We start from the raw sequence: 72,089 nt of genomic DNA, 5'->3' as shown, positions 1-72,089 counted from the left end.
TCTAATTAGATCCTATCACATTTATTTGTGACATTCAAAATCAACTTCCTTAATTAAGCCTTTTAGGGAATGGGGTTTGTTCACGAAATTTACAGCACTGATACGAAAATAGAGCAAGTTGTCCTTTTGTTAAACAAGTTTCTTAACTTATCTTCAAGTTAATCTTTGTCTCCTGTCCATATAGGAGAATTTATATATCCCTTCTGCCCTGCAGAAGTACCTAGTTCAAATCACATGGCACCATAATTTCCATCCATTATCTAGAATAGGATCTTCCAATGCCACAGACGTTGCAGTCTTCAACTCTGTTCTGGACAAGCAAGGGGTGTCTAGAGCTCCACATGACCCTAAGCGACGTAGGAGTGAAACACAATTTTCATGGTTGGCCTTTTCACCACTCGACCTTTGGCCCATGAATTGAGAAGCGCCCTTTTCGGGTTAATTCGCAGTGTGACCTTAAAGATGATCCACCCGTGCAAAATATTCTTTCCTTAATTAATCCAATTAACAATCAAGCACAATCAATGCAATCAGCCCTAATATCATTTTCCAAGAAAAAATTCCTTTATCCCCATGGCAACTTGTCATCACAGACCCCGGTCATGAATTTAGCATCAACCACAGACACTTGGAATAATCATCCAACCACAATGCAACAAACAATTAAATGTAAAAACATTTAGGGTGTTACTTGATCAACCAACAAAAACAATGGTATTCTTTTCCAAACATTGCAAGAATAGTCGTGATAACCTTTCCATCGCATATTTGCTCTCCCCCTTGGGATCAGGAACGGTTCTATGTAAAATTTCTTAACACTCTCTTCCTTTGACTAGGGCATATACTAAGGTTTTAAATGAGAAAACATGTGAATTCAATAGCATCTACATCACGAACTTAGTTTCCCATGAAATTCGTCATGATTCTCCATTGCTATATTAGTGTAAACTCTGTTTTGATGCAGTAATGAAATGACTACAATAGTGAAATTCTTGTAGTTGTTGAATTGGCATGAAAATTTGCTGTATAAAGCTTTGGTTACCTATATAGTTGGATTGTATTTATGTGTGCTCTGAGAAAAGAAGAACAGAAAGGATCTACAATTGGTTTTGCACTAATTGAGGCAACCATGCTTTGTGGGGAGTTTGATGCATGGGGTTGTCATCCCTAAAAATAGGAGTTGTGTGAATTTGAAAGCTCATGTTGTCATAGTCTTAGCCATGGTTGTTTGAGCATCAGATTCTCTCTAAAAATAGTAAAATCTGAGCTTGAAGGTTTAAGATGCTTAAGTGTTGAGTTGAAGTCTCAGTGAGGAGTGAGTGATCAAAAATATTTGATCATGTGTTTAGTGGTGCCGTTTCGTGGGATCCTGTGGTGTTGTCTTGGGGGTTGTTAAAGGCCAACTATCCAATTCACCTATCAACATTACAACAACTGATGATCAGGTACATTTCTATTTCCCTCTTCATACATAGGGCAGGCATCTACTACCACAATGAGATATGTCACTCTGTTCTATGCACTGCACTACAAGGCTCCCTGACCTTTCTTCTTGCACCTATATCAAATAGGGTGGGCGTAGTGATGTACCATCAATTGTGCATACTGGCATACTCTCTTTGTGTCATCCCTTTTGTCAATTTCTAAACCAAGTATGAGAGATGAGTTCCCTCCATTTCTCGTCGAGTAATGTGAGCTATGGGGTGTGAGACTACTCTATCATTCTAACATAAGTGGTTATTGAGTTGAGTATTGTATTCCTCATCCTCGATAACTTAACGGGTCTTCATCAACAATGCTACCTACCTGGGTGCTACTACATGGCCCTTGCTATGATTGGAGCTTGTTCTGGAGAGGCATGGTACCTCTTGCAATCGACTTCGCACATCAACAATTATTGGTATCAACCATATGCTTAATGGGCCAAGTACTTTTAACCCTATCTCTTGTGTTTATATGTGTATGTCTTGTCTTAAGTGTGAGGATATAAGGTTTCCATCAAGTGTAAACTCTTAGGTCCTTATTGATTCACAACACCAATCCGTTAAGTTTTTAAGTGTAGGGATGCATTCTTATACATGTATTCTATATACAGTTATAAAAACATTGCTATCCAATCTTCAAATGATGCAATGTCTTTTCTCTGTCCTGCTAGGATGCCTTTCCCATCCCACCTGTCCTGTTCTACCCCATCCCTAACTAGAGTCTTTCCTTCACCATTTAACCATTTTACTTGTGTTACCATGTGAACGCATCTTTGCTTCATCAAAACTACCCTTTCATGTCACCATCTTATTTGTCATCTTGAACTAAATATTTTTCCTTTTTACAGTCCCTTGTTTCGACTTATGATTCCTTCATTATTCATTTTTTATTACTTTTACGCTCTCTTTAGGCATCTTTTCATGGGCACACCTTCATTAGAACTGAAATATAACCTTGCAACCCTATTTTTCCCTTTCAAGTAGAAAATTTTCCCTTTTATCACAATCCGTTTTGAGCCATGTCTCATAAGTTATTAATTTTTTATGGATTTATGCGAATCGGATGTATTTTTATATGAACGTGCCATTTTCACTCCAAAATTCCAATTTGACCTTCTAGTCCCAATTCCCCCCTTCCCTTAGATATTTTTTCTTTTCAAAGTCTATCATTCTGATGCATGGATTGGCTTTTATTACTTTTGAAGTGTTTGCGTGTCTCTTTCTGTGGTATTTTTGACCTTTTTCCATATGAACACCCCTGTTTCTCATCAGAAATGTGTTCCCACTTGATAGGCATTTCTGTTGCTTCCAATTAGACATTTTTCCTTCTTATTACCTTCTATTTTGATACATGAATTTTTCATTGTTAATTTTTTACTATGTTTTTGTGTGATTTTTTTAATCTTTTTCCATGCAAATGCCTCTTTTTGCCACCAAAAGAGCATCGATTGAGTTGTTCATTCCGCTCTTTCAATTATCTTGCCTAATTTTCCCTTTTTTTAAATTCTTCATCCAATGTTCAACTCGTCCCCCATTAATTTTTTCGTGTTACACCTATCAGATTCGTTGCATGCCATGTGAATGCCCAATTTTCATCTTGTGAATGCATGCCAGTGGGTCCGATGTGTCGTGTCTAGCCTGTCCATGCTCTTCCTCCTCCTGTTTGATCCCAATATTCCTAATTTTTTAAACATGGCCCATGCTCATGCATAGGATGAGGAGGCACCCGCAGTTCATAATCTAAAACACAAAAAACAAGAAAAAAAAGAAAAAAAGAAAAATAAAAAGACCCCCTCCCCTCTGTGATGGTTCTCCTCTTCTCCATCCTTCTTCTCCTTCCTCTTCCTTCTTCTCCTTTTCTTCCTCCTCCTCTTTCTCCTTCTTCCTCCTTTTCCTCCTCTCCTTCGTCCTTCCCCCTTCCCTTCTTCCTCCTTTTCCTCCTCCTCTTCTGCCTCCCTTTCCTTAGCCACTCTTGGCGCTTCCTATGCCATTCGCATTGGTTGTCCTCATTGTCACCGTCTTTGCAGCCTCCGCCCACTCTGCTGGTCATCATGGTTGCTACCCACTCCATGCTCTCCTCCTTCCCCTTCTTCTCCTCCACCTCTTCCTTTTTCCTCCCCCTCTACCTTCTTCTCCTCCTTCTTCTCCTTCTCCTCCACCTTTTTCTTCTCCTTTCTTTTCTTTCTCCTCAAACTCCTCCTTCTTTCTCTCCTCCTCCTCCTCCTTCTTTCTCCTCCACCTCCTCCTATTCTTCTCCTCCCTTTTATTCCTCTCCTTTCCCCCTTCTGCTCCTGACATCCACCCTCTATCCCTCTCACCTCCATAACCCCCCCATTAGCCCCCCTTTTCCACCTTTCTTCCCTAGAATCCATGTAGGCCCCTATTCCTCTGTGCCCCTCTTATCAACCCATCCCCATGCATGTTCAACACCCTGTTGCTAACACCCATTTACGCTTCGTGTTAGTTTGTGTCTGTGTATTTGCGATGGTTCTTGTGGATTATTTCTTGTGTATTCTTGGCTCGTGGTGGTTTGCATGTCACGTTTACATGCATGTGCGTGGATTTTTGTGATTGTCATTCACACTCGAGGATGTGCATCTCATTTTGTCTATGATGTGGAGCTCGAAGCTATTGTTCACATACAATAGTTTGGGTACCCACCTTTTTTTTGCTAATAACTAATTTTAAAGACATGCCTTTTTAAAACTTTCAAATAAAAACTTGAAAACACATAAAAACCTTTGAAATTCCAAAAACATCAAATTCCCACAAAAAAAATGAAAAAAAATCAAAACTATCCCAATATAACTAACCAAAAATCAAACCTATAATTTTTACCTACACAAATTCATACATGTGTGTCTATATCATCTTAAATTTGTTTTAGTCATTGTGATTAGACAATGTTTTTTCAATTTATTCTTATAGGATGTTGACTAGCTTCTAGCCACCTATTTGTTTATTTTTTTCATGCATTTCTAGCCATTGTGGGAGTTAAGGGAGTAGTGTTCTTATCATTGTTTTCTTGTCAAACCTTACAAGTGTCCCACATACTACTAGTTTCTTTTCTTTTTCCCTTCTCCACATGCACCCTCAAACATAATTAACTTGTAATTAAAATCACCTCAATATTGCACCACAAAATGAATTGGACTACATCCCCTATAATATAAATAAAATCAAATCAATTATTAATTATAAAATAATTCATTATCATTGTATGAACACATTGCACTCTAATACCACTTAATTTTCAAAATTAAAATAAACTCTCATAGTCACATATGCACATATGCACATACACACATGTTAGAGACACATTAACTTGTAATTTTAAACCCCCGCCACCACACATGCATGTGCTTTGTGCCAAAATTTATCTAATGGTAAAAAGGAGTTGCATTTGTAAATACCTCTATTGAGTCAAAGTCAAAGTGGATTTGGGTTGTGAAACTGAATTCACCTTGCATTAATAGGCTTTATAAAAATTACCTACTACATAAATTTGTAACTCATAAGAAGAATACGAATAGCAATCACCCACTCCCCTCACTATACCATAGGTTGGAAAAATGCATTTATGGGGATGGGGTTATTGGTCCAGGTTGGGTCTTGTTAGTCCCTATCTTTTCTGTTTGTCAATCAATGGTTCTCTTATGAGTTTGTTATCCTTTGTATTTGGTCTTTGGTCAATATTAGGATTCATAGTATGCCAGATTTTTCCATGTGAATACACTCTTTCTCATGGGAATTGGATAGCCTCGAGCTGCTAGTCCCCTTGGACATTTTTTCTTTAGCCTCCCCCTCATTTCGACCTCTTGACTTATTATTATTAATTTTTAATTGTGTTTTCCTATGCATTTTTGCACCTTTTTCCAGGTGAACACATCCTTCTTCCACTAGAAGCATGTTTGGCCTTGACAATGCTATCAAACACTTTTACTTTGATATTTTTTCTTTTTATTACCTTTTGTTCTTATGCATGAATTGTCCTTAAATAATTTGACCCCGTTTGTGTGTGCCTTTTTATTATTATTTCCATGTGAACACGTCCCATTGTTCCCAAAACTGTGTTTTCACTTACCCATCCTATCTTATGCTTTAGTGCAGACATTTTTTGTTTTTGCTCCTCTTGGTTTCACCCATTAGATTTTTCAGAATTATTTTCTATTTTCGTTTTTGGTTACGTTTTTTGTATTTTTCCATGCAAACAAGTCCTCTTCTCATTGAAACTGCATTGTGGCATGAGAGACTTGTCTGACACCTCATCCCAGACATTTTTCCTTCTTTCCACACATTGTTTCAATTGATAGGTTTTCTTGAATTAATTTTTGGGTGTCTTCTCATGCTGATTTTGGACATTTTTCTATGTGAACACATGTTTGTCACCGGATGTGTTGACATTGTGTTCAAGTTCCTTCCCCCTATTATCCTACCGAGTTTTTCTTTTTATGGCATGTTCATTTGATGTTTAGATCGTCCAGAATTAATTTCTTTATAAATTTTGTCTTTTCGTCGCCCCTTGCTACGTATTGTGTGAATGGCCAGCTTTCGTCTTGGGATGTGTGTCGGTACATCCATTGCATCACATTTGACACGGCCACATGCTTTTTCCACTTTCGCTCGATCTCGCCATGGCAATCTTTTTTACCATTGCCTTGCATATGCGCATGGGACGAGGGGGGCTTAGCCATTCCCTTGAATTTAAATTTTCAACTTTAAAAAAACCAACAACAAACAAAGAAGAAGACAAAAACCAAGCAAAAAATAAAAAAGAAAAAAAAAACTTCCCTCCCCAACCGTCCCTCCAACCTCCTCTCTCCTTCTCTCTGTTCCCTCCCTCTTTCTCTCTCCCGGACCCTCATCCTCTCCTCTCCCTCTTTCTCTCTCCTACCCTCCCCCCTCCATGCAACTTTCTTTCTCGTCCCCCTCTCCCACCATCTTCCTCTCCTCATGGTCCCTCCTCCCTATCTCTCTCCTCCCTCCTCTCTCTCCCTTTCCTCCCTTTCCTTCTCCTCCCTCCTCCCTTTCCTCCTCTCCTACCTCCTTCTCCTCCCTCTCTTCTTTCTATCCCTCCTCCTCCTCGGCTTCCCATCCCTCCCCTCCCACTTGCCTATCCTCACCGTCCCCACCTAATCCACCCCTTCGTGTCTTCCTCCATTGCCAATTCCCGCCCTCGCCATCACCCCGCCCCTTCACCCAACTACCCCGCCCTCGCCATCACCCCTCCCCACCCTTCCCTACCCCCTTGCCTAGTCCTATTGTGCCACCAACCCCCCTACGGCTACCCCTGATCCCATCCTTCCCCACCTCCACCCACACCGCCTTGCCCTACCCACCAACCCTCCCGCTTTCCTTGCCCACCCACCAAACTACCCTACCCCCCCCCCCAAAAAAACCCTTTTTACCTCCCCCCACACACTTCCCCTACATGCCCCGAGTCAAGCACCGAAGCGCGTGCATGCGTTTGTCATTTTTTGCCTTCGAAGTTGCTGTTCATGCGGGTATGCACCGACTTTCCTACGTGTTTCACATTCCATGGTCGTTTGCGTGCAAATCTTTTTGGTACGCGTGTGTGCCATTTAAGCAATCGTTCATGCATGAGGATGTGTGTATGGTCTTGTCCGTGCAATGGGATTGTTGCCGTTCACATGCAGTCAACACGCCAGGTATACACATTCTCCTAATTTTAAATTGCGAAAAACACTAAAAACATTTTTTTAAAAAATCATATAAATTCAAATTAAATTATAAAAATTACCAAAAAAAATTGTGATCATGCATGTCAACTGAAAACTACAAATCAAAAAATAGAGGAAAAACTAAAAATCTGACAAAAATCTAAAATTTTCATTAAAAATTCAAAAAATTAGCTACAAATTTGCCTTAAATTTTTAAAATATCTAGCAAATTTAGATGACCAATTTTCAACCTTTTTCTTATTGATTGAAATACATATATATTTAAAAAACTCAATCTAATACATTCAAATAAATTTTGAAATTTAAAAAAACCAAAATAAATTAAACAAATGGTGTTGTGGTATTTTCCCTTACGCTGTAAAATTTTTAGCTAGCTAGAGTGTATTTTGGATTATATCATGGTCGTTATACTTTTTTAGCTCATCGGTTGATTTTTTTATGTGTGTATTTAGACACACTTGTATTCACACCCCCTCCAAGTACTCCATTTTTTTTTCTTATTTTATTTTTTACTGCACCAAACATCACAACTAATTGCTAAAAGGAACGAGTTGACCACATTTTTCACGCACATTTGCACTACACACACATATAATTTAATTAAAAGTAACTAGTTATTCATGTAGCATGCACTTATATGCTAATCACACATTTTTAATTTGTAATAAAATGAACCCACTGTCACAAATGCACGTGCTAAAAGAAAGTACTCCATACACATTAAATTTCTAAAAATGAACCTACATTTAGAGACCTTGAGTTGAGAAAGATGCTTGAAAAATGTTAAAGCCCCATGAAACTTAATAATTTTTAATTAATGGATAAAACGAACCATCGTTTTCTTGCTAAGCTTTATCACTTAATAAAACTCACCCATTTTTAATTGATTATTAAATTTTATACTCAATTAAATTTTATCTTTCCATCACATTACACATTTCCCCTTCTAAATGAAGTGCTACATGGGGTGGATGACGTGGTTGTTAGTCTTAGCTTTTATTGATCGTCTTAGTTAGGTGTGGTCTGGGTATCTGTGTATTGTGGTTTGGTTTAGTCTAGTTTTCTTTGATCATGTTAATTCAAGTCAGGGAGACGTTGTGACTTGATTATATTTTATTTGGATTGTCTGATTACGGGGGATTTGGGTGGCTGTATGTCTCCACTTCATAAAGCTTTCGGTTGCATAAGTGGAGAGGCCATACTAAAATTTTTCAGGATGTGGATTGCCTGGGGTGGTCAGACGGTCATGTCCATGTGAGCCATTTCTTTTGTGGATATCTTATCCATTGCTATTATGTTGGTTTGTAGGCATTCCTTATGATTGTCTATGTGTGTGTGGTGTGTGTGATCCATTTGAATGTTGCCTCGTACTCCTCCCCTGATCTAGTATGTTCCATTGGTTTCTCATGATTATTTGTAGTTGCTAAAACTGATAATTATTTCAAAGGCCGAGTTATCCAAATTTGTGGCTCTTCCACTGCCGCTTGTCCCTGATGATCCTAACATGTGTGATTAGTTCTTAACTTCTTACAACATGAGGTTTGGCTTTGTTCATGGCACAGTTATCCTCATGATGTCTAAGAGCCTGGGCAAAGCTCTTTCTTTACCCTATCATGGGGAACCTTTTCCTGCTGCCCATCAACTTTTCTCAAATGAGGACATTTTGAAGCTTTTGCAAAAGCAGACCATGGATGTCTTGGATCCTAAGTGGATCATTAATGCTTGGAGAGTTAGTGTGTCCAAGATTTCTAACCCTTTTTGGAAACAATTGTGCTAGTTCATTCAGGGCAAGTTCATGCCAAAACCCCTTCTACTTATCTTTCGAAGGAATTATTTATAGTTTCCTACATGGTGCTGAAGGGTATCAGTATTGATTGGAGTTCATATCTCCTAGCTAAAATGGATCACCATTTTATTCGAGTCATGAGGGGTAATGTGACTAATTTCACATTTGGCTCCTATCTTTATATTTTCTTGATATATGCTGCCCCTGCGAAGGAAATTCCCCCACTATCAGTCAATCCTCCAATGGTTCCTCCTCCTCTTACTGAAGATCCTGATGTAATCATTGAGGATATTGATTCTCCTCCTCCTTCGGTCATTAAGAGGAAACATCTTTCAGTACCAGTTTCCACTCCTTCAGTTCTAGTTCCTATCCAATCTTGCAATATGTTGCATGTTTTTCTTACAATGTCCAATATTTTTAGAGCACATAGAGATGATACTCTACATATTTCAATTCCTTTTGTGCAACACCTGGTGATAGGAGATGCAATTCCATTTCTGTGCAAAGACATTCAAAGCTTTATTGAACTCTCAATTACCACTTATATTTAGCAACTATATTCTTCTTTTTATGAGGAGGTAGAGTAATCTAAGGAGGAGTTGAACAAGGCTAATACTAAGCTAGCCTCCGCCAAAGAAAATTTTTCTAATCTCTATACGTAGATGGAGCAACACACAAAGGTCATTGATGCCCAGAAAGAAGAGATGTCTACTTTTCAAGCTCAATTGGTAGATACCACATCTAAAGTCATTACTGTGATTGAGGAGAGAGATAGGTTGTTAAAGGAAGCCTAAGAGCTGAAAGCTTTGATAGCTGTCCAAATGGAAAATCTCAAAAAATCAACCAACCCTATCATAGACCAGAATAATACTCAAATTCAACAACCTAAGGAACAATTGGCTTAGTCCCATTCTACTTCATAGAGTCATTTTGTGTAGTCAGTTCCTTCCTTATCCCCTGCAAATTTAGTTGTTCTTCAAAGAAATGCAATATTATGTCCTTTATTATTCTAAGCCAAGGTGAAAAGGCTTTAGTCAAGAATGGACTTATTTTGAGCAGTTCCAAGAATTTATTCCTCTTGATCGCTCCTTTGTGCACTATTAGTAACATAAGTTAACATTTTATATTAAGCTTTCACGATAGATTTATCTCCTCTAGAGGATAGCTGGAGTGGAGCTTGGTCTTCTGATTTATTGACCGAGGTAGTAAGAGTGGTTTTTGAAGATTCCATGACTCCAAATACCATGCTTATGTCTTACATATACTAGCGAGGTGATTTTTTTATCCCAAATGATGAAGATTTGTCTTGGTATGTCGTTGATGTGGTATTGCAAACTGTTTTATATGTTAGACATTTGGAGTTGCGGATAGATAAGATATTCCAAACATATTCCTCCAAAGTGGTTGATTGTCCTAAAACTTCTTGGCATACAATGCTTGATTTTGTGATTTTGAATCAACGTCAAACCAAAGCCTTTGCTCATGTGCAAAACACTAACCAACTGAGGGTAGATCTTTTAGCTCACCTTTCCAAACAACCTCCATTTGATTCCTCTTTCTTTGAGCCTATCATTCATGTAGATCTGTGGTACTTCCATCAGCATCTTATTTATTGTGTTGCTTGCAATTTTTCCAAAATCCTCCCAAGACTTTTGTAGATGAATCTCTGTCCATAGATCATTCCCGAAACCACCAAGATTTTAAGAGGGATCACCTTCATTGATATCCTTGGATGTATTTTGATGATTTACAATGTTATATCTCTCTTTTGGATGTGCCATTTAGATTGTTGTTTTATATTCAGTGTCTATATTGTGTGTATTATTTGTATGATGGGGTCGTGATTGGATATTATTCAAACTATTATAGAAGATACATTTTTTTGGAGATTCATGATGATGATAGATGGATGGATGCATATAAAGAAACTCTCATGTCATTTAAGAGTTTGTTTAAATTTGGTTGGTTTGATTAAGTATTGTTCATGATATCTTGTTTTGGGATTTTTCCTTGAATAATGGATTAGAGACCAGTTTTCTTTTTTGAAGATGAAGTAAGAGCCCTTCTTGGTTGTCTACTGATTGGATATTTGAAGATAAAGTGATGAGCTATTATTTTAAGCTTCTATTTTCTTTTTCTAAGGTCGCAAGGATGCTCCCTAATTAAGTGTGGGGGTATGTTAAGGGTTGATATGACTGTGATTTTGGATTTTTTTGTTGGATTTTTGGGTGATTTTGGTTGAGATATGCAAGCTTAGTCTACCTACTACCTAGCAACTCTATCCAGTAGTAGATTAGTTGGATGACATGTGTGTGTAATAAAGTTGGTCAAACTTAGCTGGTACAGTTAGACTAAGTCTCTTTACACTACTTGACTTAGGTTGTATTATATTGTACTTTGTGTTACTCAATTAGAGTAAGTGTGATGAATAATAAAGAAGAAGAACATTGAGAGTTGTTTGCTCTCTATTGTCCTTATTTCTCTCTCATCTTTCTTCTAACATGGTCTCATAGCCATGAACCCTGATGACTCCATGAAGCCTAAGAAGCCTAGGAGCTCAGCATTAGCATTGTGGGAGCTGGAATTTGAAGTCAGGAGCTAGAATGAAGAGGTCTAAAGTGGTATACAAGAGAAAAGAGAGCTGTCATGAAATATCATGCAGCAATGGCAGCCATAGCTTTGTTCATTGGTATGTATCTTATACCTGAGGTGCCTATATTTGTTGAGGCTTTTCAAAAGGTTTCTTTGTCACTTGAATGAGCTATGTTGCATGATCATTCAGTGGAAGAACAACAACAAAACCAAAAACATGGGCAAATCTGTGCCTCCTCTAGAATGGGTAAATGGATAGCTTGAAGGGTTGATATGGTGAAGGTTATGTAGCTTAGTAAAGGAACTAATCAAAGCAAGCATTATTGGTAGCACTAATAATAGTAGGAGAAACCCCCATTTGAACTTGGAAACCATTGTAAACAGGCTAAAACTGTGCATGTGCCTACTTGGAATTGTGGGAAGCATTCAACCCTAAAATGCTTGTATTGGGCACATACAAGTACATGATGCGTTTGGCAATGTATATGCCTTGGACTTTGTGCATTTGATGTAAAATATTACATGGTTGGTTCTTCATCCTGCTCTCCCATATGCCATAGAATCCTAACCATACTGCTTCACATGCACCAAAACAAGCTGCCTTGTACTCTGCTTCGGTAGAAGAAAATGCCACTGTTGGCTGCTTCTTACTAATCCAAGAGAAAATTCCTGAACCCAAAGAAAAACAATACTCAGAAACTGACTTCCTGGAATCACTATCTCCTGCCCAATCTGAGTCACAGTTCCCCACAAGAGAAGTTCCGAAACTGTATGTGATACCATAGTCAAGAGTTTTCTTCAAGTATCTGAGCACCCACATCCCAGCCTTCCAATGCATCTCATGAGGTTTGTTTGAGAACCTGCTTAAAACACCAACAGTAAAACTGATATTTGGTCTAGTGTTACACAAGTAGATCAGACTACCTACCAACCTCCTATACCTCCCAATGTCTGCTAGTGATGATGTATCCTCGACGGATAACTTTGCATTCACCTCCATAGGTGTAGCTATCTCCTTGCACTCGGTCATGCCAAATGCCTTCAAGATCTCCCATGCATACTTCTTCTGAGAGATGAAGATCTTTCCTGGCTCTTGCCAGACTTCAATCCCCAAACAATAGTGTAGCAAGCCCAAGTCTGTCATTTCAAACTCAGAACTCAAAGCCTTTCGAGTTTGGTTGATCATATCTTCATAGTCACCTGTAATAAGAAGGTCGTCCACATATAGGACAATCACTACAGACTTTTTATCATCCCTGTAAACATACAAGTTAGCATCTGAGGCACATCTTTTGAAGTTTAGGTTTAAAAAGAACTTATCTATCCGCTAGTACCATGCTTTGGGGGCTTGTTTCAACCCATACAATGCCTTCTTTAGCTTACACACTTTGTTCTCAGAATGGGGGGCCTCAAACCTTGGTGGCTGAGCCACGTACACCTCCTCCTTGAGGTCACCATTTAAGAACGTTGACTTAACATCCATTTGGTACACTGGCCACTTCTTGTGGGCAACCACTACAAGTACCGTGCGAATAGTGGTCATTCTGGCAGTTGGGGCAAATGACTCTTGAAAATCAAACCCTTCAACTTGTGAAAATCCTTGGGCAACCAGTCTAGCTTTGTACTTTTCTAAGGTACCATCAGCCTTGTACTTTATCTTCCAGATCCACTTGGTTCCAATAACCTTCCGCTTTGCTGGTCGATCCACTAGCTCCCAAGTGTCATTCTTCATTATGCTATCATACTCCGCTTGCATAGCAGCCTTCCATGATGGATCTGCAAGTGCTTCTTCTAAGTCAGTTGGCTCCTTTACTTCTCTCATAATCTCAACTATCAAGGCCATATTGACTATGTGAGCAGAAGCCCTCCTGTGCTCCTCTATTCTCTGAGTCCTCCTTGGTCCATCTACCTTCTCCTCAACAGATGCAGGCATAGGATTATTGTGGTCATAGAGCTGCTTCACCCAGCATGGCAATGGCTTTTTCGGTGGGGTGATGTCAGGCTGGTGAACTTTTTCCTCATCATCTGAAGATGATGCTTCCTCCTCCTTAAGGATAGGGACAGCTCTCGGGACAGGTTCATAGTGGACTACTTCTTCGCTTGATGATAAAGTGGAAGAACTTGCCTTCTCCTCCTCCACTGTATGTGGCTCCTCCTTGAACACCACATCACGGCTCGCGATGATCTTCTTTGCCTCTTGGTCATATAATTTGTAAGCCTTCTGCTCATCACTATAACCCAAGAAGATACATTTTCTGCTTTTTGGTTTTAACTTGTTTCTCTTCTCATCTAGAACATGTGCATAACATTCACATCCAAAAATTCTAAAATGTGAGACAGATGGTTTCTTACCAGTGTAAGCCTCATGAGGTGTTTTTCCCTTGAGAGCCTTTGTGTAGCTCCGATTTAGAATGTAGACTGTAGTATTAACAGCTTCAGCCCAAAAATGGTTAGGCAATCCCTTGCCCTTTAGCATGCATCTTGCCATCTCCACAATGGTGCAATTCCTTCATTCCACAACACCATTCTACTGAGGTGTATGAGGCGTCGTCAATTGACGCTTGATCCCTTTGCTCTTGCAAAAGTCTTCAAACTCCTTTTAGTTGAACTCACCACCACCATCTGTTCTAAATTTCTTTACAGTTTTCCTTATTTCATTCTCAACAAGTTTTAGCCATTCTTTAAACTTACCAAAAGCTTGAGCCTTATCACAAAGGAAGTACACCCACATCTTCCTACTGTAGTTGTCGACAATCAACATAAAATAAGAAGATCCCCCCAAGGCCTGTGTAGGCATCTTACCACACAAGTCATCATGCACCAACTCTAGAGGAGCCTGTGCTCTATTCTTGCTTTCTTGTGGAAATGCCTTTCTCTATTGCTTGCCCATCATACAAGCTTCACATGGTTCCTTCAATTCAGTTATTGTAGGTAGGTGAGCAACCATACCTTGCTTTTGCATCTCCTTCAACACTGCAAATCCGATGTGTCCAAACCTTTCATGCCAAAGCTTACTTGTGCCCACTCCAGCAGTGGCTGTAAGAGCACCTAGCTCATACAGGTTGTTCCTTCTTTCTCCTTTGCTAACAATTGTGCCAGCACTATCAAGAATTTCTACACCTGTCTTCTTGAACCTCACTTTATAACCAAGATCAGTTATGATAGCAACTGATAACAGATTTCTCCTGATTTCGGGAACATACAACACATTTGAAAGCTTTTTGACTTCACCATTTGTAGCAACAAAAGAAATAGTACATGTGCCCGCAACAGGGCATTTAGCATCATTTCCAAACATCACAGTGATGGATTCTTGTAGAGGCTGCATTGAACTGTATAGACCTTTCTTGTTGGTCATGTAACAGGAGGCCCCACTATCCAACACCCATGAGTCAGTGGTAGATTCTTCTTGTGCCAAGGAGCACACTTCCTCAATGGTCGCCATGAATAATTCCAGCTCTGCTTCAGCCGTATTGGCTATCTCTTTCCCTTTACTTTTAAGGGTATCATTCTTTTCATCTGCCTTCTTGACACGACAATTGGCAATTGCATGTCCTTTCTTCTTGTAGTAGAAGCACTCTCCTTGAAACTTCTTCTTGCCGCCCTTCTTCTTTTTGTCACCATCATTTTTGGTGGAGGAACCACCTTTGCCTTTTGCATTGGCAGAGAATGCAGCATCTCCATTGTTGCTTCCTTCTCGGGCTTTCAGCCTCAACTCCTCCTCCATCAATAATGCACAAAACTCCTCAAAAGTCAAAGCTTGAGGTCTCACCTAAGTATTAAGGGCAATCACTAGTCCATCAAACTTTTGTGGACAAATCCGAAGACACCTCCGAGCTAGCTCTTCGCTAGTCTTTTGTATCCCAGCGCCAGCCATCTGGTCGCGTAAATTCTTAATCTGTGTGATGAATGCTTCAACCGTCTCTCCTTCAGCAAACTTCTCCGCTGCTAGTTGATTCTCCAAGTTTTGAATCCTTTTTTGGTTTCGTGTTTCATACTGACTCCTTAGTACATTCCAAGCCTCTGACGCTTTGGTTGTATGTTGAATCAAAGTCAGAACACTGTCAAAACAGCTTGTAACTAAGGCACACAATGCATCTGCATTCCTTCGTTTCCAAGCTCGTAGAAGATCTGCATTCAGAGGAATCATCACACTAGAATTTGATGGGTCGGGGGTAGGCTGTGGTTCTGCGTCAGTCCCCAGCACAGTCTCCAGAAGCTCATAAGAATCAAGGATAGTTGTAATTTTAAACTTCCACAAGGTGTAGTTTGTACCATCTAACTTCCCTTCGCTGAAGGTGGGTGGACGAATCCTCAGTGTTTGAATAGCTAGTACAGCAGCACCACTTCCTGATGTGTCAGAACCGCTTCTGAAAGTCGACATAGTTTCTCTTTGCTGTTGAAGCCTTTGCCTCTTGCACACTCTCCAATCTCTAGAGCCCCTTAGGCTTTGATACCATGTAAAATATTACACGGCGCAGCGAACAGAATCTGAGAAAGAGATAGAGAGTATACAATAGATAAGAGGAGAATCAATAAATTCTTTAGCTCCAAACAGCTGATACAAAGATGGCTCTGTCCACCCATGCGCTTCCACTGTGTGAAGCTTAGATGGTGATCTAGACAGAAGATAGCTAAAGAGCTTAAGGCTAGCTGGAACAACAACTCTGACTGGGTGAAAGATGAATGATAGATGGTTGCAAAGGGGTTTAGCTTTTATAGCCTGCAAAGGCCGTTAGGTCGGCCTAACCGACCTACCATATAAGCCTCCACTAGTCGGCCAAGGAATATTCCCTTTACCATCGGGCTAGGGGCAGCACCAAGGGGGCTGCTGGCCCCCCTGGGACCCCCCAACCAAGGGCCGCTTCTGCGGCCCTCAGACCCCAAAATAGGGGCCCCTTTTAACTCCCTTACCCCGCAACTCGATGTAATGCGCTTCAAGTTGCTACCAGCTTAACCACTCTGTCTAACCCAAAGATTAGACCCACAATAGTCACCTTTTTGCCATCCGGTCACATAGACCTCATCTGATATACAAGTCAGGACTCAACCAATGTCTGGGCTCACATTTGGCTTCTCCTCATAATGGGGGCCTTAACTTTGAGCACCATGGATCATTGGTGGCACCTAATGAGGGTGGGGCATTGATCATATCTAACATTTGGCATTATTAAAAGGGGCTGAGAATTCAATTTTGGAATGATTTATAGATCTAAAATTGCAAGCTAAAATCCATAATTGAATATATGAGAGCTTACACTTGAAGTTTTGGAGCATCCTAACACCTATTTGGTATCCACAAATTCTTGGATGTTAGTCCATGAATGTAAGATGTTTTGTGGATATAAATGAGCATTAAATGCTCTGATCTAGACTAAAATATTATTGGTTATGTAGTGGACTAGTTGTTTATACCCCCTCCCCTAGATGACTGCCAGTCCCATGGCACTCACCATCATAGGTAGTAGGCATTGGCATGCACAAAAGATGTGGGTGGAAAGGATTGCTGTGGTTTGTTGCCTTGCAGGAGTTTTGGTGGTGGTGTGGATGAAGGTCATTGGTGGCATGTTGTTGGCCTAATTGGATAGTGATATAGTTGTTGTAGTTGGTGATAGGGCTACTCTTGGTTGGGACTAGCAGATGTGTTGGTGTTGTGGGAATTCTGTGCGCATGAAAATTCTTTAGTGGACTTGCATGATGATAAAGGATAAAAATTCAAAGTTAAGTGTCGATGAAGAGTTGACAATACTTTTGTTGGAGCCTTCAATACCTGCAATTGAAAAACCTCTCATATGTGGTCTCTCCCTGAGGGTAGTGCTAGTCTTCATATCATGCACAAGATGTAGTTTGATTAGTTTGGGAGAAAAATCCACGAACTCTAGGCAAGCCGAGAGTAATGTCCTACACTTGAGGACCCAAACTGTGTATATATTGTGGTGCAGATATTATGTGAGTGCACGTGCATACTTAGATATTACGTAGCTAGAAGACTCTTGGTTTGGTTCCTCATAGCAATGTGTGGATGAAACAAGGGTTTAGTGGGGGTGGAAAAATTTATCGATGTTGAGAAGAAGTACACTTGAAGGCTTCTTGAGACATCATTTGTAATTTTGACAACACGATATAGTATAATTGATCTCATTGATGCCTTAGCTTTGGTAGTAGCTAGTGGCTACTTGTAGTGGTTGAAGAGTATTGTGTACTTTCCATGGTCTTCCATGGCTTGCTTACCACTGTTAATTGCAATGGCACTGAAATGGAGTGTAAAAAAGAATTTTGTAAATGGTTCAGGGTGACAGATCTAATTATAGGCGAGACAAGCTCCCTAGGTATGTCCTGCCCTTGATGTGCCTCCTGAAAATTTGTGGGGGATGTGTAAAGGGCTAGGGGACTAGGGATGGAGCCAGCCCACCAAGGCCACTGGACGTACCTAATTTGAGGACCCCTAGGTGTTGTGCTATGATTGTGGGGGCCTTTTGTTTTTTGTTTTTTTTTGGTTTTTTTTTTCCTTTTCCTTTCCTTTTCTTTTCTTTGTCTTCCCCCCCCCCCCCCCCATTTTTTTTTGGATAATCAATGCAATACATTGAGACTATCAACCTTTCATTTGGATTGAGAAATGTCGAGATCCAAAGGCTGTGAAAAATTAATATTACAAAGATGATTGTGTTACTAGCCTCGATGCTAGAGGAATAGTTGTTGAGATGAAGAGATACACTTGAGATTTTTTAAACCTCTTTGTAACATACGAGACATCGGTACAATTGAGGTAGCAACAGCAGTGAGCTATGCATCGACAAGGGATAGAGCATCCGGCGAATTGCATCCTGGTAGACAAAGAAACGTTTGTCATTGTTGAGAGGGTGGCTTCTACCCGGATGTTGAGTTTGGCCAAGAAAGAAAGAGTAGCTAATGACTATGCTTTGGGCCATGCTCAAATGCACTGTGTACTTTTGTGCAAGATTGATTTTCTCTTCCAGCAGAGTTTCCATCATGGCTCTTTGCTCTTGGTATTTCTGTTGCTTTCTCCATAATGGTTCTTTATGGGGTTGGTGGTCTTGCGATGACTTGGGCATTGAACACTTTCGTACCGAGACCTGTGTCATCCTACATTCACTTGGCAACTCATGAGAGTACATGCAAGTCATAAGATTCAATCATAATGAATAGGTGTATCTCAAAAATACATCACTTATCTGAATCCCATAGCATTGACTCCAATGCATGTCACCTACACTTGATTATCATTGCTTGTGTGTGTGATGGCTTTGCTTTTTTGGTATTATCTATACACAATCATAAAACTCATTGTTTATTTATGTACATGTTTATGAATCCATGTCACTTTGTGAGGATAAAAACCAATTGTAGGACTTAGGATTGTACTGGAGTGTGGCACACACATCTAGTACTCATGGCAACCTACTCAATAACAACAGATTATTTGCAACATCAAGTAGCACGGTACTTTGTTCGAGTCTACTGGCAACATGTAGCTCCTCCTCAGTGAGAATTTTATCAATCATTAGAGAGTTCTCTTGGCTAGTTCTGACTAATTCCATACCTCGAATGGTAGTCAATAATTGAAGGAGAGTTGGCACCACATAGGTCGGGTCTCTTTGAAATCGCCATTTGGCCAATTGCTCCTGTGTTGTCATAATTTGGGCTCCAAGTTTGATCATTGTAGCACGGCTTTCAAACCAACATTTTTCAAATTGACTTCAACCCTCTGATTATCACTTTAGTTTCTCTATCTCTAAGAGTTTTGGTTGGCAAAGCACTTCATTGAATGTCACATTTAAGCATAGTTTGTTGGCTTCCTCATCAGAGATGAGTTTCATGCGTTCATGTAGGAGTTTGTCATAGTGCTCATTAAGATGTTCTTGCTCTTCCCAGGATAGCGGATATGCCAAATATTCCTCAAGCTTCTCCCTAGGGAATGTGCCCATGTCCGCAAGGATGTAGGCACATGCGAATAATTTGAGTTTAGCATCCAACTCAGTCAAGCACTCTTAACACCTCTATATTCGATGAGGGCTTTCTCGGTTGCTATCTCGTGCAAGGTTCTAGGAGTTTCCCTAGGATTTAGCATAGCTGGGGGCTCAAGCCTAGATGAGCAAGATTGGTCAATGCTAGGATTGTTCATGTCCTTCGGGTTTTCATGTTTCTCTTGGGACTTTGCTGATATTGTGTCATGGTTCTCCTTGGATGTGACTGCTTTAGTTTTGTCAACGTGTTGTGACAATGTTGTATCCACCCTTGATTGGTCAATGTAAGTTCTGCTATATTGGTGGATTCAGTGTTGCAAGAAACCATTAATGGTAATGGTTGCTTTGATTTATCATAATACACGGATGTGTCTGAGGTTTCACCGTTGTTAGGAGAGATGGAAATGGATTCATTCGTGGGCGGACTCAATGCTTTATTTCTAAACTCTTTAGCACTCTTGGTCTCAATCTTCTTGATGTCTACAACCACTTGCAACTCCCATTTTTTTCTCCTCTTTTTCTTAGGCAATTGAGGCGTGTCCCTTAACTAGGTTAGCCATTGATGTGCTTGGTTGGGCCTCAGCATTCTCTTTCTCTACTGTGTCCTCATGGGACATAGCTATGGCTTGCTAAACAACCTCGCGAGGTCGTGAGGGTACAACTACCACTCTTCTTGGAGAGTCTAGCTCTTCAACTAATTCCCCTCCATTTAGCCCCTCATCCGATTGTGTTGGTAGTTGCTCCTGGTCATACGTTTGCTCTAGACTCTTGTCCTTACCCATTGGAACATGCCTCCATTGCTTCTTATTAGAGTGGCTATTGTGTTTAGAGCTGTTTTTCTCTTGCTCTGGAGGGTCGGGTGACTCTAGTGTAGAACCAAGAGACGATTTAGGGTGCATGTCATGTAGGCTTGGATAAAAATAGTTGAAGAAACAAGGGTTATATTGATGAGAAGCATAGAGATCTAGAATTGTAGGGTCTTGAGTGAGGCAGATGACATATGCTAACATCAAGTACCATGCTCCCTACTCCAGCCCTGCTAGCCACATGTAGATCTTCTTCTAGAAGTAGTTTATCATACAAGTCTTAATGAGATCAGGACAATGTACGTGGGATCATGTATTGATGTCCAAAGGGCTTTCCTTTGCTTAGCGAGTGTCATTAGTCAGTGGCCAATTTTGGTTGCCAAACTTTGGTTGAAGCACCATTTCTGCACAAAGTTACCTTATCCTTTCCCTTTTCATTTGATTTCTTTGAGCTTTTCCTTGTTTGTCTTACATTGAGTAGTATAGAATGAGGGTATCAAGTGCAATTCCCTAGATGTGGCTTTTGGGATATGCTTTATGACTTCTTCAGTGACAGCTACATAGCGGGAGCAAACATGTTGTTGCCCATCATCCCAAGACAGGGGTTTGGCTATGATCTTTGTGTGCTCTGATATTGGCCTTCTAATGTCCACATGGACATATGCACGTGTGATGGCTGTCAGCTAGTGATCAAGCTTCATTAGACACTTCATCTCTAGTTCATTGGTCAAATGCGCCATCTCCTTGGCCAAATCTTTGAGAGATTTCTCCTCAAGCCTAGGCTTTAGATTCTTCAGAAGTGTTGGAGGTGTCAAGGATGTTGGTTTCAACACCTCTTCACGACATGTTCCTCAAGGGGCGTCATCATCACAGCCAAAGGCTGTGACTATTGTGATTCCTAATTGGAAGTAGTAGCAGCTAGTTCAGTGGATTGGCTACTATTGGTAGATTGCAATATCAAGTCTTTAGGTGTATCAGAAGCGGTTGTATCTTTTTTTTCCCTTTGCACACTCACTTGTGTAGATGGAGCATCAGTTGAGCTAGTCACGCTAGATTGCACAGGCATATCCTAAGGCTGAGAATTAGGGGTGGTGCCATGTCCCGCACCTTGGACATTTGGAAACTCAGATGGAGATTGAGATAGGGATTGAGCAACTACACTTGACAATTTTTGTTGTGCCTCCTGTGTCCATTTAGGAAAAGAGGGCGCAGGAGATTTGGGACTCCTAGGTGGACTTCGCACTGGCTAGAAGATTTACTCGTGGCTTTTAGACAATTCCGCTATTTTCTTTGTTGAGCAATCAACCTTACCATGACCATCGTTGTGCATGTGGTGCTCGTCATCCTCTTGGGAAGTCAAAGACTCCTTGGGTACTAGTGGTCTTTGTGCATGCTCGATGGCTACATATGGTATCCACTTGTTAAGAATGCTAGGCTAAGAATCTACCTTTTGAACAGTCATATTTGGTCTCTTGATTTCAATCATGAGGGGCTCAGTCACTCCAACGTTGTTGACCTGAAGCTTGGATTTTTGTTTACATTTCCTCATGCACTGATTTGCTTCTGATACGGTCTCTGGCCTTCAGTTGTTGCTGACAGAGGTGGTTTAGCAAGGGGTTTTGGTACCCAAAACCATCAGTTACCTGCGTAATACCCTTGAGCTTGTAGCAACACTTTGGATATCCATCACAACGTTGTGCTTGCTCTCCATCAATACCTTCATCTATAAGGCTTGGTCTTCTTTTGTGTTCTTCTACGATATTTGTAAGTCCAAATCCTATCATTGGCATTGTCTCCTAATCTTCTTGTTTCAAGCATGGCCTCACTCACTGGTTCTCTCTGTTCAACATGCATTTGTATCAACTCTCCCAACAAGTCCTTGCTCTCTTTAGTAGGCTTTCCTGGTATGTCATCATATCCCTTGTCTTTCCCTCGAGGTTCAATGAGGTCACCCTTGCCAAAGGTTGTGATTATCCTCACACCCGGTAGTGTCAAGTGTATCCTCTATGCTACATAATTGGCCTCACACTTCATCGCCCTTTTGAAGGGTCTTCCTAGTAGGGTTTCCTTTCCACAATTAGCCCTATTTGGAGAAACATGGAATAGGATAGGTAAGCTTTCAATTTCAATAGTTACAAGGATTTTGCACTTTCCTATAAGTGCTTGTGGGTGTCCCCCATAAGGACTAAGAGTTGCATTAGTTGGTGTGAGCTCTGGTTGGCCTAGTAGGCTCCATGCTTCATAGGTCAAGATATTAAAATATGATCCTTCATTGATGAGAGAATCGACATTGTGCTCTCTTTTTGGAGTCAGTTTGACCCTAAAATAAGTAGGTGGTACTATGGCTTCATATTCCGAGTCTTGGCTTATAAATTCAAACCTTTTGATATATGCCTTTGAGTCCCCAACTGCACAATTAGATGTGGATTCTCTACTAATGTCTTGGGTCTCATGTGTAGTGTCGTTCAAGGTGCATCTATTGTCAAGATTGTCATGTCTAGTCATCCTCACAGCTGTAGCTTGATGTTATTGCATTTTGCTTAGACTAGATGCAGTCTGAATGCAACCTACACATGTTTTTGTGGTGTGGCTTTTTTGCCCTTGTTGGCTAGATTGGCCCATTGAGGTTCTAGGGTCTCTTTTTGTCTTTGTTTGGGTATGGGCTTTTGGTTGATGTTTTACAAGTGAGAATCTATGCTTATGTAGAGCCATTACTACACTAGGATCTCATTTGGAGTACGTGTCATGACGTACATTTTCTCTCTAGCCTACGTGGGGGAGGTGCAGAGGGGCAGAGCCCCCTCTGCGAGGGTCCGGGAGGGGAGTCCCCTCGATGCAGGTCCCTTACGCTAAACACCATGCGCAATTTGTGTGTTTTTCCTTTTGATGTCTCTTTTTTCACTTCCTTCACTTTGAAATAAACAAAAGACATCTCAAACTAGGTAGTAGCCTTCTAGAAGAGGAGTTGTTGACCTTCATAACCTATTGAAGGAGAATTTGGATGTTTTTTATTGGTCTTACAAAGACTTAAAGGGGATTAATCCCATTGTGTATCAACATCACATCAATTTGGAGCCTAATGCTAAGCCAATACAACAACATTAAAGATGCACGAATCCTAATTATTCATCCCTAGTCAAGGCAGAGTTGCTAAAGCCCTTAGAAGTTGAATTTATCTACCCAATGTCCAATAATGAATCGGTTTTTCTGATCATGGCTATACTAGAAGAATGGAAAGTTGCAGATCAGTATGGACTTTTGAAAGTTCAATTCCAAAATAAAGAAATATAATTTGCATATCCCCTTCACTGATCAACTGCTAGACACGATGGCAGTCATGAACTCTATTCCTTGCTTGATAATTTTAGTGGATATAATCATGTGCAGATTGTGAAAGAAGACCAATCCAAGATGACCTTCACCATAGAATGGGGAACCTATACTTATTTGGTAATGCCATTGGGGCTCTATAATACCTCTGCTACCTTTTAGCAAGTTATGATGAAACAAAAGCAGTCCCCTTGCATAAGCTCCTAAGGAAAGAAGCAAAGTTCATTTGGACAAATGACTATGAAGAAGCCTTTAATGCCTTCAAGCAATGTTAGATCAAATCACCAACCTTGCAATCTCTTGATTGGATAAAGGAATTCCATGTGCACACTGATGCAATGGCAGTTGAAGGACTAGGCATAGTTCTCTATTAAAAAGGCTCCTCAAAGGTGGACCAACCAATTTATTATGCAAGCCAAAAAGTTACTAATAGAGAGAAAAACTATACAATGGCAGAGCTTGAGTGCTTGGCAATGGTATTTGCCTTGGAGAAGTTTCAGTATTATCTTCTATCAACACATTTCAAGTTTTATGTGGATCATGAGGCTCTATTCTTCTTGATAAACAAGGCAAATGTTAAAGGAAAAATGATCCACATAAAACTCTATTTCTATTAGAGACTATGACCCCATGGTATGTAGACATTGCCAACCTATTAGCAAACAAAAATTAACTTGTGGTATCTGTAGTAGAGAGAAGAAGAATCTTCTATTGGAATCAACCTTGTACATCTCGCTACATTGTGCTTTATATAAGAAAGGTAAAGATAATGGTATTACAAAGATGCATAGTAGGAGATGAGATCTAGATCATGCTGAAAGCATGCCATTGACAATGCCTAAAAACATGCCCAATATTGCAAAAAAATTCACAAAATTTTGTACAATTAGTACATTATTATCAAATTTTTATATTAATTCTATGCAAATGCAGTCATATGTTATTGTCTTTCGAGGACAGTCCAACATTCCAGTAAGAGGGAAAAGAAGGATGTTATATTGAGTGTAGTGCTCTAAGATTTGTAGTGGAGAACAAGGGGTTATTGCTAATTTTTGTAGAAATTATAAGTTGTAAGGCAAGTTAGAGGTGGGGAGAGAGATTAGACCTCTTCTAAGGATGATCACTAGTGCCTTTAGGGAGTTGATACAAGTGTCTAAAGAATGATCTCAAGAGGATATAAGAAGTCTAGCCAAAAGAACTCTTAGTGCAAGTTCTATCTACCAAGTAGAATTAAGGAAATTACAACAGTTATCATGATTAAAAGTATATTTGTATAAAAGACCTACACCCTTCCCTTACCTGGACATTGAGTCTTTTGTTTTCTTGGAAGGCTATAATCGATTCATCTTATTTTAGTGAAAAATATCTCTTGTATACTGCAATTTTGCAAGAAATTTTCTCTCTTTCACTACAAGATATAGGCCTTATACCGACATTTAAAGCGACGAAAATGCAAATAACAAAATTTGCCCCCGTCGTCGCAAAAAGCGTCGTTATTGGTGATGCCATAGAACAGTTGGTATCATCGTCGCTATTAGCGTCCGTATTAGCGTCGATATCAGTGTTGCATTGGTATGCGACATAAATAACGACGCCAATAACGACGCGAGCAGTAAAATTTGTGACGCTAATAGCGACGGTAACAGGGAAAAAAAAAATTAGTGGCAGGGCAGCAAAATAGTTTCTGCACTGTGTACAATGCGCTTGCAAACAAAAACAATGTATACTGAAATCATAACACTGATACATGAAATAGATACATGATTGCATAATAAGCGATTGGTACAATCATGACAAGATATCACTAATACATAGATCACGTGACTCAAAAATAAAGGTGTGTGAGCTCCAAGGATCCAAGGGCGAGCTACATATCCTCGTCCCCCGAAAGCTCGTCTCGCCACAAAGGAGTATCGAACGGACTTTGCAGAAAAAGAAACAACACATCAGTCCACCATACAATAATGCATTCTAATTAAACATGGTAACTACGGACAAGAAAGATGAGTGACTTACAGGGCCGCCGCATCTATACAATCGGTCGATCAATGAAGTGAGACCATGCCTCTCTGCATATCGAGTCTCAATGCCAGTCGGATCGTGATTTGTAATGGAGTGCTGCAAAGAAAACAAAATGCTAACTGTTAGAAACATGATTGTCACTACAAAGAATATTGTAAAAAAATAAACAAGCAAAACAAAAAAAAAACTTACAAAGTCCTCCAATATGTCTTGTGGCTGCCACTCCCAAGATGATGGACCACTTCGACCTCGAGTCATACCCTCGCCGCCTCGCACTGCTGACTCCAACGTCCTGGAGAATCTGTAGCCTCCTCCCTCAGTCGGCGCCAGTCGTTTACATCTAACCACTCGGGCTTTGCAACCCCACTCTTGATTGCCTTGCGTGCGTTGGATCATCTATGTGACATGTATACATGCATGCAATCCATCATCCAGCCCATAGAGAATCTATCTACTGAGGCTGGAATTGGAAACTCCTCGTGCAAGGATGCTACTATGTAGTCCTTGCTCCCCTCTGGTATGTTCTTCCAATGATCCAAGATGTTGTGCCGAAAAACTTGTTGGCACAACTCTCTCATACGAGTCATCACCCTCCTCCCCTCATCATTCATGATGATGGCTCCTGACCTACCATCGACTAGATATCCATATCCCCCTGGAGTCTGCCTAAGATGGATCCTCTCCCATCTGCGTCCACGCTCCTGGGCATATCCAGGAGATCCCTGTGCATCCGGTGTACCGACCAGGGTAATATCTCTCGGAGTGGCACCCACAGGGGTGCCACCTGCTGACGGCTGAGCAAAAGCCAGAGTTACTGGAGTAGATGTCCCCACAGGTGTGACAAATCCCTGAGGTGACGCAGCTCTAGCTGAACGAAGAGATGGAGACACCGCATCCGTGCCTCCACAGCATCCACCTGAGCCTGAGCCACGCTCTCTGGAAGGGCTCCGAGAGCAAGAAGTCACACCTGTATCCCGTGTCGACCGCGGGCTCACTGCCTCTGTATCTCTGTAGTATCCCCCTAGCCCCGAAGCACTCCCTCCCTCTAGCCCAAGTCTGGAGCGTCGAGCTCGTCTGCTTGAAGCCGAAGCATCCGATCGCGCTGAAGTAGATCTAGCAGAGCGCCCTGACGAAGACCGAGACAGCTCCTAGTCTGCTATATCTCTGAATCTGGCGATTTGGTCTGGAGACATGCGTGTGAAGATATCCTGTAACTCCTTATCGCTCATCCCTCGACTCATCCTGAAAATGTCACCTGCACAGATAAAAAACGATGTTAGAATAATCAATTTAAATCATACAAAGCACGGTAATATAAATCATTTTTTTAAAAAATCTCACTTAAAATGCATATCTTATGTACCTTATAAGCGATTGATCAACGAATTGAGTAAGTGGATGCTCCAAGTATGAAGTATCCTATGGTCCCATGTTAATCTCTTGACACAACTCCGTATACACTGGAAGGTCGATAGACATGTCACCACAAAAGAATGAGTCCACCTCGTTCTCAAAGAATTCTTGGACTCTTGTATTTCCATCATTGTTAGCCGATGCTGGCTCCAAGCTTTCGATGGCCTCTACCCCTTGCAATATCGACCCCTCTATTTGCATATTATCTTCATCTATGCTCGAAACATCGCTTTGATCATATACTCTCGCACTTTGGGGAGTTGAAGGTATAACATACCACCATCAAGGTTGTCGAGGGTTTGGATAGAAGATTACATGTTCACAAACATGTACAAGAGAGTTCAAATCATTGTGGCATAAACCATGTCGTAATACAATTAGCAAACAAATGAGTCCATGCACCTATTCACATGGGCCAGCAACACAAAGGTGTCGCGTAAATCTATCTTTTTTTTTTCGAAATCTATTTCGAGAAATCCAGATGGACCTCGTCGAATTGTTGCTCCAGCTTCTCCAAGTATCACTTTGAACCACTGCATATCGAATAGTATCATGGAGAAGCTACGGTAATCTACCGTAACAATACTTTGCAAGTTCCCAAAATACTCCATCTCATCCACAACCGTGTTTGGATCCATTGCTCATTGCTGGCTCTCTTGCTCGAACCTTGCCATGATACCACAGTCCATTGTGGAGCGCATTTTGTCAATACGCTCCACGCGAAAATGCCGTCCACGCGACCACCTTGCACTATATATTTTGTACTGTACATTGAAACACTCAAATTAGATGTCGCATATAAAATTTAGATACGACAGATTCTAAACCCCTCATCGCCTTTGGACTACATCCCCTCGAGAATTCCCACTCCTCCATTGAGACCTCTGTCCCTTCGCGAGACATTGCGATCAAAGCTCCATGCAACCATCGCATTGACATGAACCGCGGCATCTCCTCCATGCCTTCGAGATATCGAATCGGTCGATGACGCATACTATATCGAAATTCAGCTCGTGCTTCCTCTCGATCTTGCCTAGCGATCTGGTACTTGGCGAGCCACATCTCCATAGAGGCATGGTGCAACATACAAAAGCGATTCACCTTCTCCTCCATTGAGACATCCATTCTTTTTTCTACCCCATTTCCAACCACCACATCTCCAGTCAGTCTATCATCGTCCTTCAGCGGACCATAGCATTTCATTGTCTGGATCCACCATTGGTAGCCATTGTGAAATATGCACTAGTGCCTCAGACACCAACCAACCTTCAGCCATGCTACCTTCTAGCCGAGCTTATTGTTGCACAAAGCCTTTTAGGGTTTTCATGAAGCACTCCAAGAAGAACATCCATCGCGTATGGACAGGTCCAGCAATCTCCACTTCATCTACAAGATGCACAAGAAGGTGGATTTGTATCATGAGCATGCTAGTGGACAGGTATTTCTCAAAGAGACAGACCGTCTCCACTGCTCTCCGCCTCGCGAATTCAATAGAGGACATCTTAATCTCCTTCTGTGAGATCCATTGCACCAAAGTCGACAACCTGTAAATGGCCCCGCATATTTCTGGAGTAAGACCTCCTGCGATCGTGATCGGTAGTACAAACTGCCACAAATGAGAAAGCATTATGAATAATGGCTACACTCCAAATAGCAAAATGTGCATGCCAATTACAATCCATTCGTAGTACAAACCTGACATATCTTATGCCAGTCATGGGACTTTAGCCCTGATAGTTGGTCATCTTTAGAAAATGCGGACCTGAGAGAACGCATCATACCCATCGGAGTGCGGATAGACTTGATTACTTGCTTCACAATGCACACTTCTTTAGTGGACAAAACCCAAGGAGCACGAGGAAGCTGCACGCGACCATCAGCACTCGACTGCGGCCAAAGCGCCTCCATCTTACCTACCTCCTTTAAATCCATTCGTGCCCCTATATTGTCTCTCTTTCCTATGATGTGGTCCCATAGCAAGCTGCCCACATTCTTGAAAATATGCATGGGATCCAACAAGTGGTTGACCTGTAAGTGGGTCCAATATGGCAACTCGTAGAAAACTGAGAACAGCTGCATTCCATTTGGATGTGATTCCGCGTGGACCATTTTCAACTCGTACCAGCTTGCGGCGTTCATACGTGTTGGAGGTCGTCCAAGGAAACCTTCCCTGAGTTCATGATCCTCTGGCAAGAAAGCAGCGTGTCCTTGATATACCATCTTCTTCACGGTTCGTGACCTTCGGGAGTCTAACTGTGGCCCGCACAATGGACATGCATGATAACCTAAGGTAACCAGATCTGTTCCAACACCACGACCCAGTGAATACTTGCTTGAACAAGATAAAATATAGATATTACCAACGAGAATGGAGGCGTGCTCACCTGAGCGCTCTCCGAATCCCGGAAAGTCATGCATTGTCTATATGAGAATGGCTCGAATATTGGCTGACCGCCGACCATCGCACCTGCTCATATCTTGCACGGTGACCCCCTCCTCCCACAAAATCTTAAGCTCATCGACTAATGGACGAAGATACACGTCCATATTTTTGACTTTGTAGCGGCCGGGGGTGACGAGTAAGCTAAGGATGAGATGTCCTTTCTTCGTAGAAAGCCATGGAGGGATATTGTAGTTGACAAGGACTATAGGCCACACACTGTAAGAAGTTGAGTGTAGACCGAATGGGTTCACGCCATCCATTGCAAGACCGAGCCGAAGATTTCTTGGCTCTCGGGCAAACCCTGGGAAGGTAGAGTCAATGTGGCTCCATGCGCATGAATTCGTTGATATTCGTTGAACTCCATCCGTGGACCTATTCTGCGCATGCCACGTTGTCAAGCTCACCATATCGGACGTATGAAACATGTGGTTTATGCGGGGGATAAGCGGAAAGTGTCTGAGAACTTTTTGAGGGATGGTTTGCCCTTGCAAGTCTTGTCGATACCTGTGAGCACCACACTTTGGACATGTCTCCATAGTCTCGTATTCTCCTCAAAACAGTATGCAATCGTTGATACATGCATGGATGTTATTGTAGTCCATGCCAAGCTTTTGTAAAACATGTCGTGCATCATCACGAGACTCAAGCATGGTATTTGTAGGTGGTAATATATGATATTTCAATAACCTGAAAAAAATCATAAACACCTTGAAAAAGCACAAATGTTTGTAATAATAGTGCCAAAAAAAATCAACGAAGTGTATGTATAAGATACCTGAACAACTCGGTCGCACTCGTATCGCTCCACCCGTATTTTGCTTGCAGAGTACAAGCAGTGTCTTCAGCCGAGATACTCGGCACCCATCATATAATGGTATGGATGCTTCCTCTCTAAAAGCGGATCAGAAGTCTCGACATCCATGGGAATCAATGCATTGATCATTGCCTCCATCTCAGACTCCAAGATTGTAGGTAGGTCTGGAAGGTTGCCTGTCTCCTCTGGCATTGACGGTATAGATTGGCCTTGCAAGTGGTGGATTGGCTCCTGCACTCCATTCATCGCACCCCCACGTACTCTTCTAATTGGCCGCAAAGGGTGCACTCCTCCTTGGGATGAGACATTACCTCCCTGGATAGAAAATTTGCTAGCGAGACCCAATCTTATTGTATATGGTATTCAATTAGCTTGCGAGTACAATGCATGATTGATATTAACTTCAAATTACCGTTTGTTGAAAATCCGCAATCGCCTGATCAATGATCTCAAATTGAAACTCGCCAAATCGTCGTACGTGTTCTATAGACAATCGACGTTTTTGTCTAATTGCCAGCTTGCATTGAGAGCAAGGACACGCTGATTAAGATACGCCTCGCGATCTTGAACAATAGAACCTTCTTCGTTTTCCATTTTGTCTACGTTACAACAAACAATTTGTTTTTGTTATCATTCTTTTCTTTTCTTAGATTGTTATCCTCTTCTTCCATCTCTCTTTTTCTATGACCTAGCATATAGTATCATAGAACACTAGTATTTAGTACCTAGTACTCAGTACCTAGCACATAATATCATAGCATCTTAGTATCTAGCACCTAGTACTCTAGTATCATAGTGCCAAGTACCCAGTACTATGATACTATGTAGCAGGTGCTAGGGTACCCTCTCTTTCTCTATTAGGTTTAATGATTTTTATCTCTTTTTCTCTCTCCTCTCTCTCTCTCATATTTTTTTTTCTCTCTCCTCTCCATCTCATTTCCATTTCACTCTCATTTCCCTTTCTCTCTTTCTCCCTCTCTCATTTCCTCTCCCTCTCTCACCCTCACCCTCTCTTTCTCTCTTTCTCTATTAGGTTTAATGATTTTTTCTCTTTTTCTCTCTCCTCTCCCTATCTTATTTTTTTCTCTCTCCTCTCCCTCTCTCATTTTCCTTTCTCTCTTTCTCTCCCTCTCTCATTTCCTCTCCCTCCCTCACCCTAACCCTCTCTTTCTCTCTTTCCCTATTAGGTTTAATGATTTTTCTCTTTTTCTCTCTTCTCTCTCTCTCTCATTTCCTTTTCTCTCTCCTCTCCCTCTCTCATTTCCCTTTCTCTCTTTCTCTCCCTCTCTCATTTCCTGTCCCTCCCTCACCTTGACCCTCTCTTTCTCTATTTCTCTATTAGATTTAATGATTTTTTTCTCTTTTTCTCTCTCATCTCCCTCTCTCATTTTTTTCTCTCTCCTCTCCCTCTCTCATTTCCCTTTCTCTCTTTCTCCCCCTCTGTCATTTCCTCCCCCTCCCTCACACTAACCCTCTCTTTCTCTCTTTCCCTATTAGGTTTAATGATTTTTTCTCTTTTTCTCTCTCCTCTCTCTCATTCCTTTTTCTCTCTCCTCTCCCTTTCTCATTTCCCTTTCTCTCTTTCTCTCCCTCTCTCATTTCCTATCCCTCCCTCGCCCTGACTCTCTCTTCCTCTCTTTTTCTCTCTCCTCTCCCTCTCTCATTTTTTCTCTCTCCTCTCCCTCTCTCATTTCACTTTCTTTCTTTCTCTCCCTCTCTCATTTCCTGTCCCTCCCTCACCCTGACCCTCTCTTTCTCTCTTTTCCCATTAGGTTTAATGATCTTTCTCTCTTTTTCTCTCTCCTCTCTCTCATTCATTTTTCTCTCTCCTCTCCCTCTCTCATTTCCCTTTCTTTCTTTCTATCCCTCTCTCATTTCCTCTCCCTCCCTCACCCTGACCCTCTCTTTCTCTCTTTTTCCATTAGGTTTAATGATCTTTCTCTCTTTTTCTCTCTCCTCTCTCTCTCAATTTTTTTCTCTCTCCTCTCCCTCTCTCATTTCCTTTTCTCTCTTCCTCTCCCTCTCTCATTTCCTCTCCCTCCCTCGCCCTCACCCTCTCTTTCTCTCTTTCCCTATTAGGTTTAATGATTTTTCTCTCTTTTTCTCTCTCCTCTCTCTCTCTCTCATTTTTTTCTCTCTCCTCTCCCTCTCTCATTTCTTGTCCCTCCCTCACCCTGACCCTCTCTTTTTCTCTTTCTCTATTAGATTTAATAATTTTTTTCTCTTTTTCTCTCTCATCTCCCTCTCTCATTTTTTCTCTCTCCTCTCCCTCTCTCATTTCCCTTTCTCTCTTTCTCTCCCTCTCTCATTTCCTCTCCCTCCCTCATCTTGACCCTCTCTTTCTCTATTTTTCCATTAGGTTTAATGATCTTTCTCTCTTTTTCTCTCTCATTTCTTTTTCTCTCTCCTCTCCCTCTCTCATTTCATTTTCTCTCTTCCTCTCCCTCTCTCATTTCCTCTCCCTCCCTCGCCCTCACCCTCACCCACACCCTCTCTTTCTCTCTTTTCCTATTATGTTTAACATCTTATCTCTTTTTCTCTCTCCTCTCATTCTCTCTTTTTTTCTCTATCTCCTCTCCCTCTCTCATTTCCTTTTGCTCTCTTCCTCTCCTTCTCTCATTTCTTCTCCCTCCCTCTCCCTCTCTCATTTCCCTATTATGTTTTCGTCTCCCCCCCTCTCCCTCTCTCATTCCCTCTCCCTCTCCCTCTCTCATTTCCTCTCTCTCTTCCTCCCTCTCCCTCTCTCATTTCCTCCCCCTCCCTCTCCCATTTCCTCTCTCTCCCTCTCTTTAATTTCCCTCTCTTTCTCCCTCTCCCTCTCCCTCATTTCTTCTCCCTCTCTCATTATATACAAATTATACAAAAAATAAATAAATAAGAGAGAGAATACACTCTCCCTCCCTCTCGTTCTCTCATTTCATCCCCCTCCCTCTCCCATTTCCTCCCTCTCCCTCTTCCTCTCTTTCTCTCTCATTTCCTCTCCCTCTCTCAATATATATACACAAATCATATCAGCAAAAGTAAAAGAGAGAGAATACACACTCCCTCCGTCTCCCTCTCTCATTTCCTCCCCATCCCTCTCCCTCTCCCTCTCCCTCTCTCATTTCCTCCCCCCTCCCTCTCCCTCTCCCTCTCTTTCTCTTTCTCTTTCTCTTTCTCTTTCTCTTTCTCTTTCTCTTTCTCTCCCCCTCTCTTTCTCTTTCTCTCCCTCCCTCTCCCTCTCCCTCTCTTTCTCTCTCATTTCCTCTCCTAAACAAGCAAAAGAAGGAGAGAATGGACTCACTGTAAAGATATGGCGAGGGTTTGGCGGCTCCTCTTCACAACGAAGGCTCCTCCTCTCCTTCGCTAACGGCAGCGATGGCGGCGGTGGCAAGCCTTCTTCCTCTCCCTCTCTCACCCTCTCTGCAAAACGGTCACTCTCTCTCTCGCTCTCCCTCTCGAAATGTCTCAGGAAAATGCGCGAAATGAAACGCGCTCGGGTTCTGGCCCTGTTTGTTTCCCTGTGGGGCGCCGCTATTCCTGCATCGCTACCCCATCACTATACCTCTCTTTCCTTGTAGTGTTTGTAAATGCTCTTGGCAATTTTAGTGTGTCTACAATTTAAGCCAAAGCATAAAATATCTCTCTTGTTTTGGAAAGTGAAGCCAAGGGTCCATTCTTCAAATGCAATCCAAGGAGGGCCTATGTTTTAGCATTCTCTACACACAATCTCCTTTGTGGATAATGGCCAAAGCTACCTTGATAATTTTTTTAGTCTCAATACTACAAACACTAGTACATAGAGATGTTGGAATGTAGTGAAGCCATAGTCCATGTACTTACATAAAAATCATATGCTTAAGGTTTCGATTTATGTATACCTTTACAAATTTCAATAAAGAAAAAGAGATGTGGGGAGTCATGTGAACTTGAGAGGATAAGGAAGGTTGTAACCATCTCTTTCTATCTCTACTCATGCACTAGCTCTTCTCAAAGGCTCTTGATTGGCACGTATTTGAAAAGAGAAAATTTTTAAAAAAATTGATGGCAAGGGTGATGAGAGAGGGCGCCTTCTTGGGGCCATTAGAATCTGGTAGAGAGAGAAAAAGAAATGGTTTTTTGGGGCGTCATCCCGTATGATTACAACCCTGTGAGTTTGAGAGAGAAAGGGCAAAGGCCAGTGTAAATCGTAGCCATGGCGGGAGTAGACGAAGCAAATAATCAAGTCAACCTCGGTCATTAGATTTGAAGGAAGGGAGATAGGGAGGAATGAAAGGCACCAATTTTCTCAAGGCAACACTTGTGAAGGAGAGATAGAGATCGAGGGCACCAATTTTTCAACCATTCGATTGGTGTAATTAGGTAGAAATGAAATCCACGACAATATAAAAAAGACAATTCGAGTCAATTGATCTTCAAAGTCATGTCAATTATTTTTTTTCTACTCCACTGCCATGACGTTCCTCCTTATGATCAATCTAGAGCCTGAATATACAAAGGGGCAAACTGAGATTGCAGGCTTCAAGAAGAATTTCTTGGCTTCAAATCACTCTACTTCGTGCGCAGTTTGATGGATAGATTGGCAAGGTATCAAATTATTTTCCTCCCCCTTCATTCATCGCCATGTTTGATGGGAAGAAGCCATAGCCATTCAGCTTTAAGCTCATATAAAGACCATTCCTATTGCAACAAAGCAATTGTCAAGTGGATAGTTCTCGAAAATAGAGATCAAGTGTATATTTGTGTTCGAGACGACTAGGTGGATCTCACTCCCTAGCTAGACTGCGGGATGCATTTCTGAGGAGGACGCCATTACGACTTGTGTGTTTCCAAGTAAGCGCTTGTTCCGTTTAATAAAAATTAGTGTGATGTTATAATTTTCTTGGTTTAGAATTTTTACCTAATGCTTTAAGATTTTTTTTCCACTTTTAATGGTTGTTAGTATCTATTTATAATTTATTTTATTTTTAAAAACTCAAAATAGTTAAAACGCTTAAAAATAGCTCTAAAACTGCATATATAATTTTTTATAAAATTTGTGGGTGATTATTTATCTCAAATACTATTTTTATTATTAATTTCATACTACTTAAAATTTGGTGAAACTTTTTTAAGAATTTTTAGATAATATTTAATATAATTTACAATTCAAAAATGATTATTTTTAGTGAAAATTATAGGCTTTATTATGTTTTATATCAATAAAAATTATGATATCTCATGGAAAAGCTAAGAGTACAAATTTTGATGCTTTAGTGAACATTTTTAAAGTTTAAAGAAAGAAAAAAAAACCTAATGTTATTTTTTAGAAGAAATAATTATATAAAATATGGTGTTTCTAATTTTATGCAAATGAAGAATGTACACATTATGCTCATTTATGTTATATGAGTATGAGGGGGGACGTAAGAGTATCCTTGATTATTGTTAAGGTTGGTAATTGGTTATAATTCATTACACCTTAATTAATAGGAAATAACTACAATCATTAAAAAATTCATCAACAACACTGAAATTTATAGTTTTTTAACACGATGGAATGAGGAAAAGATTCAATATCTACGTTGAAACCCTACATTATATTTATATAAACATTGCCTAGGTTCTTGAGAAAAAGAAAGTGGAGGGCCACTAGCTAATGGAATCCATAGTTATCCTAGGTTTAGTATTCTAGTGCCCAAGCTAGAGATCTGCCTATGAAGTGATTAGTGAAAAGAGAAACAAGAGAGTTGAGTAGATTTACTTAGTTCATAGATATTTGAATAATATTAGTTGGACTACTACGATAAAATAGTATCATAAATACTTGACAAGTTAGACTAAGCTATTGAAATTAGTGACACTTATCACCTATCTAGTGCAACAACTCTTAGGAGTTGGCTTGGCAATCCGGTTAAAAGTGGTTGGCCTGTCATTTTTTTGTGTATTTGGCACGAGCCAATGCACTCAAATGGGTGGTGAGTCTCCCTAAGATATATGAATCTTGGGGCACATTGGCGGAAAGTTAATGAGTGATTACGAAGTCTCTTTCTTAAGAGACTATTTTCCAAATTTGCCACGAGATTGCCAAAGGCAAGTGTTAGATTGGGCAATAAACATAGAATTAGTAGAGGGTGGCAAATATCTTGGTCCATAGCTAACGGTAGATTTTGAACAATTATCCTCTTGGAGTTGGAGGTATAACGAATTTTCTTAGTGGCACATTTTGGGCTGATAGGCGAAATCGAAATAAATACAATTAGAGTGTCATACCATTTTGTTTGGTATTATCGCACAACTTATCAAATATTTGGAAGAATTGAGTGGAATGATGTATAGCCTTGGATTCGTGTATCCAGAGGCTTGACATTTTCTTTTGACACAAAAGATGTGAGAGAGGTACCTAAAATTCTAAGTTTAATTCCTAAGAAAAATGAGAAACTATCGTATGGAGAAGAAGATTCAAATGTGCTAACTATTCTCAAATTATTGAGCGCATTCACAACCGTTTAAAAAAAACCCTAACTTGGTACCTTTATGGAAAAACATATGAGTCATAAGAAATTTGTGGAGAATGATATTAGTGGGTAGGTGGATGAGTTTTAAGGAGAGATGGAGACAACAAATTGAAGCTCAGGACCAACGTGCAAGGGAACGAGCCACTCGATAGGAGGCTTGGCTACTAGAGAGGTTGGAAAAGGTGAATGCTTTGCTGAATTTGGGAATAGACGTTGCGTCAAGCTCAAACGTGGAGCTGCTTGATCCCAACATATCATTTGATAGAACCCCATCACAAACAAGTGAAGAAGATTCCTATCAATGGAACCTAGTAGTTTCAAGTACTAGTAGTCTCGTTAGAGAAGGGAGTAGACAAAGTAGCGAAAGTATAAAAAGTGAAGCTAATGCTACAATAGTAAGTATCAAACCATCCATTGATTGGGACTTAGAGTCGGATTTTGGATTTCACCAATTATTTAGAGAGCCAGTGGAGGGTTCGTGGATAGAGCGAGTAGCAGATTTTGGATTACAGTTCTTATTTAGGATTCCTCATCAAGGAGATTCATTTCAAAACGTAACTGATCTAGGGCTGAGGTCCCTATTCAAGGAGTCTAACGAAATTTTGTGGGTTGATTATCCTCAAGATTTTGGGCTAGTAGTGTTATTTAAAGAGACAATGGCTCGTAGTCGCATAAGGCTAGCTAACTTTACCCAATTTTGGGGATTGTGGGATGAAGATCCCGATGCTCACATGCAAAGGGTCGAGGTGACTTGCGTAGCGAATGAGATAGTAGATGATCATTAAAAGTTGCATATTTTTCCAGCGACACCAAAAGATGAAGTAGCTAGATGGTATGGTAACCTCAATGCATAAAATAAAGGGACTTATGATGCCTTATCAAGAGCGTTCTTAGAAAAGTTTCGACAGCAAGGTTTCCAAGATCGGTTAGCTCTTCCATTGGACTATTTATCCCAAGGAGAAGGTGAAAGTGTTGAGAATTTGATAGAGCATATGGAAACGATTATTCGAAAGATGAATCCGGCTCCTGATGAGCTTACACAAAAGGGTAAATTTATCGATGGACTTAATCCTGAAGTCCATCAGCATGTTAGCCTACAAAGGCCAACTACGTTGGTGGATGCTAAAACATATGCTAGATGGTGGGAAGAAGTGCAACTCAGCCAACAATGATAGAAGGATCTATTCAAAGAACCTCGAATGGAATACCCTGGCAGTAGTTCAAGTGGGGTGCCTAAGAACGTGTCTTATGTGACCATTCCCTTTAATCCATCTACAATGACAAATTCCAATGTGGCAAGTGTATCTCTAAATCCATATACCTCAATCCTGGCATATATGATGCAGACATGCATGCCTTCTATGCCTCAGACTTAATCCCCTTTAGATGAGGGTAAAGTAGTAGAAATTTTTGCAAAGTCACTAGGAAAATTAAAAGAGGGAATAATGGGTGCGGTTCAAGCACCATTGAAGGAAATTTATTCAATAACAACACAAGCTCCTAATGCACAACAGCCTTCGAGCACCATGACCTCAAACCCACCTAGATCAAATATTTGGTGCAGTAAGTGTCATGGTTATGGTCATATGGCTACTGAATGTCTGATGCCTTCCCAATTAATGCATGATCATCCTCCATTCTATACGTTTTTTCTTAAAATGGGGGATTTAGAAACAAATTGTTGGCACAAGATTAATCAACAACAACAACAAGATCGGGTGATGCAAACAAATTACAATTACATGGATCGCAACAACACTACTTATGAGATTGGACCACCCAATCAACCTTTTACGCCCCTTGGATTGCCTACCCAAGGCACACCTCCAGTACCACAAAGCAATTACAATAGTGAATCTTCAACATTTGCTACAAATTTAGTCGAAGTAGAAACAAAAGAGCAAGAGAGTAACATGAAGTCAAAATTTTTCCCCTGTAGGGTGACTTTTAAGGCTGACCCCATGATTGGTATTATTATTAGAGCACAAAAGCAACAACAAAAGGAGCAAGGTTTAGAGGAAGAGAGTCCACAACCAAAAGAAACCGTGAAGGATAAATCTAAAGATATAGATCCTAACATGGAGCTACCTGAGCCTGATTCTTCTTAGCAGTCTTCTGATCATCCGTTATTGCTCGTGCCCCTAGCAAATCCTAAGATTCAAGTAGGGGTGGCTCCTTTTCCTTAAAGACTTATATCTCCAAAAGAAGAGAGCAAAGAGCAAACAAAAACAGTTAATAAGACCTATGATCTTTGGGCAACATTGGAAGAAATAAACTTAACAATTAACTTGAGGCAGCTACTTGAAATATCCCCTATATGTCAAAGGCAGCTTTATCATAAGCTAGTTTGACATAGGAGGAAAAGGAGCGAGACTAACGCTTCTAAAGTAATTGCAAATGCATCCAAAAAATAAAACAAGGATGATGTAAAAATTGTAGATCTATCTGTGGATCCATGAGCACCGATCATAGACACTACCATCAATCGACATTTGTTGAATGAAGTACAATTGGATGGTGTTTCAGCAGTCAATTTAATGACAGACCAAACGATGCAAGAATTAGGGTTGAAAAATCTAGAACCTACTCACATAGTTTTACGTGTGGCTAATCAAAGGAAAGTGACTCATTTGGGGTTACTTCGCAATGTGAAATCTGTAATTGCTGGACTAGAATTTCATGTGAATTACCTAGTAGTCCACTCATTATCAAATATCTCTTCATACTCTATGTTTCTAGGTCAATCTTGCTATACCAAGCAAGGCGCACTCAGGATTGGTATAAAGATTCAATTGTGATTGGTCCTCAACATGATAGGGTCAAGATACAAGTTATCAGAAAAGGGTTTTTAAGGGAGTCAGGAGATGAAGTAGTTAGCGACATGGATGAAAAATCCAATAGTGAATTCTACAATTCAGAAGTAGAGAGGACCGATAATGAAGAGCCTTATGCCTGGTTATTTCAAACACAGCGAGCAAGAGTAGAAAAAATAGAGGTGAATATTGTGCATCAGCCTAACAAAGTGGAACAAGTGGGTATTGGTGAACATGCTGTGAATGTTTCACTGGATAATGACTTTGATAGTGATTTTACTCATTGATTATCCACTTAGAAGACACAACCCTAGACTATTTAATGGTTTCAACAAAGGAGGATAATACCTTGAGGATGTAATCTATGAATTCAATGATTTGAATGATTCATTTTTTGTAGCATGTCCTAAATTTTGTAAAGATGAGGAAGAAGGTAACCTTAGGGATGCATTTTTTGCATATAAGAGATCGGAAATCTTTTCCCCTAATGATTTAGAAGAAGAGGAGGATGAGGCAAGAACATCCAACCTAGATGGAAATTCAAAAAGCTCCTCAATAACTATGGAGAAAGTTGATACTATTGAGATGATCATGAAGAACCTGAGGAGAGTTTAGTTACAACATTTCCTTACAAGGTAGATACTTTGCATTTTGGGTTCGTACAACTTCCAATTGTTACTAAAAGACCTTACTATCGTTAGCTAGAAAAGAAAGAAAGAGAGAGAAGAAACTGTGATAGTTGCAAACCTTTACAACAATAGCTGATATTACATGATGATAGAGATGACCCATCCCCAACCTTAAATAAATTTATGTAGACTTTTAATGAATGTCATGGTAATCATGATAGGATAATCAGATAATTAAATGAGGCTTTGGAAATATAACGTGAGGCAACAGATAGCTGTGAATGAAGCAATGAAGAAAATTGCTGAGTTACAAAAAGAAAATCAGATTTCCAATTTAGGGAGAGGCAATATCTAGAAAAAATTCACTTCTAGAGATGTATCTAGAAGATCAAGAATCCAAATTAAATAATGATGTGCAACAAATGGAACAAATATCGCCTATTCCTAGGAAATGCTCAGTTGAATGTGAGCAAACAAATTAATTTTATAAAAAGAGTACATTTTTGTCTACTTCTAGAATTGGCTTGCAAAAGAAAAACTCCACTACCGCTCCTTGGCTATATCATTCTCTTAAGTGCCCTATGAGAAATAGGCAAAATCCATATCATTATTTCTAAAGGGCAGCTAGGGGGATATCATAGAAGGCAATTACAACAATCAAGCAAAGCTCACTTGCCAAGTATATGTGAGGTAGTATTACCTCATCCCAAAGAAAGAGTAATGGATTTTATTGTTTATGGGGATGGAGTTGGTGGACCGGAGCCTAGAGAGTTTGAACCTCTAGCACCTAAGGACTTTATGGAGCTAAACTGGGCTATACACTATTTAGGGTGTTGGATTCAAGGTGAGGAAGATAAAAATTTACACTCATTAATCCTTAAGCTTAGCAATACTACTTAATGGTCTTGGGATTTGAATGACAAAAAATGTTTGGAAAAGCAAAATAGAATTTTACATTATTATCATTGAACATTACATCCTCAATTTCCATGTGATCAAGAGTAGATTTCTGAGATAATAAGTTCTATAAATACCATGTTCACACTAAAGTATAACATAAACTTGAAGCCTATCTCACATGGCTTGAGTAAAATACAAGAAAGTTATACCGATAAGCTATTTCCTGATATATTAGATGTCCATATGATAGAAATGACTAAGGGTACTTGGGATAATTTACCTATTCCCTTATAAGGCTTTACCCTTGGTACACTTTGTGAATGCGAGGGAAGAAGAACTAGAACCAAGTGCCACGTATAGTCTACTTGAAAATGTATCAATGGAAATATCATAAGATGTGCCTATGGTCAAGCCTTGAAAAATAGTCTCTTTGTTTATTGAAGAGTGTGAAGTGGAAGTAGTTAAAATAGAAATGGCAGAGGGAAATATTTAAATATAGGAGCTCAATTGGAATCTCAAGATTGAGAGAGGTTTGAAGAAGTATTACGAGCACGTGAGGGAGTTTTCTTGGTCTTATACTGTCCTTAAAGGTATCAAAGTTGCAGCATTATATTGATCTAGAACCAGGCACAAAACCCGTATGTCAATGCCAATGACGAACAAATCCTATGTATGCAGAATTGGTCAAAGCTGATATTACTAAGCTTCTTAATGCAGGATTTATTTATCCTATTGCATATAGTGAATGGGTTTCTCTTATTGTGGTAGTACCAAAGAAGAATAGTAAGAAAATCCGCATTTGTGTTGATTATAGGAAGCTTAATAGTAAGACTCACAAAGATCATTTCCCTTTGCCATTTACAGATCAAGTACTAGATAAGGTCACAGGCCATGAGCTGTATTATTTTATGGATGGGTTTAGTGGCTACAATCAAGTGTTAATTCATCTTGAAGATAAATCTAAAACCACTTTCACTACTGAATGGGGTACATTCACTTATAAAGTAATGCATTTTGGCTTGTGCAATGCACTCGCAACATTCCAAAGGGTTATGATTGCATCTTACTAAGAATTTCTTTGACAATGGATGGAAGTTTTTCTAGATGAATTTTGTGTCTATGGAACACCAAAAGAAATGTCTGATCAATTGGCACAAGTGTTTGAACATAGTGATGAGGTAGGTATATCGTTAAATCATGATAAATGTGTTTTTGGAGTTCCAAAAGAAACATTGTTGGGGCATATAGTTTCTATGGAAGGAATTGCTATGGATCTAGCTAAGATTGCCAAGATTTCTACACTTCCCCCACCAACAACTCTTAAATAACTTCATGGTTTTTTTGGGTCATATAAATTATTATCGACGATTCATTTCTGATTTTGCAAAGGTGGCCTCACCCTTAACAAATTTGCTATGAAAGGATACTCCTTTTAATTGGGTTGCTGCCTGTCAAGAAGCATTCAAACTTCTTAAGAAAAAATTAATTGGAGGGCCTATATTGGTGCCCTCGAATTGGATGAAGGAATTCCATATCCATCCAAATGCATCTATGAATGCTATGGGAGTAGTTTTATGTCAAGCAAATGGCAATAAGTGGGATCATCCGATTTATTATGCAAGCTGTAACCTAAGTGATGCAGAAAGAAACTATACCACCATTGAGAAAGAAATCTTATCAATGGTTTTTGCAATGGAGAAATTTTGACATTCTTTATTAGGTAATAAATTTACCATTTATGTTGATTCATGAAGCGCTAAAGTACTTGCTTAGTAAAGCAGAACTTTCAAGACACATAATTCGCTGGATATTGTTATTTCAAAAGTTTGATTTTCAAATAGTTACTCGTCCTGGTAGAGCTCTGATGGGACCTCAAACGGGCCAGCACTAGCTACGACTTTAGCCGGACCTCATGCTCATGACAGACAAACACACCCTCACGGCCTCGCGAGCCAGGAGCATCTATCTGCTGTCCTAAAGGATGAACTGTCCTAAAGCCTAATCTATGTGTTTCTAGTTTTGTAGTCCAACGTTTCCCTTTCTATAAACTCCACAGAGGGAGAACCCATACACATTGGCAATAAATGCCACGATAATCACATACATGGGAGGCAACCTCTCGGTGGAATCACCGCGGCCCCACTGCAGCTCTCCTATATTGCAGGGATTAGCCCCTTGATGCGATGCTCACCATATAGAACAAACGAACAAACTCCACTCTTTCATTTTGAAAGTATTCCAGGAGATACCATGTGTCCTTTCCAAATAATTCCCCAAGAAACGAACGTCTATCCTATGGCTTAGATTGCCTTTCCACACTCAAGCGTGGGTCATCGTCATCGAAAACAAGTGCTATACATCCAGTCCTTTGTATTCTGATACCATGGCTAGCATGCACATGCAAAAGTGGATGATCCTAAAGTGCTCAAACATAATTTTAAATCAGAAACATGATGTGCACAACCAGGCTTTCCAATGCTCATTCACTAACTCGTTGCGGCGATGTAAGGATAGCACCGAGACAACACTCGTGCTACTATCCTCTTAATTAAAATGCAACAAACTCTATGTCATGATATACATCAAAAAATCAGCAACAATCAGCACCACGCAAATCACACCATTCAAACATCCCAACCCCCTACGTTTAGGTATTGCTTTCGTTGCATAGGTGTAGAGGTTCATTTTGTCATGTTTTGATATATGAAAAGCGGTAAATCACAAACTTTGACAAGGCGATAGGGCAAACTGAGGCTAAACCTCATGCTTTGCCACTACCACACATCCACAAACAATCATTATATTTTTTCTTATTTTTGTGAGGTGAAGTCAATCTACCATGTAAGAACCATTTCTTTGATGAAATGGTAGTGAACCTCAATATGTTTGGACCTAGTATGGTAGACAGGATTGCTATCCAACATAACACTATTGAGGTTATCACAATGCAATCTCACTCTGCTTTCTAGCCGTATTCCCAAGTCTTGCAGCAGTTTCATCAACCAAACTGCTTTGCAAGCCACTATGGTAGCTCCTCTGTACTAGACAATGCAACAGTAGGATGTTTCTTACTCTGCCAACTGAGTTGCCCAATCCAAATGCATAACCATTGGTTGACCTCTTCTCATAGGCACAACCGGCCCAATCAGCACAGCCCGTCGAATCCCACAGAAAATCTGCACAAAACAACCAAAGGAAGCATCAAGCTGATACAAAATAGATACATATTAAACCACAGCACAATGCTCACCCTACCCCCTGACAAAACCAAGGCATGAAGTCCACAAGGAGTAGGCCTAGCATAATCTGACAGAAGGTCTGAAGCTAGTCACTAACCGATGCTTCAACACAGCCAAACTAACAAGAACTATCAAAGAAGTCACCCTAGGTGGTGGTCTGAACTACCTACCTAACTAAAAGGACAACACACCCCAAAAGCTCCTACTAGGTGAGGACTCCTATAGCCTGAGCAAGAAGTATTTTCTTTTAGCACATTTCTTCTTTCAGGTTTTTATTCCCCCATACTCGGGCGTGTAAAAAGGAGGGAGCTGAGCGTAGTGACCCAAGGAGAACAGGGCATCGACCTCGGGTCTTGTCTCGGGCCCCAAGAACCTACCAAGCCCTCGCGAGGCGACACTTAATCCTTTTCTGATGCTCACTTTTACTTTTGCTCCAACCTTCCTTACTTTCTTCTTTTCCACCGAGATGCCACCCCTAGGAAGACAAGGCATCGGCCCTGGGTCTAGCTCGTCTCTAGGAACCTACTAGGCCTTCGCAAGGCAATGATCAACCGCTTATAAATTTTCCTTTCTTTCCTCTTCTATTTTTACAGGGATTAGAACCCCTTTTTACACACCTTTATATATATTTATTTTCTTTGAGATATTCAGGGGTTTTTTTCCTCTCTATCATCATCATTGTTTCCTCTGGCAGGCTTCTCTAACTGCCTCACAACTAACAAGAACTCCTAGAACGGCTGCCTAGCAGGCTAGCAGAACAGGGTCACTAGAACTGCTTTCTAAAATAGGTCTTTCGATGCCTGGCAATGTCTTTACAGGAGGCAACGACTATTCAGACCTCCCTCAGACATACCTAACCTAAACCTAGGACTTCATGCCTTGGACGCCGGTCCCCAACAAGAAAAGAAAATCCCCTACAAGTACACAGACACATATAGCATAAAAACATGGTACTCGTAAAGGAGAGATATCACCTGGATAGGGCCACGAGAAGTCTCCACGCGACATAGGCTCCTTCCAAGCTCTTCTTTGAACCTGTCTAGCACATGACTAAAACAAGAAACCATTAACCGCACTCGTACTAAACAGACGACTGGCCCTCTTGGCCTAATGAAATAAAGCATTTCACTACAAAAACTGATCGGCCCTCTTGGCCTAATGAAATAAAACATTTAAAACCTCGCAAAACTGGCCCTCTTGGCCTAACGAGATCAAACAGAATAGCACCTACACATCCCTCCCCGAAATAGTACAAATATACAATAATATGCTCCTTTCCAAGGAGGAAAAATAGGACTCGCAGCCCTAAGCTAAATGCATAAGATTATGACCCATCCCTCCTGCATATATAGCAAGAGGCGTACACATAACATGTTGTCTAATCAGCCTATGGGTCCAGGATAACAACGGTAGATGGGTCTCGGCTACTCTTTGCATCACCCATATCAACCATCACCTGCCATATATTGCATGCTCTGATAACATTCCCCACAAGCGACTGGGTCCTATCTCATTATTGATAGCAATATCCAAACTAGGACCACAGTTGAAGAAAAGGTCTTCTTCATAAGCAAGGTTTGCCAGTGAATCCGCAAACTGATTCTAGTAGCGTGGAATCAACTAAAGAGACACTCTCTCAAACTCCTCAAGTAGGGTCATGGCAGTTCGATGATACATACAAAGGATGGGATTCTGCACTGTGTATGTCCCATCTAGCTGATTTAAGATCAATTGGGAATCCCCTTTTACTAACAACCACCGAATACCACCTTGTTTGGCAATATGCAGTCCCATAATCAAGGCTTTATACTATGCCATGTTGTTAGTGAATCCTCCCCGAGAAAAGCAGCTAACTTCATCGTAACTCTATGTCGGGGATCTCGGATTACTACTCCAACACTCCCTTTTTTATTAGGGCCCCTGGACGCTCCGTCAAAATATAATGTGTATGTCCACAATGGGTTTACACAGCCTGCCATCGTGAACTCCTCTATTCATAATTATGATAGTCAAAATTTAGCATGTTTAGAGGATGAACTGACGGCTCCATCCCACCTTCTTCATTGAACTCAACAGGGATACTTGTCAACATTTGTAAGCAATGATGGTGGCAGAAGACTTTGATCTCCCACACAAAGGTTCCGTCTTCTTACTCAATCACTTTATATCCTCTGCTCCACGAGATAAGTTTCCCCTGATGGTATCTCTGCTCTAGATATGGGTGCTCCAAATAAGGAATTAACTGCCCCATCAACCAGCTTTAAGCTCTTTTGCAGGTCTCAAATCAGCCCCAGCATGGACCTGCAATGCATTCTTCCGCGTTAGCATACTTAGAAGTAATAAGGTTTAATCTTATTAAGATTAACCTTAGTTTTAAATTCTACTCCCTGCAGATCAGCTAGTAGAGCCGTAGACCTATTTTTTCCTATCCTAACAATCTTGTAGGGGCCATCCCATCTAGGTTCTAGCTTCCCTGGAAACAACTCCCTACGCGCATCGTAGTACAAAACTAATTGCACTTTTTTAAAGGTATACTTCTTTGCTTTAAGTCGTGCAACTGCTTCATCCGACGTTTAGCTACCTCCTGGTGTAATAAGCTCTGCAATTTCAGTTCATCCAGGTGGGCTATGGTCGTGAAACGTTCAAAGAGTGCATCCTCGTCTCCCAAAGAGTGGTTAATTGCAAACTGTATGGTTGGCAACTCGATTTCGAGGGGTAACACACACTCTTCCCCATAAACTAATTTAAATGGAGTATGGCTGGTAGCTGGCTTGAACATTATATTGTACGCCCATACTACCACATACAACTTCCTGTCCCAGTCTCGTTTATTCTCAGAGACTATTTTAGACAAGATACCCACAAGCTGCTTATTAGTACTTTCGACTTGCCCGTTGGCTTGCGGATTATAGGGGGTCGTTTTGTTATGATTGATTTGCCAAGCTTCAGGCTTTTGATCACTTTATTCAAAAAGTGGGTTTCACGGTCTGACACTAGTTCCTTTGCTAGACCGAAATGGCAGATAATCTGCTCTAAAAGGAAACTTGCAGTCTCTTTTGCATTGTCCTACCTCGTTGCCCGCGCTTTTGACCATTTTGTAAAATAATTAGTTGCTACTATAATGTACCTCTTCTGAGTAATAGACAACGGGGTAATAGGACCCACAAAATCAATGTCCCACTTCTCAAATGGAAGGATAGCCATAATAGGCATAAGTGAGTGTTTCCTATTCTCTCTGCTGTCATGTCTTTGACAGGTATCACATTTCTTAAAGTACTCAAAGGAATCTTGAAAGATGGACGGCCACACGTAGAGTCATGGCACTCTTCCAAGATGAAAGGAACTTCGTCAGGCATCACACATCGGTGATAGATATCATCAACACCCTACCGATATAGTGTTCCTGCGATCAAGGAAAACTTCAAAGCCTGTTGTCTGATTTTCCTCTTTTCTGATTTTGATAAACCAGCTCCAGTCTCTCCTGTTGATAGATAATGCGTGATAGCAGCATATCAAGATGGGATAGAAGCTCTATCAATTTTAAACATTTCTTCAATATCACTTCCTTCAGCCAAAGTCTCTTTCGGCTCCCCGAAATCCACAAGGCATTTCACAATACCCTGCAACCTCAGTGGCTTACTCTTAATCTCATAATCGAACTCCTGCAAAGTGATTAACCACTTTGCCAAACGATCAGGCGGTTGTAGCTTGTTCATAAGCAATCTAAGCCCTTCCGCCTTCGTATAGAAAACTACCTTCTCATAGAGGATGTAGTGCCTGAATTTTTTAGTCGCAAAGACCATCACAAGGTAGAACTTCTCCATGTAGGTGTAGTTAATTTCTGATATGCCCAATTTTCGACTAGCAAAAGCTATCGGATGATACCACTTTTCCTCCTAGATTTGGGCTAAACAGCAGCTGATACTATGCATGGTGGCTGCTGAAAATATGTAAAATACATTGCCTCTTTTAGGTGCTTTTAAAACTGGTGCTTTTACTAGCTCCTGTTTCACATCCTCGAAAGCTACCTTAGAAGGGTCTCTCCATACAAATAGACAGCTAAAGGATAATAAGTTCGTTAATGGCAACGTCCTTTCTGCCAAGGCATTTATAAACCTCCAATAGTATCCTATCGATGACAGAAAGCTATGTATCTCTTTCGAGTGCATGGTGGACTCATAGTGACTATAACCTTGATCTTCTCAGGGTCAGTTGCGATCCCTACTGAACTGACCACATGGCCTAGCAATAGCCCATAAGGCACTCCAAAGACACACTTCCGTGGGTTAAGGGCGATACAAAATTGTCTGCAATGCTCAAAGCACTTTCTTAAGATAATCAACATCCTTTCCCTTACAGTGGCTGCCCCAAGGTCATCGATAAATACTTTCAATTCATCTGAGGAGATGTCACCAAAGGTCTTGTTTGCTGTTCGTTGCCATGATCCAGGTGCATTGCACAGTCCAAAGGCCATCACATGGTATGCAAAAGTACCAAAGATAGTAATGAAAGTTGTTTTCAACTTGTCCTCTTCTGCAATTGCCATCTAGTTGTATCCTGCAAAGCAATCCATGAACGAATATATTTCCCTACCCGCTTATTGATCCAAAATTTGATCAATAAATGGCAGCGGGTAGTAATCCTTAACCATCTGCTTATTCAGATCTCTAAAATCTACACATAGTCGGATCTGGTTGTTTTTCTTCTTCCTGATGACAACTAGTGAACACCATTCTGTGTGCTGTACAGGGAAGATTAAACCAGCTTTTTGTAACTTCTGTAACTCCTCAAACAGCCCGTCCCTCAATTCAAAAGGCATATGCCTTACTTTCTGACGCACAGGACGACTGCCTTCTTTTACATGAATAGTATGAACAGCCAGGCTGGGGGGAATGCCTCTCAGCTCGTCATAACTCAAGCAAATATGTCGCGGAATTCTTGGATCAAGGACACATAGTCCTCCCTTTCTATTGAACTGAGCATGGAACCTAATTTAATTGGCCGCGAATCATTCGGCATGCCAAGGTCCAACTCAATCACATCCACGTCTCTTATCCTATCTTGCAGCTCTATCGGCTCATTTAGAGTTATCTGATAAATATCCTCTGTAGTGGACCCCTCTTTAGATTCATCGCTGGATGATGTCTCACTACCAGATGGATCATCTGCTATTTCTAATTCAGTAGAGGATAAAGGAGCTCTCTCACTCTGAGGAGACTCAGGGTAAGCATCGACTATTACTCGATTAGCACCTCTACCTAGAACCACTTGACCGGCGAGTATATCAACTTGATAGTCTGTTCGTAAGATCCAAGGCCTACCTAGCAAGACTCGATAGCTAGGACATCCTGCAAATCTTATCATCCTAAAGTCCAAGAAGCATTCTACACTTGCAACTGTAACATGGACTTTAGTAACGCAACCTTCTGGTTGCCTTAGACTATCATCAGCCATTCTAAGAAGGGTGGAGCTATCTTTTTGGATGCCTAGACCCAACCTCTCCATCAAGTCTGGACTCATGATATTGATGGAGGACCCATTTTCTACGATAGCATGCTCCACTAGTATTCCATCCACGTATGCTAGAACCCTAGGGCAATTCTTTTCAGCATGATCAAACCAATCTACAATATATCCAATACGCAGGGTCTTCTTGAATTCCTTGCATACTCCTGGAGATAATTTAATCAATTGTAAGAGGTTTACATCTAGTTTGACTTCGCAAAGAGAACTTGCTAAATCAAAATCATGATAGGTAGCCAAAGCTCTCTTTTCTCGCCAAACCATCCTTTCTTTTGGTCTTCGGACTGGCTTTGGTGCTTCTCTTTTAGCTCTTGCCTTCTTTCTTGGTACTTTCTCATCCTTCTTAGGATCGACTTTTCTGTCAATAGGCCTTAGAGGTCCACCTTCCACGCCAGGATTCAGGACTTGCGTCCCCTTATCCCCTTGCTTAGGGTTTTCCTCGATCAGTTTTGCATTATCTTTATCATTCTCTTTAGCCTTTTGGCCTCTTGTCACGGCTCGTAGGTTAGAGGTTTCAGCGCCATTGACGCGTACAGCCTCGATAAGGCTGTCTCCATTGCCTTGTGGCAACTCCTCTATAGTGGTCTTTCCCCTTTGCAATATTTGTCTTGGTCCATCATTTTGCTGGAGGTTATTACCTTGCGCTCTATGATTAACTGGACCTGGCTGTTTACTCCCTTGTTGGAGGGAACTAATCTTACTCCAACAGGTAGTGGCTAAGTGGCCCGACTTCCCACAAATATCACATTTAACATTTGGACAGTTTCTAGGGAAATGTTGTCCGCCACACCACTTACAACTGAATCTTGAGCGTTCTTCAGGGTGTCGACTCCCTATCAGATTCTGCTGCTTCTTCAAGAAATTGACGTCAACAGCTATTTGCCAATATTGTTCAGAAATCATGTCAGTGTAGTACTTCATCATATCCTTAACTTCTCCAAGGACATTAGATGCACTCGACTCATAGCCTTGATCGTCTATCCGTCGTCCCATTGGCCTAACAATTTGATTGGGCATTGGTTGTTGACTCACAGGAACAACATTAGGATTTGAAGCTTGGCCTCCAACATTTGTTGGAGCCAACTGACTAGCCATAGGCATAGTCACACTGGGAGGAGCTGGCAGCAAAGATACATTCTGAACCATGCTTGCTCTCCCATTAGGGTTATTCATAGGCATCCCTTGACTTCCATTTGTCAATGGTAAATTGCCTCCAGGTACTAGACCCGCATTAAGATTTATTCGAGAGGAGTAGGCCATTTGTAATCGTGACTCTACTCCTTATGCCCGCATAATGGCGATGTCTATATCAGCCAAAGCGACACTGCTCAATTGTACCTGAATATTGAAATCTAATCCATGCAAGAAGTATTGCAATTGGGCAGCCGGCGGAATAGGAATGTAAGTTTGTAACTTACGAAATACTTCCTTAAGCTTCTTGGCATAGGCTTTCACATTCTCATGGAGGTCTTGGCGTGTTATATTTAAAACACGCAACCAGTATTGGCCACCTCTTTCAGGGGCATATTCTCCTCGAAAAGCTGCATAAAATTGGTCAATTGTGGTTATGGTTCCGGTCTCTATGCTATGATACCATACTGCAGCCCTTCCTTTTAATGTCCCATTAAAGAACAGCATAAGATGTCCCTCATCTTGGATATAGTAATTAAGCATTAATCTTTGGAATTCACAAATGTGAAACTCTGCATCTTCTTCGGCTAACCCATTAAAAATGGGCAAAGCACTCCTAAAGCTGGCAGATCCGACATCCCTGTAGGAATTGCAATGGGTTGTGCCATGACAACAATCGGATTGACAATAGGAGTTTGGAATGATGGGATCACAGCCCCACTTAAAGTGGGGTTGACTTTGTGGAAGAGAGGAAGAACTTGCGCTTCCTCCTGCACCTAAAGGACTATGTGCAACAGTTGGGTTACTAAGACCACTGCCTGTTATGCGTATCAGGCTACTCCTTTGAGGACAATAGCGTCTTACAATCTCCAACCGCCGTCTAGCCCTCTTAGCACGTTTTGCTTTTTGTATTTTGGCTTGACGGTCCTTGTCAGAGGACATAAACCAACTTTTTTGGTCTCTAAAAACCCTAGATTCGAGAACCACCACTTATTGGCAACTCCCGGCAAACGCACCACTGTTGGGACCTCAAATGGGCCGGCACTGGCTATGGTACTAGCCGGTGCCTCATGCTCATGATAGACAAACACACCCTCATAGCCTCATGGGCCAGGAGCATCTATCTGCTGCTAAAGGACGAACTATCCTAAAGCCTAATCTATGCGTTTATAGTTTTGTAGTCCAACGTTTCCCTTTCTATAAACTCCACAGAGGGAGAACCCATACACATTGGCAATAAATGCCACGATAATCACATACATGGGAGGCAATCTCTCAGTGGAATCACCGCGGCCCCACTGCAACTCTCCTACATCACAGGGATTAGCCCCTTGATGCACTGCTCAACATATAGAACAAACGAACAAACTCCACTCTTTCATTTTGAAAGTATTCTAGGAAATACCATGTGTCCTTTCCAAATAATTCCCCAAGAAACGAACGTCTATCCTACGGCTTAGGTTGCCTTTCCACACTCAAGCATGGGTCATCGTCATCGAGAAAACAAGTGTTATGCATCCAGTCCTTTATATTCTAATACCATGGTTGACATGCACATGCAAAAGTGGATGATCCTAAAGTGCTCAAACATAATTTTAAATCAGAAACGTATTGTGCACAACCAGGCTTTGCAATGCTCATTCACTAACTCGTTGCGACGATGTAAGGATAGCACCGAGACAACACTCGTGCTACTATCCTCTTAATTAAAATGCAACAAACTCTATGTCATGATATGCATCAGAAAATCAGCAACAATCAGCATGAAAATCGCACCATTCAAACATCCCAACCCCCTACATTTAGGTATTGCTTTCGTTGCATAGGTGTAGAGGTTCATTTTGTCATGTTTTGATGTATGAAAAGCGGTAAATCACAAACTTTGACAAGGGGATAGGACAAACTGAGGCTAAACCTCATGCTTTGCCACTACCACACATCCACAAACAATCATTATATTTTTCCTTATTTTTGTGAGCTGTATTTCTATTTTTTCCCTTATTTTTCCTATTTTCTTGATTTATTTGGCAATAAAATATGATTTTTTTTATTTTTCTTATTCAAATCACTTCAGCATACTAAAATTCAATTTATTTTTCATTTTCCTTCCATAGGAACACATTTCACCCACCCGAAACGACAAAACTATCATTTTACCGCTAAAAAACCGCATTTCGGGTTTATGGGAATTAAATAGCGCATGTAAATCATTGCAAAATCAAAATTTTCTTATACACAACAATTAATCATGATGCAACCAGCACTCAAACAAATTTTCATCCAATAAGAACATCATTACCATAATAAACTATCAAAAAACTTCATTTTCCTTCATAAAAATAGTCATACCGTGTTTTTACGTAAACCCAAGATGCATTAAATGAATGCATGACCAGCAAACGGAGTCTCCATTGCTCTCAATCCAATGCTGCACATCAATCTTCAACATCTCCATCAATCTCCATCACTGTTTGCTTCAATCTCCTTCCCGATTCCTCCTTCAAGATAGTGCACATGAACAGCCCATAGAGAGGAGAGAGAAAGACTAGATTCTGATCTCTTCATCCAGATAGCCATATCTCGCGTGAGGACTGGCGATAGGATCAGGGAAGAGGGAGAAGTTAACCGGCAATGTCTGATCCATGGGGTACTTTGATGCTCCATTCATGATTTGTGAGGGGGGCGAAATTTTCGGTGCCATTGATGTCCACGACGTGTTGCTGCCACGTTTTGATAAAAATAAGGGAGGGGGGGTTAAGGTCCCAAAGGGCACCCCCCCTTTGGCCCAAGTTTTAGTCCACCTTTTCATTCTTGGCCCATTTTTGGCCTCTTCCGCGTTCGGACTTCGTTTCGACCTCTGAAAAATCCTGCGCGTCCGTCTCGGCATCCTGCACCGATTGGCAACTCCCGGCATCCCGTACGATAGTTAGAAAAATTATCAAAAATCCACAAGTGTCACTCGGGCGCCTTTTAAAAGCCGTCTTTCACTTGGTGCTTAAAATCGTCCTAGCAGCAGCCGCCACCTTCGATGTCAAATATTTTTCCCCTAAATTTTGGATTTTTTGGCAAATTTTAGGCACATCTCGGGCTCAAAACTCCGCTCTCAAGATCATATTCTAGCAGATCATCTTTCTCAATTATTAACATTAGATAAGGAGGAAGGTATGGAGGATGATTTGTCGGATGCATCATTTTTTACTGTGGAGACACAAGTTCCATAATATGCTAATATTGCAAATTTTCTCAGCACCACAGCTCAATATCCACCTAGTGCAGATAAATGAAAAAGCGATAGATATTGATGCATGCACGCTCCTATGGATTATTAGGGGGTTACCTTTATTAAAAAATTCCAAGAGAAGGTATTTATCATCGATGTGTACAAGAAGATGAAGTTCCAATGGTTCTTAAAGCATTACATGATGAACCATGTGGTGGCCATTTTGTTGGTTGACCAACATCAAGAAAGGTTTTCTTAGCTAGTTACTGATGGCCTACTTTATTTAAGGATGCTTATTATTATTGTCAAAAATCTGATGTATGTCAAAGGATTGGTCGTCCTTCAAAGAGTTTTTATATGCCTTTGACACCTATATATACATTAGCACCTTTTGAGAAGTGGGGAATTGATTTTGTGGGCCCAATTGATCTGTCTATTAGATATCAATCTAATTGTTATATCCTAGTTTGTACTGATTATATCACCAAGTGGGTGGAAGCAAAAGCGCTTAAGACAGATAAAGCCATTGAGGTGGACAAGTTTATGTATGAGAATATCATAACATGTTTTGGTTGCCCACTAGAATTAGTAAGTGATCAAGGTTCCCATTTCTTGAATGGTCTCATTAGCAAATTAATAAAACTATATCAAATTAAGCATCATAAATCAACGCCTTGTTATCCAAGGGCTAATGGCCAAGTGGAAGTAGCTAATAGAATTATTTGTGGAATTTCAACTAAAATAGTGGCTTCTCATAGGCGAGATTGGTATGAGCATCTGTATGAGGCATTATGGGCTTACAGAACTACCTACAAGGTGACAGTTCAAAATACACAATTCAACTTGGTTTATGGAACTAATGCTATATTCTCTATTGAGAAAGAATTGCCTACTTTGTGAGTAGCTCTATCGTTTTGATTAGGGAAAGCTAAATTTTTGAAGCAAAGGATTTTACAATTCATGAAGGAACGACTATTAGCTTTACAAAGCTTAGAAGCAATGCAGAAACATCGTAAGGTGTGGCATGATCAAAACACTACTAAAGTACGAGAGTTTAAATAATATTATTTAGTTTTACTTTATGACTATCTCTATTATAAATTTTCTAGGAAGCTTAAAATTCATTGGTTAGGACCTTTTAAGGTTATTAAAGTTTACTATCATGGTTCACTAGATGTACAAGATATCAATGCTAAAAATGAGATATTTAGGGTCAATGGCCTCCACTTAAACATTTTGTGACCTAGTTTAGCTAAGTATAGTTAGGTTAGTGATTAGAATAACCTCTGACTAATCTACATTTGGGTTTCTTTTTCTTTGGGGGGTTTTTAATGGGATGCATGTATGGCTTTTTTGTGGATGGATGCACTTTACCCTTGTCTTGATGCTGATAGTTCTAATCTAACTCATGCCGGGCCTTATAGTCTTCCGCGTTTTCAAATGCATGATAGGTTTTTATATGCACCAAGGGGAGAGCCCTGTTGTGGTTCTTCTTTTGTGATCTTTTTTTTTGCAATACCATCCACCCTTTGGTTGTACATAGTGTCAGCAGCATCTTTATGTGCATGTGCAGCTCCTATGTTGGCAGTGTCACACTTACTTTCAATATTATGGTACCACTGTCATGCAGGATGCTATTGGTTACACTTATTAGCGCCACGATTATGATAGTGTATTCTCACCTGAGTGCGGTGTTGCTTAGTATAGGATGGGTAGAGAGCAGTAGGAATTTTTCCCAATATCAATCTGTTGTTTACCGTCTTACTCCATCATATCCCGATGATCAAGTAAATGTTAGTTGTCCCTATTGGGATTATATATGTTTGGTATATGGATACAACTGAGGGATACCCTGCAGGATGTTTACCAGTGGCACCTATGCCCTATTATGATGATGAAGCCGCAGCTTTGCTTCATGATGTGATGGAAGTTTTCAGTGATGCACCTGATAGTGGGTCTTTGATCTCTGATGTGCCTATGCTAGAGGCTATTCATGAGCATCCCATATTTGATAGTTTAGTTAATAGGTTTGACTTAGATAGTGTAGATGATTTTGGGTTGACTTTATTATTTGTGTTAGAATATTTTCAAGAGTGTGAGGATTTTAGTTTAGATCTTTTTTTTCTTAGTTTCTTTTGTGTTTATTTTATCCTATTAAAAAAAACTTTGAAATATGACAAGACTTGTTTATGCCTTGTTATTTTAGGTTTTAGCACACTTTAGTTTAGTTAGTTTTCACATAACTCACATACCTAGGTAGTTAGTTGCATGCATGGTTAAAGTGAAGCCAAGGGTCTATTTTTCAGATGCAATTCAAGGAGGGCCTGTGTTTCAGCGTTCTCTGCACACAAAGCTACCTTGATGATTTTTTTAGTCTCAATACAGAGACAAATACATGGGGATGTTGGAATGTAGTGAAGCCATGGTCCATGTACATACATAAAAATCATATGCTTAAGGTTGCAATTTATGTATACCTTTACAAATTTCAATAAAGAAAAAGACATGTGGGGAGTCGTGTGATCTTGAGAGGATATGGAATGTTGTAACCATCTCTTCCTATCTCTACTCTTGCACGAGCTCTCTTCAAAGGATCTTGATTGGTGCATATTGAAAAGAGGAATTATAAAAAAAAACAATTGATGGCAAGGGTGATGAAAGAGGGTGCCTTCTTGGGGCCACTGGAATTTGGTAGAGAGAGAGAAAGAAACGGTTTTTTGGGGTGCCATCCCATATGATTATGGCCCTGTGAGTTTGAGAGAGAGGGGGCAAAGGCCAGTGCAAATCATAGCCATGGCGGGAGCAGACGAAGTAAACAATCAAGCCAGCCTCGGTCATTAGATTTGAAGAAAAGGAGATAGGGATGAATGAAAGGCACCAATTTTCTCAAGGCGTCACTTGTGAAGGAGAGACAGAGATGGAGGGCACCAATTTTTTGACCATCCGATTGGTGTAATTAGGTAGAAATGAAATCCGCGACAATATAAAGAAGAGAATTCCAATCAATTGATCTTCAAAATCATATCAATTACTGTTCTTCTACTCCATCGCCTCATGACCTTCCTCCTTATGATCAATCTGGAGCCTCAATGTACTGAGGCAAACTGAGATTGCAAGCTTCAAGAATAATTTCTTGGCTTCAAATTTCTCTACTTTGCACACACTTTGGTGAATAGATTGGCAAGATATCAAATTAGTCTCCTCCCCCTTCATTTGTTGCCATGTTTGATGGGAAGAAGCCATAGCCATTAAGCTTTTAATTAAAGCTTAATGGCTATGGCTTCTTCCCATCAAACATGGCAACAAATGTTTGATGGGAAGAAGCCATAGCCATTATTAAAGCTTAAGCTTTAAGCTCATATAAAGATCATTACTATTGCAACAAAGCAATTGTCAAGTGGGTAGTTCTCGAAAATAGGGATCAAGTGAAGAGCTATGTTTGAGATGACTGGGTGGACCTCACTCCCTAGCTAGACTATGGGATGCATTTCCAAGGACGCGATTACAACTTGCGTGTTTCCAAGTGCTTGTTCCGTCTAATAAAAATTAGTGTGATGTTATAATTTTCTTGGTTTAGAATTTTTACCTAATGACTTAAAACCCTTTTTTCCACTTTGAATGGTTGTTAGTATTTATTTATAGTTTATTTTTTAAATAAAAAATGCTTAAAATGCTTAAAATGCTTAAAATGGCTCTAAATTTTCATATATAATTTTTTATAAAATTCATGGGTGATTATTAATCTCAAATACTATTTTTCTTATAAATTTTAAACTACTAAATTTTTATTGAAATTTTTTAATAATTTTTATAGAATATTTAATATTCTTTACAATTCAAAAATGATTATTTTGAGTGAAAATTATAGACTTATTAATAGAAAAATATGTTTTATATCAATAAAACTTATGATATTTCTTGGAAAAGCTGAGAGTACAATTTGTGATGCTTTAGTGAACATTTTTAAAGTTTAGAGAAGGAAAAACAACATGATGTTATTTTTTCAAGAAATAATTATATAAAATATGGTGTTTCTAATTTTATGCAAATGAAGAGTGTACACATTATGCTCATTTATGCCATACGAGTATGAGGGGGGGCATAAGAGTATCCATGATTATTGTTAAGGTTGGTAATTTGTTATGATTTATCACACATTAATTAATAGGAAATAACTACAATTAAAAAAATTCATCAGCAATACTTAAATTTACAGTTTGTAACACGATGGAATGAGGGAAAACTTCAACATCTATGTTGAAACCCTACATTTTATTTATATAAAGATTTCCTAGGTGCTCAAGAAAATAAAACAGTGGAGGGCCACTAGCACGGAAACCATAGTTATCCTAGGTTTAGTATTCTATAGAGATCTACCTATGAAGTGATTAGTGAAAAGAGAAACAAGAGAGATGAGTAGATTTACTTAGTTCGTAGGCATTTGAATAATATTAGTTGGACTACTACGATAAAATAGTATCATAGATACTTGACAAGTTAGATGGAGCTATTGAAAATAGTGACACTTATCACCTATCTAGTGCAACAACTCTTAGGAGTTGGCTTGGCAATCCGGTTAAAAGTGGCTTGGTCTTTGGCTAGTCATTTAGAAGCCCACTAGATGCACTAGAATCTACCAGAAAACCAAGACTCAAAGCGGCATCTACAATGCCTGATCCATCAAGATTTGTCAAAGAGAGTGCTCTCAACCATCACACAAGAGCAAAGGCTCACAAGAAATTTTGCAATGATCTGCATCTTCACTCTCATCCTCGCCACAATCCATTGAAAGTTCAAGTACAAGAGGAGGTGAGAGGTCACGTTGAGCCAGAAAGAGAGAGAAAAAGAAAGAACGTGTGCAAGATAAGGGTGAGAGCTGGTTACATCACCCCCAACCACCTTCCTTTACACGACCCCTCCAACTTCTCTTTTCTTTTGTTATTCTTAAAAATGCTTTACATGATCTTCTAACCTTTGAAATAGGTCTTTAAGCTAAAATGAAAAGAATTAGAACCAACACACCCATCTCATGTGGAAGGCTTTCTTGAGCATGGTTTTACAATTGCTAATCAACTAATAACCATGGCATGATACATTGTTTTGGATTTAAATTGAAGAATAAAATTATTATGTGAGGAGAAAATATTACATTGAAGCTTAAAAATTATGCCAAAAATAGCACAAGTTATGAGGTTAACATTTCTCCTCTGCTTGAATTGCAAATGTCCTTGTGAGCATTTGGAAGAGAGATTTGCCTTCAAATTACCACTTCAAACATGTTGAAAAATCCACATCACGAATAGTTCACTTCACTTTGCCTTGGGACCACCTCCATCAGTACCCGTCCCAAATTTACTATAACTAGACTCTTCTTCCTTAACTTTCCTTTGCTTTTGGATTTCAAAAGAGTTCAAACAAGATCTCCCTCCATATGAACACAAGAAAGGCTGCAATACTCCACAAGGAGCCATGAGGACACCCACCATTGAAGCACAAAAATTCCATGAAAAAATCCATCATAGAATTCTCGTCACAAGATAAAGCATTGAAAATCACCCTCACAGTAGATATGAGAATGAAGTGCTCCCCCCGGTTGGCTTCCACAAAGATATGAATGTGAGGGTTTTACTATTGGTAATTGAACCCACCTAATGCAAGTGTGAGGTGTCAAGAGTTTGGAAGATTAGCGCACATTGAGAATAAAACCCTAGGGTTGTTTTTTTTTGAAGAAGAAGAAGAAGGCTTTCTAATCTATGTCTGATAAACGGGTTGGCATGTGGCGCATGAAGAGGAAGATGAAGGTTGATATGTGGAAATCTGGCCACGATGATTGCATGCTTCGTAGAAAAAACCCTCCTTCCTTCTTTCGTGTGAGCTAATCTATTATGTGAAGGGGATACCCCAGAAGACTGATGATAAGTTGTTTCTTGTTTCTTCTCACCTCCCCAAACAGACAACCCAACTCGCAATCATGAGGTGCCCTCCTCCTCCTCCTCCTCCTCCTCCTCCTCCTCCTCCTCCTTCTTTTACATCTTTAGTAACACCATAATTTTATTTTTTCTTCTTTTATTTTATGGTTAGCTTTTGAATCAATAGCAAGTTCATTATCAACTTCGTCTTGTTGGCCATTGCTATGCGCAATGTCGATGCCATCACCATTTTCATCTCCGATGTCATAGTGTTGGTGAAGGAATGGCCCTTCTTCTTCTTCTTCTTCTTCTTCTTCTTCTTCTTCTTCTTCTTCTTCTTCTTCTTCTTCTTTTAGGGATTACTACTCTCGCAGAGAAGAAGAATTTACAATATTTCTTTCTATTAAACCTTTCATAGATACATGAAGCATATCCCAAACTTGCAAAACTCAATTAGAGCACTTCCTCTAAAATCTTTAGAACTTCTTCGAGCAGGCCCCCTAGCAAGATCACCAAAAATGAGAAGCCCACTGAATGCACCAAAATCTTCCAAGAAAACTAGGCCTCAAAGCGGCATCTACAATGCCTGGTCCATCAAGATTTGTCAAAGAGAGTGCTCTCACCCATCACATAAGAGCAAGGGTTCACAAGAAATTTTGCAATGATTTTATCTTCACTCTCATCCTCACCAAAATCCATTGAAAGTTCAAGCACAAGAGGAGGTGAGAAGTCACGTTGAGTCAGAAAGCGAGAGAGAAAAAGAAAGAACGTGTGCAAGATAAGGGTGAGAGCTGGTTACATCACCTGCAACCACCTTCCTTCACATGACCCCTCCAACTTCTCTTTTCTTTTGTTATTCTTAAAAATGCTTTACATGATCTTGTAACCTTTGAAATAGGTCTTTAAGCTAAAATGAAAAGAAGTAGAACCAACACACCCATCTCAGGTGGAAGGCTTTCTTAACCATGGTTTTACAATTGCTAATCAGCTAATAACCATGGCATGAAACATTGTTTTGGATTTAAATTGAAGAATAAATTGTGTATGTGAGAAAAAATACATTGAATCTCAAAAATTATGCCAAAGATAGCACAAGTTATGGGGTTAACAGCCATGATGAGCAATGTGACAGACACTTTGCAGGAGAAGCAATAGCCAGGAAAGGTCTACTTTTTGCAAGATACTAGTGGCCAACCCTCCACAAAGATGCATATGATTACTGTAAGCATTATGATGCCTATCAATGAATGGGAAAGCCCATAAAAACTAGCTCCATGCATTACATCCTATCCTTCCCTTGAAGCCACTTGAGAAATGGGGTATTGGTTTCGAGGGCCCAATCAACTCTCCAACCAAAAGAAAGTAGAACAAATACGTTATGTACTAATTACGTGATGAAGTGGTGTGACGTCAAAGCTCTCAAATGAGATGATGGGAATAGCATGTCTTTGTTCTTGTATGAGAACATTATCACAAGCTTTGGTAGTCCCTTGGAGCCGGTTAGTGATCATGGTACTCATTTCTTGAACAAGATCATGGAAGAGCTAATAGAAATCTATAAGATTTTCCATGTAAGTCCATATCTTATTATGAGAACATTATCACAAGCTTTGGTAGTCCCTTGGAGCCGGTTAGTGATCATGGTACTCATTTCTTGAACAAGATCATGGAAGAGCTAATAGAAATCTATAAGATTTTTCATGTAAGTCCATATCTTATTATGAGAACATTATCACAAGCTTTGGTAGTCCCTTGGAGCCGGTTAGTGATCATGGTACTCATTTCTTGAACAAGATCATGGAAGAGCTAATAGAAATCTATAAGATTTTCCATGTAAGTCCATATCTTATTATCCCAAAGCCAACGGCCAAGTCGAAGTCATCAATCATATCCTCTGTTTGATCTTAACAAGGATGATTGCTATACATCATCATGTTTGGGATGATCGACTTACAAAAGCCCTTTAGGTATAGAGAACCTCCCATAAGGCCACAATAGGTTAGATACCTTTCTAGTTGGTTTATGGTATAGAAGCGAGTGGCCATAATAGAGCACCTAAGAGATGTCAAGTCCCCACAATCCCATCTCCTACACTTAGAATATCTGGATGCAAGACTCAATGGATGGCCTTACAATGCATAGAGGCCACATAGGCTCCAAGCAAAGCTTACCATGATAGTTTCATCAAATAGAAAGAATTCAAAAGAAGGTGACCTTATCTTGGCATATGATTTGCACTTTGGAAAATTTCCTAGAAAGCTTCAATAGCACAGAATTGGCCCTTACAAGATACTTGTAGTCAACCCTAATGGCTTTATGGAGATACAAGTTGTAGACACCTCTAATGATCCCTTCTTGAGATCAATGGCTATTGCCTGAAGAAATAATTTTCCCCTAGGAATCTTGACAATCACTGTAAATAGCTCCTATTCCCCTTTGGCATCACTCCTTAATTCTTCTCATGCCACTTTTGATAATCATCATGTAGATTCTTTTGACAAAGGGGATGATTTCTACTATACCCTTTGTTCTAGCTCTTTCCCTTGTTTAGTTTTCCTTCCTTCCAATCCAACAGATGTGGTGTGGCTAGTCCTAAACACTAGTATTCTTGCCTTTCACAAAAAAAAGAACAAAAATAGGTTATGGGAGAAAAGGACTTCAGTCATTACCATGCCGACCTACTTTTCAAAAAAGGTGACAATACTCTCGGGAGTAGAAAAAATAAAAAGTATAAATAAACAATATTTTATAGGGTAAAATGAAGAACTTTCTTGTCATAGTGGGCCTACCCTAAGTAAAGGTGCCAAACATCCTTAGGCGAGAAGTTGGCTATGGAAAAGGTAGTGATATCCTATAGTCCAGATACCTTACCTCTCCTGATGATCTTTTCAAGATACACCTCTGAAGCCACCTCCCTTGGTGCGATATGTCCCTATTACTTTAGTGGATGTCTGACTCCTACAGTAGATAGAAAAACTTTATACAACCTACATTCCTAATTTACTGGCTATCTTCCTAGGTATACATGTTCTTCACTGACATCCTCAACAAGCTAAATCCAATCTTCATCGACAATTACTGAGAGTGATATGTGCTTTCATTCTAATAAGATAGGGATATGAGTATGGGTTGCCCTCTATATTCACCAATAGAGTGTGAAATAGAGAGTGGGGCGAGTGACCAATCTTTTTTCCTTCAATTCAAATGAGAGGTAAGTTGTGTGAATGGAGTGTTGCATGCACGGGTTGGGCCTCTTAATGCACAAAATATAATTCATTCTCTACATGGTACTATAAGGCTCATTGGCCTTCCTTTTTCCATCGTATATCAGTACAGGGTGGGATACATGATTGCACCCACCCATCTTGTTCTACCCCATCTGGGGTATTTCCTTTACTATTTGATCATTTTTTCTCTTTTTTTTAATCTTTCTATATATAACACACCTTTGCTTCATCAAAACTACCCTTTCATGTCACCCTCATATTCATCCCTTTGAAATTAGACCTTTTCCCTTTCTACAATCCCCTGTTTTAACTTACGGTTCCTTCATTTTTGACAACTTTTATGCTCTTCAAATGTCTTGCCATGGGCATACCTTCATCAGAATAATATGATATTATAATCTTGTTTATCCCTTTGAATTAGAATTTTTTTCCTTTTGCTGCCCTCTATTCTGAGCTATGGCTCATAAGTTATTAATTTTTTATAGATTTTATGTTAATCAGGCATGTTTTCATATGAATGTGTCATTTTTGCTCCAAAACTACAATTTGACCTTCTAATCCCAATTCTTTCCTCCCCTTAGACATTTTTCCTTTTCATAGCTCATAATTTTGATGCATAGATTGACAATTATTAATTTTTACATATTTTAGTGTATTTTTCTTTGATATTTTTGGCCTTTTTTCATGTGAATATCCTCTTTCTCATCGAAACTATGTTTCCACTTGATAGCCATGTTAGTTGCCTTCAATCGGACATTTTCCCTTATTGCCTTCCATTTTGGTAGAGGGATTTTTCCTTATTAATTTCTAACTATGTTTTTGTGTGTGTTTTTTTTGTCTTTTTCTATGTGAATGCCTCTTTTTGCCACCAGAAGCATCTTTTCCTTCTTCTTTTTTTTGCTTCTTCATCGAATGTCCAATTGGTCCCCTATTAACTTTTTTGTGTTTTTATGCTTGTCAACTTCCCTACATGCCACGTAATGCTCAATTTTTATCTTATGATGCACACACTACTAGGTCTTACGTTTCACATCTAACCTGTCCATACTCTTCCCCCTCCCATCTGATCCCAATATTTTAATTCTTTTACCCTATCCCATGCTCGTGTACGAGATGAGGAGGTGCTCGTGGTTCATCATTTAAAAACAAAAAAGCAAGAAAAAAAAGAAGAAAATGAAAAAGAAATTGCCCTCCCTCCCCCCTCTCTGTGACGGTTCTTCTCTCCTCCCTCCTTGTTCTCTTCTTCCTTCTCCTCCTTTTTTTCCTCCTTCTCCTTCTCCTTCTCCTCCCTCCTCCCTCCTCCCTCCTCCTTCCTTCCTCCTTCCCTTATTCCTCCTCGTCCTCCTCTCCTTCTACCTCCCTTTTCTTCCTCTCCTCCCTTTCCTTAGACACTACTAGGGCTCGCCCTCTTGAGCTATCCAAGCCGCCCTTCTATGTCATTCACATCAATTGTCATTGTTGCTACCACCTCTGCCTCCACCACTGCTGTCTCCACCCACTCTCCTTTCCCATTGCAGTTTTGCTACCTTCGTGTCTACTCCATCCTCTCCTCCTTTCCCTTCTTATCCTCCACCTCTTCATTCTTCCTTCCCATATACCCTCTTCTCCTTCTCCTCCTTCTTCTTATTCTTCTCCTCCTTTCTTTTCTTTCTCCTCTACCTCCTCCTATTCTCCTCCCTTTTCTTCCTCTCCTTTCCCCCTTCTCCTCCCCACCACCTCCTCTTCTTCTTTCTCCTCTACCTCCTCCTATTCTCCTCCCTTTTCTTCCTCTCCTTTCCCCCTTCTCCTCCCCACCACTTCCTCTTCTTCTTCCACCCTCTACCCCCACCACCCCTTTCTTTCACCCTCTACCCCCACCACCTCCTCTTCTTCCCTCTACCCCCACCACCCTTTTCTTCCTCTCCTTTCCCCCTTCTCCTCCCCACCACCTCCTCTTCTTCTTCCTCCTCTACCTCCTCCTATTGTCCTCCCTTTTCTTCCTCTCCTTTCCCCATTCTCCTCCCCACCACCTCCTCTTCTTCTTTCTCCTCTACCTCCTCCTATTCTCCTCCCTTTTCTTCCTCTCCTTTCCCCCTTCTCCTCCCCACCACCTCCTCTTCTTCTTCCACCCTCTACCCCCACCACCCTCCTCCCCCCCCCCCACCCCCTAAACCCCCATTCCCACCCTCTACCTCTCCCACCCCCATACCCCCCCCCCATTATCCCCCCTTTCTCCCACAGGCCCCGCATACGCCCATGTTCCTCCATGCCCCCTCCTTACCAACCCACCCCCACGCATGTTGAATACCCTCCTGCTAACACTTCTTCACCCTCCTTCATACTGGCTTGTGTCTGTGTGTTTAAGGTGGTTTTGTGGATTATTTCCCATGTGTTCTTGGCTCGTGATGGTTCTCATATTAGGTTTTACATGCCTGCTGGTGGATTTTTGTGATTGCCGTTCACATGTGAGGACATGCGTCTCATTTTGTCTATAATTTCTTGCAGAGGTTGGAGCTATTGTTCACACGCAGTAGTTTGGATATCCACACTTTTCTCACCAATACCTAATTTTAAAAACACATGTTTTTAAATTTCAAATAAAAACTTTAAAAATCTCAAACACCTCTAAAATAAATTTCAAAAAATCATGAAAATTTCAAAAAAAAAGATCAAATAAATTTCCATGAAAAAAAAATACAAAAATCAAAACAAATCCAATAAAACCAATTAAAAATCAAACCTAAAAATTTACATATAGAGATTCATACGTGTGTCTATATCATTTTTTGTTTTGGTCATTGTGATTAGATGATGTTTTTTCAATTTATTCTTACAGAATGTTGACTAGCTTCTAATCATCTATTTGTTTATTTTTTGTTGCATTTTCTGCCATTGTGGGAGTTGAGGAGTAGTGTCCGTATCATTGTTTTCTTGTTAGAACTTATAGGTGTCCCACATAATACTATGTTCTTTTCTTTTTTCCTTCTCCACATGTACACTCAGAGACAATTAAGTTGTAATTAAATCACCCCAACATTGTACCACCAAATGAATAGACTGCATCCCCTAAATTCTAAATAAGAGCAACTCAATCATTAATTGTAAAAGGAATCCCCCCATTGTATGAGCACATTACACTCTAATTCCACTTAATTTTTAAAATCAAAATAAATATTCACAGTCACATTTGCACCTAATATAATTGTAAAAAGGAATTGCATTTGTAGATACCTCTATCGAGTCAAAGTTAGAGTGGAGTTGGGTTGTAAAACTCGATTCACCTTCATTAATGGGATTAATTAAAATTAGTTGCTACATAAATTTGTAACTCATAAAAGGAATATGAATAGCAATCACGCACTCACCTCACCACACCATAGGTTGACAAAATGCATTTATGAGGATGGGGTTATTAGTCTAGCTTGGTCTTATTAGTCCATGTTATGATTTTGTGTATTGGTTTTGCAAGAATTTCCTTTCTTGTTTCCTGGTTTGTGTGTGTGTGTGTGTGATATATCCTATATAGTCTAAATGGCACCCCCACCGATAGTGGTTCAACATGTCCCACTACCAGTTCATGTGAGAGCATGATTTTAAGCTAGGAAAAGGGCTAGAGATGTGCCAAAATATGTCATTTTAAGGTGCAATTTAAAGATCGACGGAAGCGAAAGACACAGATTCTGTAATTTTAAGTAGTCGTGGAAGATATAAATTCAAATTATTTTAAAAGGCAGACCTTTGTGGTGATTGTGAATTTTTCATAATTTTCTTGGATGCCGGATTGAAGCAGGACAAGTTCCCAATAGTTCAAGACTTTAAGACAAATGCGTAGAATTTTTTCAAAGTGGAATCAAGTACCAGACGCATGAGAAACCGGAGGCTGGGACTTTGGGGGGGTCAAATAGTGGGCAAGATTTGAAAGGGCATGGCCCTTGGGGGACTATTAGCCCCAAAATTTGACAATTATTGGGGAGAAGGGCAATGTTTTTGCACGAACAGCTTGCATCATGCCACGCCATGGCAATTTGATGAGAGGGAGAGTTGAGGCTGAAGAATAACCCATGGATTTGATTATACACGCAAACTTCTCCAATTTTTCACTCTCTATTACATGTCTTTGCACAAACAATGGCTACCTAGTTGTGCAATTCTAGATCTAGTCTTTCTTTCTCCTCCATCTCTCCCCTCCAAGAGACTATCCATGTAGGAAATAGAAATAGAAGAACCGGATGAAGAATGCTTGCTCGACATGCACTGGATCGATGTAAGATGAAGAGGATGCTAAGAAGTGATGTCCAGCATTGTGTCCAGATCGATGATGGGTTCGATGGCTATCTACACATTCAATTTTTGTGACCTTAAACATGCAATTTGGCGTTATGTCCATTTAATGAAGAAAATTTACTTGTTTTTGGCATTTTATGGTCCAAATGAGGTGCATCTGGTATTAAAATTTGTATTAACCTTTTTTAACATGTCTTTGAGGGTTGCAAGTGATAGTATACAGAATTTGTAGTTACGTTTGGTTGTTATTAATAATTTGAAGCCCGAAATGCAGTATTTAAGTAGAAAAATAAAGGTTTTTATAGTTTGGAGTGGGGAAGTCATGTTCTTATGAGATGAAATGAAAGATAATGGTGAATCTCAATAATCTTAATAAGGTTAAATAAAAAATTATTTAAAAATAATTATTATTAATAAATAAATAGAGAAAAATCAAGAAAAATAAATTTTATATAGGGATAAAACAGATTTTAAGTGTCAACAAATAACAAAAAAGTATAAATATATTTATGGATATATGGTGGGTCTAAGGCATGAGGTTTTGCCTCATCTTAGCCCCATTCCCATGTTATAGTGCATGACTTACTACTTTTCTTGGTTTTAAAGTTGATTTATTTGTTGCATTTTGCGTAGAGACTTTTTTTGGTTTAAGTATTTAAGGGTTTAGGAGCACAAGTATACTCTGTGATGTCCCTATGCAAATCTGCAAATATGCTAGTAGTATGAAAATCATGAAAAGAATCCATTATGCACATCCACATTGCTGATTTGATTAAATAATTTATTTATGGACTTGTGGGCATTCACCTTTGCATTGCATTCCATATACATGGTATTAAACGAGTATCAACTCTTCAAATGCATAGCACATGGTTTCCTAAATATCGACCCATGTTAAGAGTGTGAGAAGGCCTAAGTTGTAGGGTTAGTATATTTGTCCCTTTGGGGATCGAGTTAGTGAGGATTATACTTCATCTCTTGGAATGATCTTTTATAAACTAGTTTCACATGTGCTTTATGTTGGAACGACACCTCTTGGTGCCAATCCCCGAGGTGTAGGAAGAGTCATAATGGGGATGTAGTAGCAGTTAGCCAAGGGGTGCTCTGTGTGTATGTGATATGATCTATTTGGGTACTCCTTGTGAGGATTTGGGAAGGAATCTATTGGACTATAAATAGTACAAGTGTGTATCTAAGTTAGATCATTGCGTGTAGTCTCCAGACTCTCGTAGCCACAAGGCCATGGGGTGTTTTGGTTGAGCATAGAGGCTCGGCTAGATCCTTAGATCTAGTGTCGAGCCCATTTTTAGTCCTGACATAGATGGTGCATTTTTTGGGAGTTGGTAATAAGTGGTGGTGTCTGAATATTGGTCGATAGGGACTAGTTGATTAGTGTATGCCCAAAGGTAGTGAAATAGATCTAAAATACCCTCAAACCAAGATTTAGAAGCAAGAAAGAGCTGAAAGGGCTAGACACAGAGAGCCGAAATTATTAGGAGGTATTCTTCTCAATGGAGTAGCATGATATCCATACAAGGGTTCTTAGCAATGCTAATTCTACGAGTAGTTCTTTAGGAGGAGGAGAAAGCTCTAGTACTTCCCCTCTCCGAGTTGGCAACCCACTTTGAGTGGGGTAGTGGTTCCACAAGTTCAAAGACCCTTAGCAAATCCAGTTGTCAGCATGGTGCAACATATTGCAATCCTTGCAGGGATTTCGGATCCGCCAACCTTAGGATTCCCTCTATCCATTTTTAATGGGTTAGTAGAGGAAGATGCAGAGCTCTACATTAATGAGTTCCAAAAGTTAATGTTCAATTGTCGAATCCAAGATGAGGGACATTTGATGATGTTCTTTAGTATAACTCTGAAAGCAAGAGCTACAGTATGGTATCACAGCCTAGAAGCCAAAACCATAACTACAATTGATCTATTTTTTGCGGCCTTCTGAAGAGAGTTTTCCCTTGAAAGAGGAGGTTAGTATTGGCTACATGTTCTCAATGTGCCATGTCAAAAATCTCGTGAGAATGTTTGAGTCTATACTAAGAAACTAAACAAAGTGTTTCGTAAATTGCAAACCTATATTCCCATCCTTCTTCCTACTCAAATTGCAATACTTTCTACATGGGCTAGATTTTAATATTCACGTGCAGTTTAGTGTTGCTCACTGACATTCATATTGCCATTACACGAGCAGAGGAGGTAGAGTCATGATTACAAGTGGCATACGCCTCTAGGAAAAACTTAAATTCAAGTCTTGAGCCTGGAAATGATTTGGCATTAATCATTGGAAGTCAAGAGGTACCCATGACCAAATTGAATGGGAGAGGAAGCATAGTGCAAAATGTGCCCACGCTACAAGCTCCTTTTAATGTGACCATGCCGATAGCTAGCCAGATGGCCTCACTAAATACTGGAAGCCAAATGGCAAACCCTAATGTCATTCCAATCAATCAGTAGTATCCAATCCCTAATAATCTAGTTAGACAAACTAAACGACAAGTAGATGATCACGGCTATGAGTCTAGTGCATCAAATGTCCTTAGCAAAGTCAAGGACATGATGAAGCTTTATACCGATATGATAATGATATAGTACATACAAATAGCCACAAATGTTAATTTCATAAAGAAACAACAAAAGTTGAGAGGATGTCATCGCCTTGAAGAGGGTGGTCCATCAAGATTCAATTGTAAGTGGTGTGGCAGTCAGCACTTTTTGAGAAAATGCCCTAATGTCAAATGTGACATATGTGGAAATTCCGACCATTTAGCTAGTACTTGCTAGATTAAGATTAGCTCTCTTTAGTAAGGGAGTAAGCAACCAGATCCAATAAACCATCAAACACCAATAGGGAACAACCTTTAGCAAGATGAAGGACCAAAACAAATATTGCAAAGAGGAAAAGATACCGTGGAGGAGCTGCCTAGTGATGGTGATGTCAACCTTATCGAAGCTGTGCATGTTAATGCCATTGAGGGTTCTAATTTGTGATCCATTACAAGAGGATAAAAGGTTAAAGAAGGTAACAAGGATAATACAAACCTATTGAGATAAATCCTAAACACGATGATAAGGGGATGCAAGTCCTTAACCCTGATGTGGAAGCCGGTCCTCTAAAAGCTGTTGATAACAAAAGCTGACACCAATAAGGTGCTGCCAAAGAAAAAGGTAAAAACTAAGAGAGAGACACCAAAGCCTATTTAGCAAACCAAGAGACAGAATGGCCCGGCATGCATTGTGAACTTTAGGGTTATCATGTTTGCAGGGCGGCCAAGAAGTATTTTTATAAGGAAGGCCATGGATTTTGCAATCTAACTATCAAGTTGATATACCTACCACTCGTTATCTAATTTTTGGTAGAGGTTCCCAACGTGTGATAATGGATGCATATCCTAAATCTCCTCAAAGTGAGAGAGTGCATTTATCTTCATTAGAATTAGATGCATTAGAGGATCTATTTGGTAGTGAGATTTTATCAAGTAACAAATCAAAAGAAAGGTCCATTATAGAGAATGTCTACCAGGTGACTTTAAATGAGTCGATAGAAGCTCAAGATAGAATAAGAGACGCAGATTTGGTTAAGCTAGACCTCGATATGTTGGATGATCCACGACCAATCAAATTAGGGTGTATACTTAGTCTAGAAGAATGGAAGGACTACATGTTCTTGATCTAAGAATTCCATGACATCTTTGCCTGGAGCTATGATGAGCTGAGAGGTATTCCTCCTAGTCTATTTGTGCATACCATTCCCTTGAAGGAAGGTAGCTACCATGTGTGACAAAAAGTGAGGCGTATGCCTTTTGAGCTAAGGAATGGACTATTTAAGGAGTTGTGAAAATTGCATAAGGCTAGCCTAATATTTTCTGTACAACACATGGAGTGGTGTTTGCCTATAGTTTTATCAAGAAAAAGAAGAATATTCAAATCCAACTTTGCATAGATTTTAGAGAGCTCAATAAATAGACTATCAAATATTACTATCTACTACCATTTATTGACTAGTTCTTGGATCAATTGGTGGGTAGAGATATCTATTCATTCATGGAATGCTTTGCTAGATATAACCAAATGGCTATTGCAGAGGAAGATAAGTTGAAAACAACATTTATCATTGTATTTTGAGCCTTTGCATATCATGTTATGGCCTTTGGGTTATGCAATGTGCTAGGTTCTTGGCAACCTACAACCAATAAGACTTTTGTTGATATTTCCCCAGAGGAGTTGAAAATCTTTATTGATGATATGGGGGCAGTAACCACGTGGGAGAGATAGCTTGTTATTCTAAGAAAATGTTTTGAGTGTTGCAGGAAGTTCTGCATTACTCTCAATCCAAGAAAGTATGTCTTCTCGAAGTACCCTATGGACTACTATTGGCCCAT

The sequence above is a fragment of the Lygodium microphyllum genome, chromosome 20 (genome assembly GCF_053477565.2).
Source record: "Lygodium microphyllum isolate KBCC chromosome 20, Lygodium_microphyllum_v1.1.10, whole genome shotgun sequence".
Lineage (NCBI taxonomy): Eukaryota > Viridiplantae > Streptophyta > Polypodiopsida > Schizaeales > Lygodiaceae > Lygodium > Lygodium microphyllum.
Note: the sequence above shows the minus strand (reverse complement) of the source record.